Source organism: Lepisma saccharinum, chromosome 30 (genome assembly GCF_977018435.1).
Source record: "Lepisma saccharinum chromosome 30, izLepSacc3.1, whole genome shotgun sequence".
Lineage (NCBI taxonomy): Eukaryota > Metazoa > Arthropoda > Insecta > Zygentoma > Lepismatidae > Lepisma > Lepisma saccharinum.
In genome coordinates, this window is record NC_139258.1 from 28793746 (window position 1) to 28865834 (window position 72089).

General features: G+C 37.7%; 2 protein-coding genes across 5 annotated transcripts; one reads left to right on the forward strand and one right to left on the reverse strand.

Moving 5' to 3' along the window:
- Positions 1–3285: 3285 nt before the first annotated feature.
- LOC145981822 (motile sperm domain-containing protein 1-like) lies at positions 3286–37211 on the forward strand. Of its 4 annotated transcripts, none has more exons than XM_083115258.1 (7): positions 3286–3359; positions 6277–6443; positions 6804–6967; positions 12517–12685; positions 18540–18695; positions 27930–28003; positions 35172–37211. In XM_083115258.1, the coding sequence occupies exons 2-6, from the start codon at positions 6299–6301 to the stop codon at positions 27959–27961; spliced, it is 666 nt and encodes a 221-aa protein (XP_082971384.1). In that variant the 5' UTR covers positions 3286–3359; positions 6277–6298; the 3' UTR covers positions 27962–28003; positions 35172–37211. The 4 variants fall into 4 exon arrangements, with proteins under 4 accessions (XP_082971384.1, XP_082971382.1, XP_082971385.1 ...); XM_083115256.1 differs by lacking the exon at positions 3286–3359 and adding an exon at positions 3367–3637; XM_083115259.1 differs by lacking the exon at positions 3286–3359 and adding an exon at positions 3666–3786.
- A 5882-nt stretch (positions 37212–43093) lies between these two features.
- On the reverse strand, positions 43094–57039 carry LOC145981764 (uncharacterized). Its single transcript, XM_083115178.1, has 4 exons — positions 56728–57039; positions 53806–53960; positions 50707–50838; positions 43094–44040 (listed from the first exon to the last, which is right to left on the reverse strand). The coding sequence occupies exons 1-4, from the start codon at positions 56993–56995 to the stop codon at positions 43339–43341; spliced, it is 1257 nt and encodes a 418-aa protein (XP_082971304.1). The 5' UTR covers positions 56996–57039; the 3' UTR covers positions 43094–43338.
- Positions 57040–72089: the final 15050 nt, after the last annotated feature.

Consider the following 72089-nt stretch of genomic DNA (forward strand, 5'->3'; position numbering starts at 1 on the left):
TTTGACTTTAAAGTTTAACATAAAATGGCGTTGTGTTTGTGTTGCATTCGATATCACAATTAGATTTTAAGCAATTACTGTCCAAAGTATACCTAATACATAGGTAAAAAATTGTCCCCCTCTGATAAAATCGCAAATTGCACCCTGTTTCAATGTCTAGGAAAGATTTCATTTCACCTAGGAATGACATCGCGATGCGATGAGTCAAGAATTGTCACAGCCTCATCTCGTCTCCTGTGTGGTGAGGTCCTTCTCGTTCTGGTTTGTGCTTATTTTCCTTTCGGTTTCCACTCTGAAGTTATGAAAACTTATTCCAAATTCACGTCATTCATCTTAATATATAGGTTTAAGTATAGTTTTCCCAACACCCTCTTACAAATTTATGAAAAATATGGGTGAGGTACAAGAGTGCATTGTAACCCTTCCCCCCCAAGTTGGTCTGTCTCGTCTCGTTCGTGTAAGTGTTCCGTTTCGGAAAATTCCATTATAAATATTCAAAAGAAAATGGGGTCAGTCATATACTCTTCTGATGAACATTTGTATCTTATCTTCGAATCGACGCGACCACTGCTTTAGAAATGTGTACCCCCCCCCCCCTTTACGCAAAGCAGCAATAGTCTGCAGCGTAATTGTCTGAGAGTCAATCTGATTCCATCGTTCAACACACATTTTAAACAATTAAAGAATTTTCATCTCCTTAAAGAGGTTTCCAAGAACTTAGGTCAATGAACTAACTAGTAGCAACCACAATGTAGTATAATAAGTTTACAATTAAATGGTTTGAATTTCTGTGGTAAGGACTATAGTGCTTAAAATTTACAAACAATAATACATTTTTTTATTGGGCGAATTTATAATAGGTAATTTTAACAGTAGCACCTTCCGTCTGCTGTCAAATTACCAAAGGGGGCTACAGGGGGTACAACTCGATTTACGGATTTAGGGGGGTACAGTACCCCCCTTCAAAAATTTGCGGGGGTACGATGTACCCCTGTACCCCCCCCGTTCCTGCGCCACTGATTACCATGAAAGTAAAGTTTTAAAGTTTACTTTATAAATAAAGCTTGTTTTTTTTTTCGAAAAATCATGAAGCGTCTTACCCAATGCGTCCATGTATTAGCGGTATTACGTATGTGTGAAATTTGGAACAGGTGCTAGTCGATTAAGAGAGAAGATGAAAATAGTTTGAGAATGAATTAATGTCAAATGTAACCAGAAAAAAGGTGGACATGCTAATGTTACTGTTTCATTCAGTACGATGTCCTTTTTCAGTGAGTATAGCCTGGTCATGAAATCGTGAATATTATTATTAAACCAGCCTTTCTCTTTCGAAAAAGAACTGCAACGATATGTTTGCAATTTTCTCCTGTCCCAGCTTTTCAAGTACAGGTCAATTTCAATTCCTTTATTTTCAAATAATTTCCGAGAACCCCAGTTACAACATGACGTGCAGATGATACAGCACTGATTTGGACAACCAGTGCGTATACATAGTTTCGTCTGCATTTTCCGTGTTATTTTTGCCTATCATAATTAAATGCTTCGTTCTCAGTACAGCTTCACGTTTTTTTAGAGTACCTGGAATTCACATCGCATTCGCAATATTTAAAAATAATGCGTAATTTAAACGTTTTCTACCATACCAGTCATGACAACACGCTGCTATTTTGTACTACTGCTGAATGTAAACAAAGATTTGTCCTACTTAGAGCGGCCATATTGGAAGCGACACTAGCGCTCAGGTGGTAATTTTAATCGCGAATTGCCGATCAAAAGCTTGGGGACACAACAGGGCTGCTGCCACCTACAATAGTTTGCTTTGACCAGGCCCATTGAGAGCTTCTTCGCACGAGCGATTAACGCTCGAACAGGCAAAACAGCGGTACACACTCGAAGCCTAGTAGTACAGTGGGATCCATGAGTATTACCCTACAAATTGTCCATGACTAATTTCATTAATTTTTCTCTTACATCCTATGTGTTTTTAAGCGATGGATTCTTATCTACGCTGGTACAGAAGATGTCAACAGCTTGTTTTGAGTTTTCTTTTAATTCTTGAAGCTCTTATGGGGCCAAATAAAGTGCATGAACATGGTGATGGACAATTTGCGCGGTAATACTCAAGGATCCCACTGTACACCTTTAACCGTAACTTGTCTGGAAGGTCGCCCTGTAAGTGGCAACTTTCTCTTGTTTTGAAGCTTTCAGTTTTTCGCACTGTGTGTTCCATACCACCAGATTTTTTAATTTTTTTATTCATTAAATATGTAATTAAAACTGAAATTATTAATTAATTTGGATCACTTTATACGTCCTTTTTTAATATTTTTAGGACTTTTTTTGGCTATTTTAAGGTCTTCAACTTCCGAGCCCTACTTATCACATATGTGCATCATGTAAAAATCGTTTGTTCTTATACTGTAATTGATTGTATAACATACCTTGTATTTTCATGTAACTGACGAAATCCATACCCACGAAAAAATGGGTCAACGGATGAATAAAGATTATGATTATAAATCCTACAAATATCGAATTTAAATAGTGTATAGTGGTAATTAATTTGACTTCATTAGCAGAATTAAACATCTTGTATAGAAAGTTGCAATATAATGATATTTTGATTTTCTGGGCTTCTACCACCTTCCACTTTTTCGTCTTTAGATTGCAGTTGCTGATAAGGGATGAGCCTCCTCCGAAATAAAATTCGGCTACGGACCTGTAATTTCTTGTTTCTCCACCCCCCCGCCCCCTAAACAATGACTCTTTTTTTTCACGATCACAAGCCTTCAAAATATTATCGTGAGGTTAGTTTGGTTTACAATAACAGATTTTTTACTTGGTTAAATGCATGTCAAAAGAGAACAAACAAATAATAAAAAATAAGAAAGTTTGTCAGGGAGAGTGTCCTGGAGGGTTGGGTAATCAACTCCCTTCTCTCCTCCTTGGGCACGCCACTGCGTGGCATCCTTATGGTACTTATGCATCCCACTGTACACATGAGAAAAGACTGGTAAGAAACAGAAAGTCAGAGAAAAGAGAGCAGAAAAATATGAGAAAGATAAAGGCGCACCCGTTTATTTTTTTCTGGCGCCCTTCATGTTTAAAAAGCATGGCGTCAGAATTACGCGCCTGCCTTCTTTCTTTATTTCTTCTCTGATGACACAAGAAAGTTCATACCTTCGCGTTTATTTTATATATATTTTTTGATTGTTTCTTCGTTCCTCACTGCGGATCTTTGCAAGGATTCAACGCGACAGTTGTCTGCTCCTCTGTCGTATTCGTATCTAATTTCGTTGGAATCTGTGCCCTGAGCCTTGAATCAGTGACGTCATTTTGCGTATCAGCTGTTTACAAATGTGAGTGGGTATTGTTTGGAAATGATGTATCAGTTTAGAGAAAAATCGTGGGTTTTATTCCATTTTTCAGTGTGTATGGGGAGTTAGAAGTTCATTTATTTATGTGTGATCGATCGTATATGAAATTCTCAAGTTGAAAAGAAGTTTTGCAGTTATTTGATAGTGAAATCATGATGTTTATTCGTAAGGCTTCAAACTGAAGACAATGAGAGAGAGGCCACTGTATTTGTAAACAAAGTATCCGTACTTCAAAGTGCAAGTCATTTATTCAAGATCAAGTAGGTCAACAAGAAATTCTAATTAAAATTTCACAATCGAATTGCTAATGGATAGTACTGAATTTAGTTGCATTTTTGCTTCAAGGCACTAGTTGTAGACAATAGGAATTGCAATTGGTTGGGGTACATCTTTGGTTCATAATTCTAAGGTAGATATGCTTGGTTGTGAGATTTTGTATATTAAGATGTCTCTATGTAGGTGTTATTTGGATCTCTGCTCTATAGTAATTTTATTTTTAAATCTTGGTTTCATGGCAAATTCCAATATATAATTTATAAAATCCCATATTTAATTCATGTAAACTGCAGTAACTTTGATTATGCATATTTTTACTCAGAATGTAGCAAATACGTTTGTTTCTTGTGTATAAAATTACAAGTGGGGTATTCGAGTACATTCAGGTGCTCCATTTGTGAGGCATATTTGAGGAAAGCCCTTCCTGGTTTATTTACCATATTTTAATTTTGGCTATATTTACATATCTTTAGGCTATATATGATTATGAAGTTTAATATGGTTGGATGAATTAAATGATAGATCAAACATAATGAAACACGGTAACGGTTCCGATTGTTTTTTGATTTCTCCTAGCACAAAGACTAATTATCGTAGAATTTTGGAAATCATTGTCACATGAAATTTGAACCTTCCTTAAAGTAATGATCACTGTTTGGACTCGAAAAAAAGGGTAGTTGAAAAAAAAAAAAACTTGAAAATTACCTTACGCACTTCTCATAAATAAGATATTCTCCGTCAACAAGCGACAGTAAATGTCGTATAAACGTGGGAATAAATGTAGAAGTAAAACCTTAGTAGAATGCATTTAGGGACTTTCTTTTAATGCTAAGGGAACCAAACCTAACCTGCCAGGAAAGCATATATTGAACCAAACCTTAAGTAATTGCTAAAACTCCACAGTATGTGTTAACAGATGTACATCGAAATCGAACCATGTAAAAATTGCATTCGTAACATGATCAAATCGCAATAAAACAAAAGGAACTTGGGCCGTGCTCATTTTCTTAGCACAGCTCAGCTCTTTCTTTCTTCACCTAACAACTGAAGTTAATAAATAAAATTTGTGTAACGGTATGAGAAGATTGTACTTACAAATGGTTAATTCCAGATCTTCTTTCATGTATGTGTCCTTCATTATAAATAACCAGGAATTAAAGCATTAATGAGATTAAAATCAAGAAAGAGCAACCAGGATTGTGCTGGCAGACCTAAAAGTCACACAGATCAATATCTTTGTTCACTAGTATGGTTTTGAATATTCGGCTACCATTTTACACATTTAATTGTCTCGATTCCTAACAACACCTGAAAAAGTTTCTGGATGTTGCTTTGAAAGGAAGTCTTACAAATTCAACCAGATGTAAGTACAGTGTTTTCACCATGTTTGTAGAAGAGTTGTATTTTGGAGGCCATTCATCCACTGTACCCCCTCGAGTATTATTTGTTGATTTTTTTAATCGACAGCTTTCTATGTTTTATGTATGGTTCCAGCACAAGGAAAACGTAAATAACTGAGATATTGGATCCCAAAGTATGGCCCACGTAAGTAAAAACTACCATCTCAGGAGTACTTTCACTGCTTTTTAGGTATAGATTTACAATATCGGAAGTATCTCCGATTGCTTTCAAATTCAGCATACTCATTAATTTTGGCATCGTGGTCATGAATCTGCAGTTAAAAATTGGCGCTCACATCTAGAAAATTACGTGCAGATATTACCACTATGATTGTTGATACACTAATATGGTAGCCATGTTTGATGATGTGAACAAGTGAAGTTTGCAATTCGTTAAGCTGTCTGAGAAAATGGCATCTTGCAGAAGGTGGAAAAAATGTTTGCCTCACGAACCTTTCACGGTTAGGTTAGGCAAACATAGTTAAAGTTCAGGGTCACTATAAACTTAGTTTTGAAACACTAATCATTGCAAAAAAAAAAAAGTTGTTTTCTTCATAAAACAAGGGTGTTTACTCTGTTCACGGACCCATTTATTTCGGCTTATTTTGCAATTTCTAGACGTGACGCCAAATTTTAACTGCAGATTCATGATTACAAGGCCAAAATTAGTGAGTATGCCGAATTTGAAAGCAATTGAAGATACTTCCGGTATTGTAAATTTGCTCCTTTGTAAAATCTTTTGTATGCACACAAAAATAGTGAAAGAACACATCAGAAATTGCTGTCAGCTCCAAACCTAACACACCTAACCTAGTGACGTAAAATTGTAGCTGCTGTTGTGGAATGTGATGTTGGGTGCTTTATTCACTTACGTGAAGCCTTCGGCATGTTCTGCTTCACGGTAAGGTGACAGATGTACTTTACTTCACAATAACATATTTCCACAAGCTAAATACAACTAACAACGTTCATAAACCATGCAAAATATTTCACTGTCTTGAAGGAGTACAGAGGTTGAAGGTAACCATATTTATTTGTGTGTGTTTATATTTTGTTGTTATGGGAAAGTAGTCAAAACAATTAAATGATAAATATGCAAACAGGAATATATTTGTAAACTATATCATAGGCTGATACATGTCATTTTAGGCTGTCTTTTACTTTGTATGCAGTATTTTGTAAAATGTAGTGTACTTGTTTATTTGTTTTCTCTTTTCTTTCAGAATAAATTGACATTTTGATGGAATGCAGCGTAGTGTATCATCAATTGATGGAAAGGTACCAGTGTTTGTCTTTCCGACATCTCTTACCTTCTTTCTGGATTCACAGTCGTCACACAAACAAGTGCTTACCCTGTACAATCCATATGAGTTCCCATTGAAATTTAAGGGTGAGTTGTGTAGTAATAATATAAAATTCTATTTTGCACTTCCAGAAGAACTTCTTTTGTAAATTTAGTCTATTAGAAAAATGAAATTTTTGCAAGAAAACATCTTTTAAATATTCTTTAGCCAGTTACAATTAGACTCGCACAGTGGTTCAAGACAGTAATACATATTTGTTATCATATAATAATATAACTGGTCACTTGTAGAACAGAGTTCAACAAAAATATTTTTTTATTGGTGTAACATTTAATTTTTCATGCAAAATTTGGGCAAGTAAAGACAGTCCCATCATTTAGTATGAATGACTCTGAAATGGTCAATAATTCTACATGATACTTTGCGATTCTTCTCTTATATTTCAGTTCTTTGTACGGCTCCCAAGAAGTACACAGTAGTAGATCCAGAAGGGTCAATAAAAGCCAGATGTTGCATTGACATTGTGGTAAGGCATAATGCCGTTAGTCCAGCCAACTGTAATGTCGTAGATAAATTTCGTATTCAAATCCAGGAGCATGGCCATAAACAGGTATGTCTCACTATTTTAACACTTATAACACCATTAAGCCTTGTTTCCATGATATGAAAACTCAATATGCTGACCAAGGCAGAAATTTATTTTATTATAAAACATAAACTAAACGTAACGTTTCAACCTTCTAGCAAGGTCTTCTTCAGACTCTGTACCAAGTACAAATGTAACAAGGTATACAACAGGACGATATATATACACAAAAATACTCCAATCCAGACTATTAGAAAGTAGTTCTGGAACAATCTTGCAGGTGGCTTTCACTTGTCAACTGTACTTTCACCTGAAAGAGAATTTGGTTGGACTCTATATCTCACGCTCTATTTTCTTCATTCTTCTTCCTTCTTCTCTCCTCTTTCTCTCTTGTCCTTTCCACTCTTTCTAACACCTTCTTCCATTCTTTGTTTAACTTCAGTCCCCCATTCCAGTTCATTGTGTCTTGTTCACCTTTCTTCTCTATTTCCTTGGACTCCTTCTATTTTCTCACTTAACACTGTTAAGCCTTGTTTCCATGTTTAATAAAACACTAAAATACTGGCCAAGGCAATCAGACAAAAATTCACAATCTTTGTCTGAAGAAGTGTGTATGGGAAACACTTAACAGAGAAAAGTGTAGATCAAAAATTGTAAATTGTGAATCTTTGTCTGAAGAAGACCCTGTTAGAGGGTAAAATATGTTACGTTAATAGTGTTTTATTTTACAATAAATTTTCCCTTCGACAGTATTTTACCAGATCCAATCAATGGACATTGAAAGCAGCAGGCAAGCATTTGCTTAATCTTTTGAACTTGAACACCACTATTACAACATCTAGATGGTTAAACACATTTTCCTTGCACAAGCCTGAAAGTGCCCAACACATAGTGCCAAAAGGTGCAGCGAACTAAATGGGACTATTTTGTTTTGATGCTGTTCTGTATAACAGTCCTATTACATGTAGGTAGCGGTAAGTAAGAATATGTTTTTTTAAGTGAATTGAGTACAAAATTCACAAACGTATAATCAGCAACACTATTTCATATGTTTTTAAGCATACTTTACCAAGCTGCCAGTTTTTCTGTATTTCTCAATGAAAATTATGTGATAATGAAAATGTAGAATGGTTGCTATATTTTCCAAATTCCTCCTGCATGTCGGACACAAGGGACAAGCTGCACATGTCACTTGCTGCTTGCAAGGGGTGTTTTCTCAATAGTGTGCATTGTGTTGCCTTGGTTTGATGTTCACTCGTGTGCAGTGAATGTTTTTCTACAGACTAGAATGGCCAATGTCACTTGTCCCTTTGGTGTGAAACACTCATGTTGCTTCAGTTTGAAAGTTCCCTGAGACTAATATGAAGGAAATGTGTGAGAGGAAGAGGATATCTGGCAACCGGAAGAAAGGAAACTTGTATATGCGGTGCACTAACAGTGGTTAATGTATCTAAAACTTAAAAAAAGTTTATTCACAATTTTTCCAGATTTTAAAATTTTATTAGAATTTCTGTGTCATAAGTAGACGTCGGATTTTTAGGTTCTAAAATATGTGATTTTAGGTTCCTAAAATAGATCTAAAAATCCTAAAATAGGTTCTAAAATTTTTAAGTTAGGCTCGAAAAATCCTGAAGTAGGTTCAGAAAAAAATTCCTGAAAAATGCTGATTAGGTACAGTCAACAGCAATGAAAATAGGACACCTACAGGTAATGGACAAAATAATATGAACAAAAATGCAATTGCAGAAAACTTGTATTAGTAGGGGGTTGGTCCCCCCATGCCTGAATGACAGCTTGTATCCTACGTGGGATAGACAAATAAAGGTCCTGTACAGTGTGAACTGGAATACGTAGCCACTCCTCGCACAAAACAGTCTCAAGTTCCGAAAGTGTCATTGGTGTGGAAACCGATTACGCACTTTGGCCTCCAAAATACCCCACAAAGGCTCAATGATGTTAAGATCGGGGGACTGTGTACACCAGATGAGATGTTCTACCTCATCACTGTGCTCATCAAACCATGCATCAACGCACCTAGCAGTGTGAATAGGAATAGCTGACTGCTCGCATGCAACTCTCACACCAGCTTCTGATAGACTGATATGTTTGCTTTCATCACCACTAGATGGTTGAAAACTCTGCTGAGTGTTGTTCCTTTTCCACGACGGCGTATATAGGCCTTTGCAAACCAAGGTGTTCATATTATTTTGTCCATTACCTGTATATCCTGAAATATGCACTATCTTGCATAACGTTATGTGTGTTGCCTAACCCTATGGCGATGGCAGAACTTACCATTGGAAATTTGCTATTAAAATCCACTCTTCGCCGTATAGTTAGGCAAAAATCTTTTATCATGTTATCCACAGTCAAACTCAGCAATTTTGTCTGCGAGGATCATTTTGTATGCTGAAAATAATCTTTCAACAAAAACATAGTCAGTGGTGCAAACTTCAAGGCTGAAATGTTATTTTGCAAGGCTTGAATGCCACAAGGCACCGAAGTAATGCGAAAGTGAGCAAGACCACACAGATCAGACCACTTTGGAATGTACAGGTAACAGTGGCACCAGACCTTTTGCTTTGTTTAGAGCTTTGAAAAATCACCATCCACTTGGAGGAAGGGAAATCGACAGAGAGTACTTTTCAAACACGTTCATCATTGAATTTTTTCGTCACCAAGCAATTCAAATGCCTCTGTGTGACATAAAAATCCTGTAAAACCTTTAAAAATATATAAAAACTTTAAAAAAAGGCTTGATTTACGCACATAAACCTAAAATAGGTAACAAGCAAAATAGTTTTTTTTAGGCACTATAAGACTTCATCAGTCGTTGCATTTTTTAACAAAACGCTGACATAACTTATTATTTCTTACATACCTGTAAAGGAAAAAAATAGGTTAAAAACCTAAAATCCGACGTCTAGTCATAAGCTATGATTTTTTTTTCAAGTTTTCTGCCATTGTAGGCTAATTGTAATAATGAGAATTACATGAAATTATTGAAAGGATACCCAAAGGAGTATCCTGCCGGCTTCTGTGGTCCCAGGGGTTCTGGGTTCGAATTTCGGCCTGGGTATGGATGTTTGTGAGTGTCCCTTCATCAATTTCATCATATCATCACTCATCCCCCATCTTCGTGCTTAGCCAAAAGTGTCGGAAAAGTGAAGTAAATTAAACTAAATCAATCAATCAACCCATACCTAAGCTGGGACTCAAAATCAGAACAACAGGTTGTCTTAGCTATGCCAGTTAAAATAGTTGATGTGGCACTATTGGTCACATGTCTAATGTCTGAGAATAGATAATAACATCTTGATCAATTTATCCTCATCTTGACATTTGAGGTTTTTTTTCCTTCTCCTGTTGTTTTTTAGTGAGAAGTTTTTAATACGCCATAAATTTAAAGTCCTCTGTTTCCCCAATAGAAGATTTTTGCTGAAATAGTTTTAGAATTAAAAACAAAATTTATCTCGTGAAAATGATAATTTATAGAAATCTTTTTAAGTACGTGAAATTTTTGTTGTGGATTAGCTTATTAATTCTGACATTTCGACATTAATTCTGTCATTTCGAGTGACGAATATTCGTTTGAAACTCATTTTCTATACAAACCAAACAACAATTTTTCGCAAACAGGAAAGATTATGGAGGAAAACTTTGTTTGTCAAAGAGGGAGGACACCACTCCCCCAATTCGCAATCTATATTTTTCACGTAGGAAATCTTTATTTTTTATAGATTTTTGTGTACCAAATATTTTACAAGTTTTTATGTATGAAACTCATTTTCTACACAAAACCTGCTTGTTAATGCTGACATTTCCCTTTGAAAAATATTGACAATAGACAGATATAAAGAAGACTTAAAACAACAAATCAAATGCAACATTTTTCTGAAAATCATCGGTAAAAAATAAAATTTTTGTATTTTATTCGTTTGATTTTTTGAAAATCAATAACTTCTTTTAAAAAAATTGAATACAAAGTAGTTGACTTATATATATATATTTTTTATTTGTTTTTTGAGGGGTCTTCACTCGACTCCAGTTCTTCTCGTACACACACCACTTAAATAATTGCATAGATGTAAACTTTTTTTTTTACGAATTTTGTGTTTTGCCATATAAAAAGCAAAAAAACAAATAATCTTTTTCATTTTTATTTTTTTCAATAATTTTGGATTTATATCCACCTCCCTGAAAACTGGTCACATTAAATATTTTTTTTTTCATCTAGTGAAATGGGCATATCACACACAAGATCTGAGCAGTGGGAGTTCTGTTGAGCCCAGGGCCTAGCTTGAAATTTCATTGATCTGAATACAGGCAAGGAATGTCCTGTATAAGCAACAGTGTTCATGGATTTTTATTAAGTTGTTACAGTTCCTCCATGCACCATAAGATATTCTGATAGTCATATCAGTTTAATTTTTTTAATAAATATATTTTTTGTGTCATACTGGTGTGGGGGCAAATGGAAAGTAATCAGCTGTAGCCAGTTGTGCATTTCAGTCATCAATATATTCAACTGTGGTTTGCTACAGTCCATTCACCGGAATGCACAAAAATTTGGTAAGCCCCATATGTTGTCACTTCTTTCATCCAGTGAGCTTTCTTGGTACTTTAGTATTATACGGACTACCTCATTTGTCTATGTTAAATTATATTCCCCTCGCAAACATGAGTCATTTACCGTAGTTAGGTTAGGTTAGGTTGATTTATATATTGTCAACTTTCAAATGGTGTTCCTATTATGTCCATAACTGTTTCTTTTGCTTTCCCAGGCAGTCTGAAATGAGGTAGTCCGTATAATACTAAAGTACCGCTTTCTTTTATAGTAAAAGTAAGCTGAAAGCAGAGGGTTAATTCATTTCAGAAGATCATTGATGATATTTATGATATTGCACATTTTGGTAAGATGGTATGTTCCTGAAATAGAAATTAATGTGTTGAAAAACTTTTTGACATGGTATATGTTTGCATATTCGACCATTTTAACAAATTTTCTGTCGTATTTAGCATATTTTCACTTTTCAGGTAGGTATTTCGAAATTGGATTAAATATGCTCCTCTTGTGTAAGTCAAAGTAGAAAGAAGTTTTGTAAGCACTTTGTTGGCTGACAATAGACCATCATTTTTGTACAGTGGCATGCCTAAGGGAAGTTGGTGGTTCATAACTCCCCCCCCCCCCAATTTGGGCTATAACATCTAAGGCAGGAGAAGATGGCAAAATGAAGACTGACTACCAAAAGAGTATATGCATCCCCCTTTCCCTATAGAAAATTAGCACAAATGTAGTCATTTTACACTGTAACCCAGGACTCGTAAAGTGAACTAGCAAGAAGTAGGTGAAACTATTGCAGAACATGGTATTGATATTTGGAACAAAATAAATAGTCCTGTAGAGTTTCAACTTTCATACTTTTTACTTATTTCTCTTCTGTTTGTTTAATCTTACACCCCCATGGAGAAAATGCAATTTATTGGTTAGAGATTTTAGACAAGAAGCGCAAATTTTGGTGATCTTTAGGTCATACAATTCCTAGACCTATTTATGTTTGATCCTTTCCTAGGTGATCGGAAGAAAGGACGTGACAGCGACATTACTGCCATCATGTCCAGACTCTGGAGACAGAGGAACTCCAGAAGGAGAAGAATTCAAGCAGCTGCAGATGCCACACAGCAGTACTACAGGAGCGAGGGGCCAACAGTACACTATTGTCAGAGAAAAGCAACCTTTAGGTGAGGACGAGTACATTGACTGATAGCTTTTTTGGCTCTACCTCCCCCCCCCCCAATGATGCTTCACAAGCATATACATTCCTCACAAAAAGTTTGGAATATTGTTATACTAGACAATAGGTGATAGACAAGGCCTTGGAATGCAACAACACATGGTATCTGTCTGGTGGACGTTCTCGTCTTTTCACCAACATATGCCACCATGCCTATCACCTATTGCCTAATGTAATAATATTCCAAACTTGTGCCTAATATAACAATATTCCGAAGTTTTTGTGAGGAGTGTATCTTTTCTTCTGTAATAGCACATATTTTGCAGACATGGGGATTTAATTTATAAAGAAAGCTCCGTGTGCATAAAGATTTTAGAATGTAGAGGATGATGTGTGAGGCAAGTGTGCTTTGTCATGTAATGTGATCTGTACTATTTATTTATTTTATCTTTGCATAAGTTCATTATATTCACCAGATAATACCAGTGATATGGAGTAAGCCTACACTGAGAATGTAAATGTTCTATGTCCAATTTTTCATTTTTTCATGAAGTTTGTCATTATATATTTATAGAACCTTTCTCACCATTGCGCTGAAAGTTTGTATCATTGCAAAGGCTGATATATTGAAGCCTCTCTAAAAAGAAGTAGTTGTTTGGTTAGGTATTTGTGCTGTAATTAATTATTGAAATTTCAGATAGAACAATTGCACGCAACACTAGTTTTGATTTGAAGTGCCAATGTTCTATCTCCCAGATATAACACTGCATTCTGGAAACTAGATGGAAATAACAATTTCATTATAAATTTGTCATTCGGTAGCAAAGTAAAATAAATAATTAATATTTTGGGAAATCAATCAACTACTTTGATTCCCCTTTTATTCTAAATTTTTGTCTGTTTACCAGAAAAGTAAGAACCGAAGACCATTACTATTGCTAAGCAGCTTTCATAAGTGACTGAGGTTAGAATGCAAGTGGTTTATTTCACACTTGGGTGGTGCTTGTAGTTAGTTGAGGAAATTGCCGCAAGGTGTCATTAGCTGATGGAGTTTGCATTCTCGTGGCTGCTTCCAAATTCTGTATGTGGGCAAAAACACTCTCAATATATCAATATTGGTTGTATGTAGGCACCAGACGAAAGCAGAGATCAAACAATTGCATCCTAAATAGAGTACAACGAAAATATCTCCATTTGTTTACAATTTAGAGATAGAACATTGCATTCTCAATGGACGAAGTTTTTTGCATCTTAAGTAGACTGTAACTCAAACCACAGAATATGCATACCAACTATATTAACATCTGTCACTAATTATAAAAAGAGGGTGGAGGTGGAGATATGCACTTCTTATTCTCTAAACAATAATAATAATCCACAACTCCTTCACAGGTGGGAGGGGGCAACATTTTTATACTGGACTATTGGGGTGGGGGTGACATTGTAAATCTTGCCATGGAAAATGGAATGGGGCAGGGACATCTAAACATGGCAAGAATTGTATCTCACATAAAATTGACTTACGAACAAATTTTGATGATATACATGGTTATTCAAAAGTTGCCATATATAGCATACAAAGCAGTTTTGTGGTTACACAGTATGTTCAATATGACCTCCGTTGTTGTGAATCCATATGTCACTGCGTTTGACCCACTCAGCTTGCACGCTCGCAGTGTCTTGGCCAAGATGTTAGAACATGCATCAAGAATGCAGCATTGCAAGTGGCTATGTATGTATGGCAACTTTTGAATCACTTTGTACATTGTTATTTACTATATATTCAAAAACAGCACTTTGATTATTATTAAAACAGGTAACGTTGCATCAACTTCTCATTTGCATTATCATTCCCATCATTTGTTGTTGACAAGATACAAAAATGTAAAATAATTATGTGTATAAAACAATCTATGTGCTCTTTGTAAATAATTATGTATTTTCCAGCACAAAGTGTAAGATAGTTTTTTGCAAGGAAGATGAGAATGTTATTCTTCTATGCTAAGTGTAAACAGATACGAGGGTGTTTTGAAAAGTTTTGCCTCCTATGCAATAACTCTGGCAACACTGCTCAGAGACACGTGAAATTGGTGTGAGAATAATTGCTGATTCACTGACTGTTGCAACATGTAGCGACTTTCATCTTCAACATCACGCATGTGTACAAAAATGAGTAAAATGGCATATAGACGTGCGGTTATTGAATTCCTCACAGCAGAGGGTTGTGCGCCCGTTGACATTCATGATCAGGTCCGCAGTGGACGACTCGTAACAGCCTCTGATGCACAGCATCAAGCGCACGAGGACGAATTGGTTTATGCAAATTCCCAATCAACGGCAGAGTCCACACAGCATTTTTGGAGCATGGAACCACTGCAAACTCCAATCGGTACTTGAAGACTTAGAAACACCGTGCACGATTACTTCGAGTTAGGCCTGGCAAGGATGCAACTTTTCAACATGACAATGTTCAATTACACAAGAGTCGCCAAACACAGGATGCATTGCAGCGTCTCAGCAAATTCCACGAGATTTTACCCCACCTGCCATACAACCCAGATCTCGCACCTTGTGACTTTTTTACTTTTTCTGAGGCTGAAAGAGCACCTGAAGGGACACCGTTACACAAGTGATGTGGAGATGCAAGCAGATGTGCGTTGCTGGTGCCGGGAGAAGATGGCTGATTTCTTCGCCGATGGGGTGCAACAACTTGTGCAACGTTGTCATTTGTGTGTGGACAATTATGGTGACTATGTGGAAAAGTAGACACACCCTGGTAGAGGACATTGCAAGCTTTAAGAAGACATATAGTTCATGTAAGTATCTTGCATGTTATTGACGTTATTGCATAGGAGGCAAAAATTTTCAAAACGTCCTTGTTTAAGTCTGTTTTTTTTGGCATCCCTGATGGCGCAGTAGTTGTGTTGACACCTTGTAATGAAGGGGGCCCGGGTTTGATACCTGGTGGAGGCTCATAGTGGTACGGATCCCACTTTAAACTGTAGGTCCAGTCCCGATTAGCCTTACTGTGCATAAAGTGGACTTAAAACACCAACTTAATCAATCAATCTAATGTTTTACTTCAGTGGGCATAAAGATGTAATGCTGATCATTAGGGTGTATCGAAAAAGGCCCCAAATTTTTTTTTTCAGGAATTCGAAAACATATAGTGTGCAAAAGTTGCGTAATGGTAGCAGAACATCTCACAATTTTTTTTAGCCAAATTGAAGAATTTATAGCTGCGCCTCCCGAGGGGTCTACTTAGTCTAGTTGGGCACAATGCCCAATGGAAGAAAGTGCAGCTCTTCGCTTGATGCAAACTGCAACTTTTATAACAAAATGTAACTATTTAGATTAGTTACAACAGAAAACAAATATAGCAATGAAACCAAAATATATTCATGTGCATGCAAATGTGTGCGCACATGTCTGGTCTAGTGTAGTATAATGCTGCAGGTTGCACCAACCCAGAACTCACCGCGTGGAGGTAGCTGCCAGCGAATTCCATGCCACCCTCCCTCCACCCACTTTTCCCTCCCCTATACTGTTATTTTAATTTAAGTTTTACTTCCTTCTTTGCTCAAAATAGTCAGATTTCTTCTATGTTGGTAATAGCTTTCTTGCATCAAGTTTAGATCTGATATAAGCATCTCTTTCTCTTTCACCACAAACAGATGCTGAAGCCCCAGTCACTATTTTAACCAGTTTCTCAACTTCTTAGGTGTGACATAGGAAGGATGCAATTGTTGTTTCTGCAATATTCTGGTCATCCACCATCTTCTCAGTGTCCTCGGAGTTCAAATGGGCAACTAAGGGAGGCTCTGTTACAAGGCACACATCCCAGTCTATCATGTTGGAGTCCTCTACCATAAAATTTTTTTCTGGCACTTTGAACTTACGTATTGACCCTTCACCGGATGTTTTCTTTGTCCAAGCATCTAAAATCCTTCTCACAGATGTTTCTCTGACTTCACGCTTATCATCTGTCAGCATACTGAGCAACAAATTCTCTGGATGAGCAAAAAATTATTTCCTGGTGATCACCTTATTCACTACAGTTTTCAAAGGTTCCTCAAGGTACCTTGAGAGCTTAATTGCCAGATACAAGTGCCTAGCACCATCTTTGCATGTCGGGTTTGATTTCACAGAGAACCAGACAGGGGCATAAACATACACAACGAACTTAGCAAGAATTTTCTGTTGGGTTTACTGTGGAAATGTAAAGGCGAAGCTGGCGACAGGCAGTAGTAAGCCATCTAGCATGAGATCTAGCATCCGGGCTTCTTGTTTCATAAACGTGTGTCGCACTTGCCACCGATTACAGCTTGACATATTTGCAGAAGGTACTGCTGGTTTGAGCTGAAATCTTGTATATCTAAGGCTGGCATTTTGGCAGGTATAGCCTCGAAGTTCGTAACTAGCCTGTCCTCACAATTATGGAGCATTTTTCCTACAGGGCCCGAAAATGTATGTGTTGTGTGTCTCATCAATTGTCTTCAGCACGTGTCGAAGTGGTGATTCATTGAAATGCAGGAGGCAAATTAACCACTGCAAAGGTCTTTGAATGTGGTTCTCGAGAAATTTTATGAGTCACCCTGAACTCCGACATTAATATTAGTTCCATCACAACCAACTGCCCTCAGATCTATCAAGTCTACATTATTATCTTTCAGCTTCTCAATTATCAAACTTCCAATGTTAATAACAGTGGATGATCCTGACACTGATGCATGGCCAAGGTATCAACTGTATGGTTCTTCAACTAACACATAGTGTTCCTCATTTGCAATTTAACTGTCTCTAACTAATAAACTGTCTCTCCTTTTCAGGTATTTTCTTAGATTTTTTACATCTGCACAAACTGAAATCTGAACATTTGCAACTAGCAATATCAAAAAGTTTTTGGGAATCTTCTTTAAATTTTTCTAGTTTTTTCTGGTTGCTTATTTTTTTCACATGTTTCAAAATAGCCCTGACACTTTTGTGATATTCGTCTATCATACTAGTAATCCTATAAAATCAATCTGTGGGAACTGAGGATCGCAACCACACTTCTCCCAACTTTTTTGCCACTTCTTCACAAATAGAATGAATCGCTGGTTCTTTGCTCCCCCCCCCCCCTTTCAATTCTAGACGAGTAAGTATATAGCATCTCATCACTGAATGAAGGTAACATCCTGGAACTGAAAGCACACAAGGAGTTCCGAATAGAGATTCATAACTCATACTTATGTTGCTTCTTGTACGAACAGATGATTTAGCGGTAGCCATGGTCACCACAAACACAGACATCCAAATCTGTTCTCAGCACAAACACTACTGAATTCTGAAACTTCGATGTCGAAACTACAATGGAGGGCTGAAATTAAGTGTATGTGAAAACTTTTAGCACAACCGCGTGACCCACTTTGGCAGCAACCCTTCGCCCATGCAGTAGCATGTGGTGACGACGGTCTCTGGCCTCTGCTCCACCTCCCCATTCCCAAAATTTTCTTTTCTCTCTGGTTTATTGTACTGTGTAGATAAACACAAAGCTATTTTCTTCACCGTTTCCCATGAATTTAATTACACAATACATTGTAAATCCACCAAGTACATTCTTAATGATATCATTGAAGAAGTAAAAGTTCAAGCCCGAAGAGGCTAGAAATATTTCAATTTGGCTAATATTTTTTGTGTGATGTATTGGTACAATAATGCAACTTTTGTGCACTATATGTTTTTGAATTTCGAAAAAAAAATATTTTGATACACCCTACTGATCATGCTTTTTATGGATTTTATGTGAAACATTCAGTTTTATACGTATTACTAGTTTAAATTTGTCATATCTAAAAATACATCTTTTCTTTTTTCTTTAGGGAGGGGAACTCAGAACCCAAACTACATTGTGATGGCTGCAGCAATGGTGTGCATTGTTGCCTTGCTTTTACCCACTGACGGTGACAATAATTCAAGGTTTCCATCATACTTGCATCTTAGTTTGCACCAAAAATTAATATTTGCATATACGCTAGGTGAGATTATTTTAATTCATATTTTCACAACAGGGCTAAGTTTGATATATTTTGTTAAATTCTACATAGAAAAGAATTTAAAGACATACAGGGTGTTCATAAAGTACCAGTACAATTTCCCTGGCAGGTGGATAGGCGGTGATGGACCTATACCCTGGCCACCGTGGTCTCCTGATATCACACCCTTCGATTTCTTCTTCTGGGGGTAGTCAAGGATTGTGTTGCTACTCTTTGAAGAAGAATAACGGAGAGTATCCTAACTGTTACTGGTGATATGCTGGGGCAGATTACCGCCTTGATATTCTGGGAGCAACTAGAGATGAATGGCATATAAACATGGTGAGTTGTAGCAAATTTTGCAACAAGAACAGCATTGTTCTATTGCATGTAGTTTCGGAGCTATGTTTTTTGTAATGGTACCGGGACTTTATGAACACCCTGTATGTATTGAAGTTAAAATCCTGAATGTGTGACAAACTAAATCTAGTACAAAATAATGACTATATACAGACCTTCATGCCAGTTCGTTACATACTGGAAATAAGTTCCACTTCCTTCTTGGCACAAAGATGTTGCCACGTTTAAAGTATAAGAAATGAAAAACAGCAAGACGCACACCAAGAGATACTTTTTTTTTTTGTTTGTTTCTATGTTGAAGGGATGTGAGGTGCACGTAAAAGCACACACAATGATTAGGCTTTTTTTTTTTCAATGCGTAAATTGTTTCGTTTTACGTATTAAATGGGCTGAATGCAGAGGTAGCAATCATATCTTGGAAATTTAAACAAACATGAATAGACAATAGAACGAGACCCTTATCCAGTTTTGGGTCGGAAAATGACAACATTTGAAACAAACGAACAGTCGGTTACTGACAAATGCCGCCGCATGGCTTACAGCTTCGCACTCATTGTTTACTTTCAATTCTCAGGAGTATTCGAATATTCTTTCCGCAAATTAACAATGTTTTTCCTTTGATTCCGTCACATCACGATATTTCGATATTTAGAAAGGAATATATGTTTATGGTAAATGCACAATCTCATAGATTAATTAAATGATACATGGCCTATTAGCAATGCTATTTATAATGAAACTGCGTGGCTTAATGTGAGTTAACCAAAGAATCAAGGCATTTTCGGATCACGACTGCTATTCAGAAGAAAAAAAACCTCGGTGCAAGAATTAAAAAGAAAGGACAGTGTAGTTATTAAGCATGTCCATAGGCGCCGACTCCATGGGGCTTGGGGGGGGGGTTTGAGCCCCCCCAATGTTAACGATGTGGGGGCAGAGCCCCCCAAATAATTTTGCTTAAGAGGATCTAATGTATTATTTTGCTTCTCTTGTAAAGTTTACTCTGAATTGTGCCAAATGAACTTAACTTTAAATACACATATGAAATGTTCTAGACCATCAACTTAAGGGGCTGAGACCGCTAAACCATCAACTTTGGGGGGGCTATGACCATAGACAGCAAAACACATGACTTATTACTATATACAAAGTATATAATTATGAGTATTGTTAACATTTTTACTAAAAAGAGTTTCGAAAGAAGATGTGCATGAACTAGGAGAGTGGATGGGACGTTCGGGCTACAAATGGCTCTCACATGACATTCAGAACGAGATAATTGATATATTAGGGAGATCTGTTTTGCGCTCCGTGGTAGCAGATATTAAAAGTCAGGAATTTTTGCTCTTATGGTTGACGAATCTTGTGGCATATCCATCCGTGAACAATTGACATTCTGCATTCGAACTGTAAATAAAAATTTTAATATATTTGAGGAATTCATGGGCTTTTACTTGATTCCGAACACTTCCAAAACTTAAAAAAGGGAGGGAGTGAGTCATTCATTAGTTGTTTTCAGTGATCAGAGCCCCCCCCCCCAACAATTTTGACAAGTTGGCGCCCCTGAGCATGTCGTCCTGTAATCGAGTAGAGGCTTTGATTCTCCTTGGAGTCGTATTGACAATGGTTCAGATTGCATTTTAGTCTAGTCACGATTAGTTTATCTGAGAATAAAGTGAACTTTAAACAAACTTGTTCATTCAAATCGAGAACACGGAACAAATGTTTTTTTTTCCCCACACGTTCCTTCATCTAATGAATTAAAAGTAGCAATTACAATTTTACATATTTTAAAATCAACCAACACTGAATTTCCACCTTAGTGCTTGATTTTGTTGGGATATTCTGTTCTGACTGAATGCTAAGGGGTGTTGTCTTCACAGTGACCGAAGCAGGTGGTAATTTGGATGTAAATTCTCTTGAAAATACTTTTCATATGTTTCCGCATTTACTTCGCCATGCTTTATTTATGCTTGTTCTCGTAGCATTCTGGAGAAATACAAGCTGTTGTTCCCCTTGCTCACTTCATGCACTCCACCCTCACACACAACAATAAATAATAATTAATGAAAATAAAAAACAACAACATAACAAGAAAACAACAATGCAACACGGACAAATCAAGAAACTAACAAAAACACAAACTCAAAACAACACCGCGATAACAAACACAAGCCGAAAGATTTCAGAGCACACTTTTCACCCACAGAACGTCAATGCATTAAAATCGAAATCTACAGAACGGAAAAGGCATTGCAAGCGGTTGCAACACCGCATGCTGTGTTGAGACCTCTACCGTCCAGCAGGCGACAGAGAATCAGAGCTTTCACTCAGCAAGGGTGTAAGAGGGCCTGCGGGGAGAAAATCTGAGAGATCTGACATCGATGCCTTCTGCCCCCACCTCACCCCACACTACCCCTGCGCTCGCCAACGAACTGATGTGAAGCGCTTCCAGTATGTATTGAAGTGGGCTGAACAGGACCTTAGGTCTGTCACTTACTATGCCACTAATTTTCACAGTGCTAATAGCAATTGTCAGTATTAAATCTGTTGCAAAATTATATGGCGGTGTATGAACATCAAAGTGACAAGTGACACATGTACCACGTCAGTTGAGGATTTCACTAATGAAGGGTAGGCTGCTACTGGTGTGTGAAATGTTGCTGTTGATTGGTGTTCTCAAGTGACATGTTTCTTGTCACTTTGTGTAAAATTTCCCTCAGGTAGTTTTCCGAATATTAGCCTCAATTTTCAGCATGAAATTTAAAATTACATACTACTCTAAATAATTGTATATCTCGGAAACTAATGATATGAGTGTCAAGAATGATCGTTAATTTTGTTCAATGTACAGGGTACAACAATGAATTGGATGATTTTAAATACCCCACACCTAAGACAAAATAATGCAAAATACATAACAAAACATAATTAAGACAAAATTAACTACTTTATTCATTGAAGAAATCCCAAAAGAAAATACATTTTGATTTATTTTAAAATAACATTACTATGATAACCTCCATTTCGTTTCACACACACTATTAGTCTTTGGGTAGGAATCCAGTGATCTGGCAGGCCAAGGAATATCCCCATTGTTCTTTGTGTAATGTGCTTTTATAGCGAATGTGTGCTGTCTCATTCTACAATTCCATCATAACTGAACGGTAAAGTAGGAGCTGCAAGATGGTGGTAGTTATGTTGTACCTCTGACACAACTATTAGCTGGATCCAGTGTTCCAAAATTGCCCAATTCATGGCTGCACCCTGTATATTCAGGTTATGAAATGTCATATAAATGAAAGACGCATATGTGTTAGAAATTAGATAAAGTTTGAGATAATGGAAGATGAGAATAACTTTTGAGAAATGAGAGTTGTTTAATAACTTTTGTTTCACAAGAAAAATATAATAAAGATAAGCTGTTACTTTACAGTAAGAAAAGGTAAAGTTCCCTGTGCATATAGCACAGTGCTGGGGCACATTTAGGGGATGAGAGGGTACGGCCCCACAGATTCTCGATTTTGGCCATTTTGGAGGTGATGTAATCAGCACCATGCTCTGGATGCCTTAACCCCCACTCCCCAGGTACCCATTGGTTTGAGGCTGGGTGTGCCCCAGAGCTGCTTTGTCCAGGGACAAGGCCGGAGAATTCCAACCTTAGATCATCCACCTCTAGAATCGAACCCAGGTCAGACACCCTACTGACTGGACCCCTTCCAGAAGTGCATACAGTATTTTTACAGGGGTGGGACGGTACTTCGCAGGAACAGCTCGATACTCTTACCTGCAGTATGTCGCATCGTGGTATGGTATGAATTTCTGTCAGGGGACACAATATTCTCTATTAATATTTCTGTGGAGCTCGACATCTGCTTTTTCTTCTCAATTTTACAATTGCTTTCCACCACGATTGTTGCTTTCTTGTTTTTTCTTTTTGTTTTCAGTTGCATCTGACATATGTAAACCAAATTGTTGCATATTAGATAGCTGTATGTGTCTGCGACATGAGTGTAGATTAACAAGAAACACCTCATTCTTTAGGATAATTCACAGTGGGCAATTCAGATTACTGTTGCAATTTCCCAAGCACAAAAAAGTAACTCAAATATTAAATAATTTGAAAATCTTGATGTTACTATCAGGGTGGATTGATTTAAATCACCATAAATAAATAATTTATAGAATAATGTATACTATTGGTGAAAGTACATTACTCTCGTAATCATTTAATGGTGATTATTAGGTTCTAAGATAGGAAAATAAATGAAATAAAATATATGTACAGTTGGGAGCTCAGAAGACTGCAAGGCTGAGGAATGCGAAACTTTTGTCGCCGTGCGCAGCCAGCTCGTCTTCCTTTCAAGGTGGCAGCGGCATAAATGAAAAAGGCATGGTACGAAAACGCATTGCAAATGAATGGAACATATTACATAGTAGCAAGTGAAAGCAATACTAATAATGGAGGAATTTTACTTTGATGATTAAAGTATTTGTACAATAACATGCTTTCCACTCACCTTTCATCAGTCATCGTCACTATCTGATAAGGTTTGTGCCAATTCCGATCCCGAAGATGAATCGCTGTCACTGATGTTGTTGTCTTCATCACTGTCAATACCACCTAGTGAAATAATGATTCTATCCAGTGTCCTCCATCAGACCATCTTTCTGCCAGTAGTCCTGTTCGACAGTGATGACATGCCTGTCATATCCTTCCCAGTCAGCTGGCATCACAGATTCCACCGCATTCTTTGTCACTTCCTCCAACCTTGACAACGTCAAATCTCCTGTTATATTTTTCTCCCTCACAAGTCGTTTTATTTTAGCCCACGCTAGTTCAATGGCATTCAATTCGCACATGTAAGGAGGCAACCGAAGCACTGCATGGCCATTCGTCTTCAAAAGTTCGTCCACACGAAAAATCTTATCTGGCGGCCTGTACTTTTCGATCAATTGGAATAATTCAAATTTTTTCATGCTTTCTGAAAATGGCACTTCGTTTAGTCTTAACCAGTCTATCATCTCCTGCTTCACAGAATATTTAGTCGGAGGCTTATTCACCTGTATGTTGTGGTAGGGAGCGTTATCCAATACACAAACACTTGCCCTCGGGAGGGCTGGCAGAAGTTTTTCCCTCACCCATTTCTCGAAGTTAACGGAATTCATCTGTCCATGATAGTCTCCGGTTGCCTTTCCTGCCCTAAATATCAAGTTTGCTACATTTATGAAGCCGTGCCTTGAACCAGCATGAACTAAAATTATCCTATTGGAGGAACTGGTGTTGGTTGACACTCCTTGTACTGAGTCACTTTGCCAGCATTTCCCAAAGGTGAGATTATTGTCGACCCATGACTCGTCGATATATACTATCACACGATTCTCCGATCTCAATTTTTTAATTGCCCTTAGATATTTGGCACGCCAATGAACAATATTTGGACGTTCTATGATAATTTTTCTGTTGCTTCTGCATTTTTTCCAACTGAAACCCATATCATGAAGCAGACGACGTAAACTATGCACTTTCCACGGAAAATTATTTTTTTCACGAATGGCTTTCACGGTGCCGTTGGTATTGTATTTTTCACAAGGTAAAATTCTTGTATTACGTCTCTGATGACCCTTCGATCGAATTCGTCGCAATGGAATCTGTATTGCTCGGCTCGTCGTCGTTTCTTACCCGGTGTAGACAGTGACGTCTCGCCCGCTTCATGGGACTCTTTCCTTATTTTTGATACACTCCGCACAGATACGCCCGTGTAATTACACACACGCAAATTTGATTGCTGTAGCAAGTACTTTAATTTTCCTTCTTTGGCCTCTTCATCACACTGCTGTATCACGTTTCTTATTATCTCCCTAGCTTCACTGTGAATTGTCTGTCCCATTCTTCGCGAAGAAGACATACTCGCACTGCAACAATGGAACAAGAGCACTGGAGTTAGCAAGACGCACACACACACAGATCCAAAATAGTATATAATATAGTTGAGAAAGTAGCGCAGTCTTCCCTCCCGAAGCTGAAAAAAGAAGGTCGTGGGAGGTTCCAACCCTGACGTCAATCACGGGACAGGGGTGACGCTGTCACTGACCTTTCCGCTTGTTATAGGATCTGCATTTGTGCGAGGGAACTTGAAAGTGCCTTGTGTTTCCTTTTCTTTGGCTTGTGTGATAGTGGGGATTTTCTTGTTTTTGCAACAACAGTAACACTTCAGTAAGATGCCGCGCAATTGTGCTGTTGCTTTGTGCCAGAACAACGCAAGAAATACAGTAGGTGTAAGCTATTTGCTCCCAAAGCATGGCCGTATTTAGGGGGGGTTAGGGTTCAAGCCCCTCCCCCTACCGAAACTTCTGGCATGTTGGATTAATACGAGTTCAGAAACTAAAATTTGTAACATATTTTTTTAAAAAAATATTCGCAGTTGCACAAAATACAACAGACACACAATTCTGAAATGATGGAGTTGAAATTTTCAAACATTTTGAATTCTGAAATTTGAGCGAAACGGGTTTCATTCTCAGAATCACAGCCCACCCATGACCCCTTCATTTTCACTTCTGCTGTCCTCTTTCCAGTGCTGTTCCTGGATCAGACTGAAAATTCCCTTGCGATTATCCCAAAATTCCAGTTACAACTTTTAATTCCCTGTTCGATAAGGGTTTAAATGCCCCTTCATAAGTGTTCAAACCTAGAATATCCTGCTTCATAGCATGTTACATTCACTATCCTTCACCCAGAAGTCGATATATGGTAGTACATACTGTACATTTAACCTATATGCGGTCCTATAAAGCACATACTTGTATAGGGCATAGTGGTTGTAGTATATCATGCTGTTTGGAACGCATAGGAACAATATGAGCGTCGGAAAGTGGGATCGAACTAGTCTATAGAATAGACATCGTTTATTGCAAGTTACAAAATAGCACAACGTTTGTTAGTTTTATTAATAAAGTCCAGTTAGTTAGTATTCGAACAGAATAACCGAAGAAAAACAGCGATAGGTATAAAAATTGAGGTTCAATGCAGGTACCAGGTTATGTTTTACCATTTAAACCAAAGAATTACTGCTTTCCACAGTTTTAAAAATCCCAAAAATTAAGTTTCATGTGAATGGTCAAACAACATAATTTTTATGACTATAGATTATGCGACGCCCATGGGAAAAATTAAGAGTGAACCCCCTCCCCAACATTTTTCCTGCCTATGGCCCCTGTCCCAAAGGATCCGATTATGTGCAAGATGTGGGTTTCAAAGTGTAAGAGATTAGATCCTGTTAATATCAAAACAGCCACAGTGTGCTCATTGCATTTTCTGGATGCCGATTACGAACTAAACTTAAGAGCAGAACTGCTGAGCAATGCCTGTAGAACGCAGCTTAATAAAAATGCTGAACCAAGTTTAAATTTACCTGGTTGTGTGGTGAATTGTAGTGTGCAACAGCCAAATTACATAATTGATCGAAGTGGACGTGCCAATAAACGTCAAGATTCGAAAGCGAGCAGTGGAAAACTTGAAGAGTTATCTTCTTGCAAAAGAATTTGCACGGCACACAATAATTCAGAGACTTTGAGTACTGGAAATATATTCAATATACCCAATCTCCAAGAATAATAGTGAGTTGAAACTGTGAAAAAGAAATTAAAATGTGCTGAAGAACAAGTAAAGAAACTATGTAATCGTTTATTACATAAAGTGAAGAATGTTAGCAATAAACGTTTGAGGCAACAATTAGTAGAACTTCACAAATTAAAGCAATCTGCTTCCAACGTGACTAACAAAGTAAGGGTGTGTGCTTTTTGTGTATTTCCTAGCATCTTGTTAATGCTTCTTCGCGAGAGCACCTGACACGGTCGTCCCTCGGGAAAGATGTGAGCAACCGGAGAGTCCCGATTCCATTATCAGATTCTCACCCTTTCCTACAGGAATTTCTGTATGTCTGGCAACACTGAAAAATTGAACACCAAGTCGAAGCTTCCCTCCACACACTTCTTCCCCGTTCACCCCCGAACCTCACCCCGCACTCGCAGTCTTCTCAGCTCTCAACTGTACTGATGGTGTGAAGCTCATACGAAAGGAAATTGAATAATTTTATGGACAAGAATTTTGTGTAGAAAAATATACAAAATACTAATCATGTTAAATCATAAATAGTGTCAATATCATTAAACTGTAAACAAACATGGCAGCTGATATTTTTCAAACTATCATTAAAAAATCTCCAAAATTCAGCCACAAAGACTATAAAAATATTTAAGTTAATATTTTAAGTTACAATTATAGAGTACATCCAGAATGTTTTAGTTTCACTCGAAGAAAAGTTACTGAAATTATTATTAGTTTATTTAACAAACTCAACAAACATTTCCATAGTAGGTACAGTATTAGAAAAATACATGTTTACGTACATTTTTTTATTTGCTTTAAGCAAACTGTTTAAATATTTTACAGGGCCATTTCCTAGAAAAAGCCTTTCTATAAAATCATATATCTATGTGTATGGTGCCAAAAACCATGCAAGCATTTTTAAGCATGATTTTAAAAAAATCTATTTAAATAAAAAAAATCAACAAAAATGATTTTTTAAAATAAAAATCATGATTTTTATCCTCTCAGGTTACTACTAATAGTTAAAAAGAATCCCATAAGTAGTACCAGTAAAAAAACTGAACAAGGTAACAATGATTTTGCAGTGGTCACATCATATGTCTACTTTCAACAACCAATCATCGCGGATGTGGCTGTTTGTAAATAGTAGTTTATCTACATGTCACTTGTTATAACTCTATCAGATATTTCTTTTATGAAAGGTCGGTCCCCTATCTCTTCATTATAACTATGTGTATATTCTAAGCATAATTCTTGTTTGCTTGCAGGTCTTGTAACAATGGTTGTATTTCGGCCGTGAAACAAAAAAATACAAAAACAAAATAAATGGAGAAAGAATAAGGTAAGTTCTAAAATTTAGTTGTTTTTGTTTGTTTGTTAAATTTGTTGAACTATTTCTCTCGAAATATCGACCACGTGAGTTCTGTAGCTTTCAAGAGCTAACATCATTCTCATCTTCAGGATACTTCACTTCATCCCTGATGGCATAGTGGTAACGTTAGTCACCTTGTAATCAAGGGGTTCCGGGTTTGATACCCGGTGGAGGCACATGTGGTTCGGATTCCACTTTAAACTGTATGTCCAGTCCAGATTAGCCTTTCTGTGCATAAAGTGGACTAAAAACAACAAATCAAATATGAGAGTGACGCTAACTCTCAAAACCTTGAAAACCTTTCCACAACTCACCTGGTTCATATGCCAAGTGAATCTGTTCATTTGGATCTCAAATATGACATGGAAAGAATTTGTGAAGGGAGAAATATCTTATCTACATGAAGATGACCTAGTATTTACTATTTTTGCCCCTTTGACTAGTTTCTGCAGGCCTCTCCGATGACATATGGGTAACATCATTGCCTTGTAATCAAGGGGTCCCAGGTTCGATACTTGTTGGAGGCACATTGCCCAGTGGTTCGGATTCCACTTTAAACCGTACATCCAGTCCGATTAACCTTTCTGTGCATAAAGTGGACTAAAAACTACAATTGAAACAAGCACCCCCTGTATGTTGCACACAGATGAGAAATTTTATATCTGTTCCTTGCAGTGTGCACAGACTTGCAGGGCCTCCTGATAGTGTAGTGCTAACATTGTCGCCTAGTAATCAAAGGGTTCCAGTTTTGATAGCTAGTGGAGGCTCATTGTGATTCAGAGGGGCATGGGTGCAGTTTTGTAACAAGCATTTCAAACATTTTGTTGTTTCAAGAACAGAGAATGGCTTGATGATGATTTAAAATTTAAATGGAAAATATTTCACATGATGTAGGGAAGCTGGTCCAATTGGGTGATTGAAGAACTTTGACTTAGCTCTGAAGCAACCTTTAACTACTGCTCTGCATGATAGACTTACCTATGTCATTCTCAAAAAGGAGGTAGAAACTAGATGATGATTTCACACAAAAAAAAGTTTTAAATTTGTAAAAATAATGAAGTAATCTGTCCTTAAGAAACCTAATCAAATACTAACCTTGGCCAAGATCATTTGCCCCTAGTTAATGAGAAAATTAAAATTTGTAAAATTGGCTTGTCCACGGAGTGGTGGAGGAGGATCAGAATTAAATTAAATCAAACATGCTTTTCATAAATTGTTTACATGTGATCCATAAAATTGCAGTGTAGTTATTAGGGGCCTACTAGGATGGCAACTTTACATTTTTTTTTAACGGAAATAAGAATAACAAGTTTACTTATCAATAAGTTAAATTATTCATTTGGTAAACAAGATATATCAGAAAACAAAAACAACAAAAGAAATCAAATCGACAAACACTCACTTTAAAAAGATAGCTGAGCCTAAAATTACAAATAGTTTTATTAATTTGGACTCGACAAATGATAAAAACATGAAATTTTCCCCTCAGTGGACAAGGGACAAAATGTTTTATTTTGTTGCAATACTTCAAGGAAATTCAGGTTAGGTAAACGGAAATTTTGAGATGAGCACTGTACATAATGTTTATAACTCAAATCGTATTAATGAATGGTTTGCAAAATTCCTCACCTCTAGAAGTGTTCACGGAGTGGAAATATAATCTCAAAAAAGGTGGAATCTTTGAACTTAATCCCACAAATCTCATACAAAAGGCAATACAAGCCACTCAAACTGTCTCTTGAAATCACAATGGCATCCATTCCCTCCAATTTCCTAATGTGGAGTGAAGAGTGATGCAATCTATGGATTTTATAGGAACTTTTTACCAGTGTTCACGGAGTGGAAAATTATTCCTGGCACATTATATTTTTACATTCTACTCTAATAAGACCTGTTTAAAGTTATTTTTTATGTTCTTAGGGGGTTCTAAGGTGATTATGAAATTATTCACAATATACACTGTTCACAAAAAATTTAGAATATTGTTACATTAGGACAAGTTTGGAATATTATTATATACTGCTGGACAAAAAACACCGGACACTTGCATTTTTTGTGATAACGCATACATTCTGATTCGAAGGCTAACTAAATTATTGGAACTATATTCAACAGAAAACAAACTTTGAGGATGTTCTACATACAGGGAGGTTATTTCAGTCGTTCACCGCCAGCGTGACGGCCGTTCCGCGGACTCTTCATGCAACAGGTCCCGGCAAATTGCGTTCAGGAAGTCCGTAACAGAAACCGCTTGTTTTGTAATGTTTCCACTTTTCACAATTACAGTTACAATTACAATTGAAATAAGCACGTACCTTGTCGCACGGATGCAGGAAAAGGTGTCCTCCCAAATACAAATATTTCCGGCACCTTATTTCTGACATCTAATCTTAGATTAGACATCGCTACTTTATCCTCAGTTGACAGAAAGGGAAGACAGCATCCCGGCGCATAAAGCAAACCGAAAGCGTAAAATGATATTTAAAAGTAATAATAATGATGATCACTAACCTCCTGTGTTATAAGAGATGTTGAAAATGACTTCCTTCAACAGCAATACAACACGTTTCTTAGGTTCAAGAGATCCTGTCTATCGTAATCCCTGACCACTTTTCTGCAAAATTCGTTTTCACGTAATTATGGTACATAAAAACTCTATGTTCAAGACTATATTTGTTTAACGACATAAGTAATGAATGAATAACAATTAACACACAATAAAGCACTGGCCACGAGTAAGCACATTACAATAACACAGTATAAGCAACACGCGTACTGATAAATGAACAGAAGTGAACATGAATGTACACTGACGTCTGGTAGCCGACAGTGTTGCTAACCATTTTTCGGCAATGTCCCTACAGACGTAGTCAAAATGTCCCTACAACTGACCAAATGTCCCTACGCCAAGTAAAGTGACTAAAAAAAAAACACCTCATGAGCATGCAAACAGAAGATAAAATATACACATTTACTTACCAAATCTTTCTGCTCGGTGCTTCCACAATTAATGAAGGAGCGAATTTACAATACAGGACCTCTCCCCGATTTTTTGTAATATTTCGCATACTCACTAATTGAGGCCTCCTAATCACGAATTTGAAGTTAAAATTTGGGGGGTCACGTGTAGAAATTGCAAAATAAGTGACATTGAGTGGTCCGCGATCGGCACGATTGCTTATTATTTACCGGAAGATTTTGTGTTTCCAATACTTAAAAAACGAAATATACATTCCTGATATTACTACGACCCCAAATTTTAACTATGTTTGCCTATCCTAACCTAACCTAACCGTACCTGAATGGTTCGTGGGGCTATCCGTCAATGGTTTGTTGGGCTACCCGTGCATGTTTTTTTCGAGCCCAAATTTTAACTATGTTTGCCTAACCTAACTTAACCTAAACTTACCGAGAATGGTCAGTGGGGCTATTCCTGAATGGTTTTGCGGTAATTGTGATTACGAACCGATAAAAAATATTATTTTCGTAGCACGTTCATCATCGAAGACGCCATTTTCGTATCCTGCAATTTTATGATTGATGTACTGTTGCCAAATTTACCTGTAATCAAATCAGTTCTTCTACATCGTGATTGTCGCTGTCACATGTAAGCACATGGGCAATATACTGAAATCCATAAGTTTATTAATTAGCCCACAGCCATCCTCCTGCACACTCCACCTAACAATCTGTACAACATTAACAACTTTTTTACTGTTCTCTTCCGCCATTCTTACACGATCCATGCTCTCCAAGTATGAAATCAACAGTGTGGCAACGCTGTAGACAGCGTAACTAATTTTAATTTGTTCATATCAACAAATATGGCTACCATACTTGTATACGGAGAATCATTGCGAGAATTGAAAAGCTTATTTTACAACTTCTACACGTTAATGAACATTTTTTCCCCCTCACCCCAACATGTTAACTTGAGATAAATAATCACGAATAATTATTTCGTGAGTATAAGACGTAGCATAGAAATTACAGAAGGGTCCGGTATTGTAAATTCTTGCCTTAATGAATAATAGGGGTGTGCTGGACAGAATTTTTTGGGTCGGGACGGGATCGGGACGGTAATTTTTTTAAATCCCGACATTCGGGACTGAAAAATTTGCAATTTCCCGACCAAGTCGGAAAATTTTCTGGACGGGAAATGTTCGAAATTTCCCGAAGCACTGGAAATCTCGAATTTTACAAGTCATTTTCACTTTAAGTGATTGTTTTTGCATTTCTAGAATAAAAACTTACAACTTTCGATAAGTTCCAGAAACTTTCAAGGCAGAAAACGTCGAGAATTAACGACTTTTTAAAGTAAAGAATCCAGCACACCCCTAATGAATAACGTTGAGTCGTTTACTGTTGATTATGTTATTTGAAGTCATACATGCTGCTGCTGTGAAGAGATAGATGTTGGTTGGTGATGCTGTATTTCCTGCATTCTTTAACAATTTTGGTCCCATTTTTGGCACTATTTTCGCGAGAGTGGAAATGTTTTCAAAAAGGAACTTGCCTTGAAAGTTTTTGGTAACCGATAACATGTTCCAAAATTCTGATGGAGATCTGTTAGTTAGTTCTTTTTCCTCCTCCTCGCTAAAGTATCCAGATAAACTAATTCATAAAATGTAATTTACCAAGATTGAAAAAAGTACCTACGTTTTCCCTCATTTGGCAAAATCTGTCCCTACGTTCCTACGCGGGCGAAATTTAGTGAAAAGTCCCTATGCGTAGGGACATGTCCCTACGGTTGGCATCACTGCCGACACGTGCAGTATGAAGCGCCCTCTCGCGGCTGACAACTCACCCAACCCCCGATAAGCTGCAGGCGCTGTCGCGACAACTGAGAATAAAGTAGCGATGACTAATCTAAGATTAGATGTCAGAAATAAGGTGCCAGAAATATTTGTATTTGGGAGGGCACCTTTTCCAGCATCCTTGCGACAAGGTACGTGCTTATTTCAATTGTAATTGTAACTGTAATTGTGAAAAGTGGAAACATTACAAAACAAGCGGTTTCTGTTACGGACTTCCTGAACGCAATTTGCCGGGACCTGTTGCATGAAGAGTCCGCGGAACGGCCGTCACTCTGGCGGTGAACGACTGAAATAACCTCCCTGTACATTAATAAGTTAAATTAGAACAAAAACGAAAGTTACAGAAAACTACCAAACTGAGAGCGTAATTCATAAGTAATTGCAATTCAGATGTCAAATATTAAAGTGTCCGGTTTTCTTTGTCCAGCAGTATATTAGGCAATAGGTGATAGGCACTGTGGCATATGTCGCGAAAACAGGAGAATGTCCACCAGACAGATGTTCGTATTTACTATGTACGAATTACTCACAAGATTAACAATATAAATTACAATTTTACTTACGTTTTTTGCGAGTATAATACGTTTTCTTCAATTACGACGTTTCGAGAGATAACTTCTCTCTTCTTCAGGTTTCGGTGTTTTATAAGCAATTCATAAAGGCATAGCTTCGTCAAGATATTTCTTCCATAGTCATCAGCATTAAGGGTTAGGTGAAATGCGAGCGGGAAAAAGTATAGGAAGATTGATTACGCACTGAAAATTTACGTGCTTTAAAGCCATGGTTTATGACTATGGAAGAAATATCTTGACGAAGCTATGACTTTATGAATTGCTTATAAAACACCGAAACCTGAAGAAGAGAGAAGTTATCTCTCGAAACGTCGTAATTGAAGAAAACGTATTATACTCGCAAAAAACGTAAGTAAAATTGTAATTTATATTGTCACCAGACAGATACCATGAGTCGTTGCATTCCAAGGATGTGTCTATCACCTATTGTCTAACATAACAATATTCCAAACTTTTATGAGGAGTGTATTAAATCTTAACTTCTATGAAGGAAAGGATGTTAAAATAGTCTATATACTTAAATTTCGAATGTGGACAGTCCACGGAGGGGAAAATTTTCATACTGTGTATAAAATTCTGAATAGAGGAAAAATTATATCTCTGGAAGAAATAAACCTGATGAATATTGTAACTAGTAACTAAATAGTTATAGATAGCTTCATGGAATTATATAAGAGTGTCTGCAGTACCTACTGTAAATATGCCACTATATATTTCAAGTCATATGCAGCTGGCTGTATATGAAAACAAGTAGTTGTCATGACTTATGACCCAACCCATATATATACACACACACATATGCATGTGTATGAACTTCATGAAGATATTTCAATGATTTCAACAAAAAGCAACATGAGCAGTGAAGTGGGGAAAACTTTAATCCCTACAAGTACAATAGCTAAAAGGAAAAAGCCACTTGTGATCTACATGCAAACTTTCTAAGGAAATATATATATTTTTAGGGATGGGCTGATAAGAAATTTTGGCCGATACCGATAAAGTACCAATATAAAATTTACTGATACTGAGAGAGTACCAATATAAAATTTACTGAGACTGATAAATTACCGATATAAAATTCCAAATGGTCCTTGAAGAACCTGAACGGATCATTCACCTCCTTAATAAATGTCCGTTTCAAGTTGACTGCAGTACAAAAGAAGTTGCATTTACTTTCTTAAAAAGTAGGGCATGGAGATTTCCCACAAAAATTATAACAAAATGGCAGAATATTGCACTAAACTATAAGATATTTATAGATATATCAGATCAGTAAAATAATCGGTAATTTTACCAATAAACTGATATGCATATATCGGTCAGTACCAATAGAGTACCGATTAATCTGTCCTATCCCTAATTTTTTAAAAAGAAATTCATGTAAATTCTCTCCAAGTCAGAAAATTTTGGGAGTAAATGAATGCGGGTATCAGTGCTCCCCGTCTGTCATGGAAAATTCATTATGTATTCTGGTCCTAGAAATTCAAATGTTTTAAAGCCAGCCCTTGTGGCAGAGTGGTTAGCACATTGCGCAACGACGCCAGGGGTCCCGGGTTTGAATCCCAGCCTGGGAATGGATGTTTGGGAGTGTCCATTCATCAATTTCATCATATCATCACTCATCTCCACCTTCACAAATTAACCAAAAGTGGCACAAGAAGCGAAGCAAAATCAACCAAATGTTTTAAATTTTTAACCGAATTCTTGGCGGCACATTGTCTAAGATGTTTTCACATGCTATACTTTCAGGTTCTTTCAACACAATGGGAAAGATCCAGAAAATGTTGGAAATTAGAAATTTGTAAGTGCTGTGTAAATGTTTTCAAGTGCTGTCTTATTATAATAATACAACTCGGTAAAGTATTATTAAATGGACATTGATAGTTTCTTTCGTGTCTCGTACTACTCTGCATGATTTTTATTAATCATTGATCTGTATTTAACAATGAAGATGATGGTCTGTTTGGAAATATACATAAGCTTCCTGTGTACCGTGTGACTTTTATGGAAAAATGATAATCAGTTGCTATGCAATAGCAAAAACATTGCACTACTGTATGGTGGGTTGCATATTGTTTTCATAAAACTTGCTTATTTGATAAATTATTCACCTATGTTAGTAATGTGCACTTTTAATGTAAGACATTTCTAATAGTGAAAGTTATTTTATTTAAATTTTTATGATCTGGATAAATTTTATAGAAAACAGAATCCTATAATATTGCTGATTTGTGGTTGTTGCCCTATTTTTAGTACTTTTGTCCATTTGACAGTATATGTATATATCAGAAGTAGTATTGCAAATTAATTATTGTGCTTATTTTGCAATTTTTAAGTTTATTTCTATGTTGACTGTTGTGATGTAAATCATGTGTAGGTATTGTGATTAGAGACTGTAAATATTGTGGATATTATTGACAGTTACCCCTATTCTTGTATATGCTTGTAAATGTAAGCCCTTTTTATATACATATATATATGTTTGTGTATGTATACAAGCACATGTAGGCATCTCGAAATATAGGTGAACATTCATAATATATGCCTTATTGGTTTTGTGCACAATATCCCAGAACAAATTACATTTTTCAAAATGTATAGTGGATAAAATGTGATATCCAATGAAATTGTTTTTGGGAAGGTTGTAAATTGTATGGATGTTTATATTTTTTTACCTTTTTTTTAAAGGGTAGATGATTTTATAACTTGACAACTTACTTCAAGATTTTATTCTGTTCTTGTGAAAGCGGCCCCGGCGCCCACCCAGCGTCGAATAACATGGGTACCTGGGGGAAACCCTGGGGGGTAAAGGCGGGTAGTAATATTCTTCTGTATAAATAGTTCTTACACAGTATGTGTTTCGTATGACGACGCACAAAAATACTGAGACAAGATATGATGATCAAACTTATTGAAACTTTTATGGCAATACACAATTCTCTAGAACTTACAATGTAATATATATCAAAATAAATCTTGTGCGGAAAAAAAAATGACTTATGTAAACTTACCCAGTAGTTTGTCAGAAGTGAATTTTAATGAAATTGATAAATTAAAATATTGGCACACTAAGAACTCCTTACCTGAAATTTACCTTAGTAAATTTTTAATATACACAAAAATATTTTTCCATCCCCATAATCAATATTTAGTGTCGTAGCTCAGTTGTTAGGGCATCTGACTACCATGCAAGAGACCTGGGTTCGATCCCCGGTGGGAAAGAACTGTGATCTTTTCTACCTGTTCAAGCGTTCCACCCAGCGTCGTATAAAGTGGGTACCTGGAGGAAACTCTGGGGGGGTAAAGGTAGCCAGGGGCAAGGTGCTGATCACGTCACCGTCACCTTAGGCCATGATCAAGAAAGAAAGTATGGGGCCCCAACTCCACACCTCCTATACGCCCTCATGGCATGGTGCAAAACACAGGGGAACACTTTACATAATCAATATTTAATAAGGTACAATTCCATGTGACATAACATTGTAACTCCATTAATAAAATTATTTTGTTTACTGTGTCACTGTAATTTTTAAATTCAGATAAATGAGTTTTTAATGTACATTATAGTGTTAAGATTTGAGGATTTTATTGTGTGAAGAAAAATGAAAGTTAATTTCAGTTATTTCTGGTCTTGATAAACTTTCTGTGGCCTCTCCCACTTCTGGCTGAAGTATTGTTGATTGGAAAATAGATGCATTCAGCTAAGCTTTCTATAGATGAAAGGAAGTAGCACGTGTCATAGTACTTCGTGATAATTATGACGGTGTTGTAATGTGTTGCAAAAAGATGCTATGTCTAAAATTATTGTCTGCTCAGGCCAGGCAATATTTCAAATGTGTACTGTGTTTGCATAAAGTTTTATCCTTCAATTTTTTTTTTTTTTTTTGCATTCAATATTGCACATTCCTTTATAGAAATTTGATGGTTTGAGCATGCTAACATATGATCATATGGGGAGTGGAATATGCTAAAACATTGAGCACTTAAGACATGTAGACAGTGGATAGTGTGTAGTGATATGAATTTTATGAGTGTGTATTGTCTTCCTGACTTTTATCACACCCAGGTAGTGTATTTCTGGCTTTTTCAACAACTTCTACATGGCAGTTTTCAGTTATTCACAATGGTAAATGATTTCCTAACATTAAATTAAGTGTCCCAGGCAGCTTTCATAAATTTGAATTTCTTCAAATTGTTGTTGACAATTCATATCCTTTCCTGAAAATGTGTCAGACTTTGTGTGGTGTTCTGTTTAATTTGTACTATCTAAAAACATTTGGTTCTTTCCAGTTGCATGTCTTGATTTTATGGCAAAATTTCTAATAAGTTTCCTTGATTTTGCACCCAAAACAAATTTGAAAAATATTTATGTAAAAAGAACTAACAAAAACAAAACCCTTTGCTTTCTGCCAAAGAAGAGAGACGAGCATCAAGAAAAATGAAGATGCAAATATCTTAATGTCTTCTCTGTATTTAAGTTGAACTTAATCAGAAACAGGTTGTGTCCATTGGTGTCAAATTATCAACAGTTTCAAACCAGAATTACTGCATTTTCAAAAAGGAAAACCAGTTCTAACATGAAAAAGTAATATGTATGGATTCAATTCAATTATATGGGTAACTCAGAATTGCTATAATTTTATGTAGGTTGGACAAATTGTTCTTTCCATGTCCATTTGCATGCGTGAAGTCAATTTGTCAGTTTCAAATTCCCACGGTTTTCCTAACATTCTTGTGGAGTGAAAAGACACCAGTCTTCGAACATATCAACTGCTATGTTAATTGTAGTGGCGCATTTGGCAGAGAATTATCCAGTGAGTTAAGAAGACTTCAAACAAAATAGCAGACAGTTTGTGAAATAGGAATAACCTAGAATAATTACATTCATTGGAAAGAAAAGGGGTGTTCACAGTGGCCAACATTTGGTCAATCAAAATGTAGGCAAAATCAATTTAACAGATTCAATGTAAGTAACTGTGAGCAAAAGAGGGGCCACAGTGGTCCAGTAAGTAAGGTGTCTTATTATTAGCGCTAGGATTTTGATGCAAATGCATCTTTTGTTTGGTAACATGGAAACATTGCATAAGTATATAGGAACGTGTTATACACGTAAGTGAATTAATTGGGATGCCTTTGTTAGGGCATTTTTTTGCATTTTTTGATCCTTTTTGAAGTAGAGGTAATTTTTTAAACTTTTTAAACAGTTTGTCATTTATCGGCCTTTTAAAAGTCACCTTATGCATTTTTCTACATTTTGGTGAAAGAAGGGGCATTTTACATGCAAATGTAACCCTTTGAAGGAGAGAGGTTCCTGACTCTCGTCGCATTGCCTTCAGGGCAGTTCTGAACGACTGTCTTTGAAGAAACAAAGAAATTCTGTGCAGTATTCTAGATACAAGCTGTTGTGTAACAATTCAGCTCAAACAATGCGAATTTCCCCCTCTATCAGTAAATACATTGTCGCCAGATGGATTGTTAAAAAAACAAGGGGTACAAAGTTTTGTGCTCGGACATTTTGTCAGGGAAGCAATTTGCACTCTATGGAATTGAAAGTGACTTAACAGCAAGTGATAAATTCATTTCAAGTACGTTCCTCTTGTGTCGGTGGTACTAGAGAGAAGTTTTTCCATGTACAAGGCTCTCTTGTCCGAAAACCGACAATCATTCACTTTTGGAAATTTGCATGATTTTCGTTGTGTACTGCAACTCAGTACTTAAAGTGTAAAAGATAACAAAAAGTGAACTTTCTTACTTGTACCACCATACGCAATGAACATGTGATAGATACTGTAACATTAATTTGTAATTTGAATTTCTGTTGGTAGTTTATAAATTTGTTCTACAAATCCTTCCAAATTTTCTGGTCATTTTTCTAAGTTTATAGGGCATTTTCTTGCATGTATTAGGCCATAAATGCCTTTTTTAAAGGTCATTTTTTGGCAATTTTAAGGTCATCAAAATCCTAACCCTACTTATTATCATAAGGGAGACCTAGGGTGTGTATTCAAGAAATCACTGAGGTATTTTGAATTTGTAATAAACCTTATTTTTATAAATTTTCATGAAATACGAGGGTGTTTTGAAAAGTTTTGCCTCCTATGCAATAACGTCAATAATATGCAAGATACTTACGTGAACTATATGTCCTTAAAGCTTGCAATGTCCTCTACCAGGGTTTCACTACTTTTCAACGTATTCACCATCATTGTCCACACACAAATGCCAACGTCGGACAAATTGTTGCATGCTGTCGGCGAAAAAATCTGGCATCTTCTCCCGGCACCAGCGACACAAATATGCTTGCACCTCCACATCACTGGTGCTCTTTCAGCCTTGGAAAAAAATCACAAGGTGCGAGATCTGGACTGTACAGCAAGTGGGGTAAAATATTGTGGAATTTGAGATGCTGCAATGCATCCTGTGTTTGGCGACTCTTGTGTGGGCAAGAATTGTCATGTTGAAGAATTGCATCCTTGCCAGGCCTAACTCGCAGTCTTCACTTACCGATCAGAATTTACAGTGGTTCCATGCTCCAAAAATTATGTGTGGACTATGCTGTCACAGTCCAAAAAGATGATCATCAACACTTTCCCTGTGCATCTTTGGCTGTTATGGGTCATCCACTGCAGACCTGATCATGCAGGCTCATCGTGTTCAAATTGTCGCCTTTCAGATGCCTTCGCCACCTCCTGACAGTACTCACATCCACACAGGCACCACCGTAGACAGCACTCATTCATTGATGAATGTCAACTGGCGCACAACTCTCTGCTGTGAGGAATTCAATAACAGCACGTTGTTTCAACCGCATGTCCATCGCCATTTTACTGACTATTGTGCGCATGCGTGATGTTGCAGGCAAATGCCACAACAGTCAGAAAATCAGCGATTATTCTCACACTAATTTCACGTGTGTGTTAGCAGTGTTGCCAGGGTAATTGCATAGGAGACAAAACTTTTCAAAATGCCCTCGTATAACTTTACTATCATCTCATTATCAGTGAAAGCTGCATCATAACTTGGATTGCCAATACAATTAACAGAAACAGGTGGGGGTGACAACACTTCTTCTGGACGTGAGGCTGAGCTGCACACCCATAGACCCAGACCACCAGCTGGCACTGGGGACAACTCTGGGGAGTAAAGGCAGCCGGCACATGGCACTTCCTCTACAAATGGTTGAGAATGTGAATGTGTGGAGCTCTACGTCCACCCCACCATAGCATGTTGCACATTGTGCAGGGAATACTTTTAAACTGTGAGCAAATTAATGACTTTTCCACATGGTCCCCATGCATGACAAATCACTTGTTGAATTGTACCACTAGCTTTTGCATTCCTGCAGAGAAGTTTTCCAGTTGGCTGCCAACCTCAATGGCAAAGTGGTTAATGCAAGGGCTCGGGTTTGAATCCTGGCCTAGGTATGAGTGTTCGCGTGTCCCTTCATCTATTTCATCACATGATCACTCATCCTCATCTTCGTGATTAGTCAAAAGTGGCAGAAAAGCAAAGTAAAATAAACCATATCAATCAGCTCCTGAATGTAGGTCTGTACAATTTCTTCTACTCTGTTCTCTGGTTTGCAATGATGGATTCGTCTCATCAATTGTTGCACATTGTTAAAGTGTTTTCGCATCTTCCCTGCTGTTATCGGTGCTCGGAGCAGTGTTGCCAGGTCAGACTTGAAAAAATTGGAAGATTGTTCCTTGGGAAACCAGAAGATCTGCTACAAAATCCGATGATCTAATAGCAGCGAATGAAGGACGTTCTCAGTGGAGGGGGTGGCATAGGCATCCGCACTGGGGGGGCTAGGGGACGTCCGTAGATTTTTCCAGCGAGGGGGGAAACAATGTGTTTTTATCAGGCAGGTAAACGAGGCATATTAGGCATATTACCCCGTAATAATGTTGCCCTCTCAGAAAATGCCACTTGAGTTTGAAATTATCACGTTCCTACATCCCTATTATAATAATGGATGTAAATTACTGTGACTGAAATCAACTCATACATCTGAAATAATAGGTACTTTTATGTCAACATTCATTTTCCAGATAGGGAGGGGGTGGCGACCATCCTTGCACTTCCTTCTGGACAACCATGCAGCTAAATAATTTTGTAGAAAATTAAGTATTTAAGGATAGAAAATTAAGTATTTTTAAGCCGATGAAAGTTTCTCTAGCAAATTTCTTGTTATTAATACTCCCATGCTTTATTCATCAGTTATGCTGCCTCTATGTTGCTGCATTCAATATATATACACATACACACACACACACACACACACACATACATGTATAAAATAATTTGCCATGCTACGAAGTCAGTGTTTCTACCTAGTAAGGCAACGACGTTGCACTGTGTTTGTGTCACTTCATCATTTTTCATTCACCCATACTGTCTTACTTACCTGTAGACACACAGGGCCTCCCCATGGCGCAGTGGTAGCCTTGTAATCAAGGGGTCCCGGGTTCGATACCCGGTGGAGGCACAAGTGGTTCGGATCCCACTTTAAACTGTAGGTCCAGTCCCGATTAGCCTTACTGTGCATAAAGTGGACTTAAAACATCAAACCAAACTTGAATCAAACCAAACCGTAGACACACAAAAGCGACGTGAAATAACTAAAATAGAAATATTTTTCAGGTGGGATAAAATACAACCATAATGTCCTAGCAGAATTGAGTATCGTTTGGCATAATTTCACAGTTCAAACAGCACTTTTCATGGCTGAATGGAGTTCCACTGTCTCTCTCCCCTCCATGTTCATGTAAGATGAGCAGGAAACATGTTTTTGAGCAGGCCGTTGGAGGTTCCATAGCAATAGTTTATTATGGAATTCTCCCGAGAAATCAATAGGTCTGGCAACACTGACATTGGCCATGCTGAAGGCTCCTTATCCCTGTCCTTTTCCCACCCGCCAGTGCGATGAGGTTCTGCGCAGGTTTGTTTTCTTGTGGTTCTGCTATAGTCACGGACACTTCTGGGTTGTAACAATCCCATTGACTTTCAATGAATTTGTTACAACCCAGAAGTGTTCGTGACTGTACATGTGAAATATATCAGAAAAAAGTTATGGTTGAGGAGTTATAGCCCTTTTTATAAAATCTATTCCATGATACTCGGAGAGAAACAAAGGACTTTTTCAAACTTCACTTATTAATAATAGTAACAATGGATATATTCTTTTTTAATTTGAGTATGTCATACCTTCATATGTATACTAATGAGCAAAAAAGTCAGAACTGAAATATCATGTGTAGTTTAACACTAACCAGCCATTCTCACTTCTCACCAGTCCTCATTAAATGCAATCTTTCACACCACAGTGACATGACGTTGCAGATGCCATTTAGACTAAGCTGTTTCTCCTATAGCGTATATCGTACTGCCTCAATCTGAGGTAAAATGTTGTTTATTACTTTCGTGTGATAGCCAGATCTATCATATCAGCACACCATGTCATCCTGCTGCTATGCTAAGCATATGCTTTGTTAACAAATTTAGTTATAAACACAGTGAATAATTTGTACCTTGCCACCATGCAGTTGTACTAAAATACACTGAACTTGATATACTGACCATCAACAACATGGAAAATTGTGAATCATATTTAGAACAGAGAAAGAGTAAAATATTACACTACTTCAGATTTAATTATTTTATATTTATTAATGAAAGTGTCATTACCAATTCTCTGGAACTAGCATCCATTTACTATATACATTTTAAGAGAATTAGTTATAAATATTACAACAAGATAGCAATGTTATGCGAATGCCACCTTGCCACACAACCATCCAAATATACTTTGGTGAGTAATATTTTAGAATCTTTCATGGTAATTAATATATATTACAAATTTTCAAACAAAATATGATGCATAAGACACTCAAAAGTTAAAGATGATCATCAACAGTCATAATATTTTCTTATTGTTTTCCAGCTTGTCCGTGATAGGCTGAGATAAGCCAGCACACAAAAATGTGTCCATTTTCACACGCATTCCTTGAAGAGACCACAAGGTTGATTCTAACGTTCTTTCATCTGTGCACTCTAAAGTGTAGGTTTTAAGAGTTTCAAGTTCTTGCAGACAAGACTTTTTCAGTTCAGCCATTTTTGGAACAGTTTGTTTAGGCTTTTTGCTTGATGGGTTTCCCTCCTCCCCAATGATGACAGGGAACTCCACATCAACCACGTCAATTTCTTTACTGAACAGAAGTTCAGAAGAATCATCATCTGCTTGCCACTCGCTAACACATTCACTCATGGCCTCCTGGATTGCCCTCCTTTTCCGCCTACGAGCCCTTATCACATGACTATAAATAACCTTATCAGTCGGATAGAATCCAGTGTTCTGATATCCTGGTTTCACATTAGAATTCCGAAATTTCTCGTCCACAAGAGCCTCCAGGTGAACTTTGATTTCTTTAACTGATGTCACGTTGTTCTTCGCAAGTTCATAAATTTTGTCTTTAAGTTCTGTATGTATAGTTTGATCCATGCTGGATGAAATTTCAGAATGATTATGGGAAGCAGCATCAGAAATTGATATCAAAAACCTCTCAATGCATGATGGTGGATTACTTGATAACAGTGCTTCTTTTAGTTGTCGTACAAACTGTAAAATAAAACAACAGCATTAGCAATGAACAAAATCTAGTGATGATATCTTATGGACAATATAAGTGCTGCTCCTGATATGTTTTATTCCAAATGCACGGCAAAATCTGAAAAGGAGCATTATTTACAGAAATATTGATTGGTTGTTTTATTTAACGTTGGCTATTCGTGACATTTTGTTCAAGTTTCCATCCTAATGCTTGCCTGAAAGTGACTGGGGAAAACCTATGAACTAAACTCACATAACTCTTAATCCATGGTTAAATTATCTCTAATTTGTTAACCTTAGGTGTATTTTTCTTCACAAGAACACACCATAGGAGACTATCTAGGATAGCTGTGAAGTCCAGGCTCAGAAGAGAAGAAAACCGATTGGAAAATGTGTATAAAATCGTTCATTTCAATAAGATGATGGTGTTTCAGGAGTTGGCACACTTATTTGTTACGAGTTGGAAATCTTGCCCACTTTTTTTTGCGAAATCTAGCAAATCACACGAGGGGACCGCGTGAGTTGAGCATGGCATGCTTCTAGCAACTATGCCGTCAATGTTGCGAACCGCTTGTTTCCCAGCGTGGAATCTTACCAGGAACAGGGAATTTTGGATGGCCTCCTGGATTGCCTTCCTTTTCCACCTCCAAGCCCTTATCACAAACCAAATGAAATATAAATTTTCTTAGGTGATTTTCATTATGAATCATTCTATAATAAATGTCCAGGACACAAGTTTCATTTTTTAAAAAGTTCAGATTTTGAAATGGAATTGTGAAAAGGGGAAGGTTTATTACTTATGACTGAAATTCTTCCTCTGGGCCAAGAACATCACTTGCATAGGAGTAGGATAAAGAGAGTGTGGCCACTGCCCTCTTCAAACAACCAGAGTGGAGGCAGGGGGGGGGGGGGGAGGGTGACGAGAAGTTGAAGTGTGCGAGACCTGGGGATGTTTTTTTTTTTCTCTCTCTCCTCTCTCTCAAGTAGTTCACAAGTGCAGTGTGGGGAGTGAGTGCATGACAAATATTTTTGTGAATAAAATGTGCTATGTTGTGTAGTGAACCAAAATGAATGACATAATTAGCTATTTACTAGGCTCTCATATAAGGATAAGGTTCATATCGTTGCTGATTTCTAAGTGCACTTTATGCACAGATAGGCTAATTGGGACTGGATGCATAGTTTAGTGGAATCCAAACCACTGTGTGTCTCCATCGGGACCCCTTAGTCTCAGGACAATGACGTTACCACCATGCTAACGAGGATGCCCCAAATTGTGAAAATAGGAAAGCCTCAATCCTAAAGGTAAGTAGTTTATTTTAATTCTTGCATATAGGCCTACATAAATATTTCACAATATAATCCTCTTTTTTTTTTTAACATAAATGAGCATGAAATTTTTTTCCTTACTGTTTTTCTTTTAATGATATGGTGAACATTTTCATATTTTATTTATGAGGAATGTATTTTTAATCACATTGTCACATCACTTCAAAATCCCGAAAAAAGAAAATCCCTCTGCCCACCAGCAATTTTTTGCCCATTTTTGAACAATATGATATGTTGAGATAACCCAGATTTTGAACCCAGTATATGCCACTGGAACATGCCTTTTCCTATGGCATACTCCTTAACAGCTCTTAATGCGCGTGGATCCATTGCTTGATTTGCTTCCAAAATCCTGTTAAAACTTATGGATTGCCTGAAGATTTATTACAGCAATCTGATTATCCAGGCAACCCCCAAAAATTAAGCCCAAGTGGTATTTCAGAAACCCATGTATCCTTTGAAAGTCTGCTTTAGGAATTGTATTCAGGTTCTACCCAACCATATACTATTCTTTCCATTCTACCAGGTGCAGAACGTCCGTGTAAGCCAGTAGTTCTAGTAAAATGTATGCAATTATATGACAAAATTAGTAAACAACTTCGGGTAGACACCCGTGTTCGACATCCTGTTTGTTAGATTGCAACACTTCAGCACCAGGCGACCATGGGATCTCCCACCTTGTGCTTGTGAAAAGTTGTAAGCCTTCTGAATTTTGTCTTACAAATTGTTGACCGCGAACGAGCAAGGGGCTAGGCCTACCGGATAGACTGGGTCATGGTTCTTAGTATCATGGACTGGATGGAGAAGAGCAGGCCAAAACCCTACGGCCCGAGGCTTACAGCAGCGTTGTAAACCTCATGTTTAGAAAAAGTGTTGTTCATGGACGTCCGCAGTATTTCTTTCCACCATGGAGGATTAAGCAAAGTATTTTTTTCAGGGACTGGGGTAAACTAGGTATATTTCCTTCCTAATAGAGTTGCCTCTCAAAAGATACTAATTCAGTTTGAAGTTAACACTTTTCTGCATGTGTTTGATGTGACTGAAATTAATTTATATGTGTGAAATACATTATTTGATGGTTGACATTCATTTTCCGGGAAGGGTCTCTTCCTCTTGCCCCTTCTGGACATCCATGGTGTCGTTTAAACTCCGAAATTATGCTACATACTACTAAATTGTTCCAGAATCTATATATTATTAATACTTAATACTAATTTATAACAAAAACATAAATTCGAATGGTTCAACCAATGGGATGGGTTCGACATTAGATGTAAAAAGTTTGAGAAAATTCAACCAACCACGAACAGCAGCCCTCTAGTTTTATTTGTATCCTTAACTTCCAAACGACTTTTTAAACTTGTGCGGGATTTAGCTTTTTATGCTTGGGTTGGCTTCACTGGTGAGAGACAGGTCCTGTAAGAGGAGGGGCTCCAGTGTTGTCGAGTATGAATGAATGGTTGGCTGCAGAGGCGTGGCGTGCATGTAACCGGTGTTACCGCATTGTTAAATAAGTTAACCGACAGCATTAAGCTAACAAGTGCAAAAAGTTTTTAAAAGTTAAATGTTTAATGAAAGCTGAAGATTGAACTAGTTTTACAAATCTCATGTCAAATGTGAACCAAATATTTTTAATTAAATTTAATTACATAGTTCGTGATTTAAACACTCTTCGAACAACGTATGAAAAACCTGTTTATGCTAGATATGCTTTCACACTACCGTAAGAAAGCATTTACATCCCCTTTGATAGAAATTTCTGGAGCATTTCTCTTATATTTTATTTTCTAGTTCTTTTTTCTATGAAATATAGGGAATTTATTTATATCCGAAAGGTATATATTGCCCTCCGAGTCCAAAACATCACTGCATTGAGCAGTGCCCGCTTTTTGATCGTTTTGTTTTTCCTATCTATTGAAAAGCAGGCTGTCGTCCCTGTGTTGTGGTGTGATAGTGAAGTGCATTATGGAAGAAAACGAGTGTGATCGTGCGGTGGGGTGAAGAACTTGTTGAATACGCCGTTTTCCAGCAAGGATTTTGCTGCCAAGAAGAAACTTGTGGATGTAGATAGGCCCACCCCTTCTCTAGCAGGCATGGTAAAAGAAACGAAAAATGAAGTATGTCGATTTTGTGATCCATGGTACGAAGTTGATACTTTATGCGTTTGTAAAAAGCATTCAGCACTTTTGATTCTTTATCATCTAATCTTCATTTTATCTAACTTTGCATATTTTTTATTGTTACGTTATTCATTGCGATAGGAATAAGGCTGAGTAATTATAAGCCTAGCAAAGAAAACACCAGGCTCATGGATTTATCCAGAATCTTTAATCTGGTGTAGTGTAACTTTGTTTTTAAGGAGTGTAAGGTTAAATTTAGTGCCAAAATTAAGGTTTTGTGAAAAGTTCCAGGAATTGTTCTGAAAAAATGGGGGGAGGAGGTTGATGTGTGTGGATAAATCACTGACCATGCCAGCCCAAAAATAAGCACAACGGGAAATAGTATTCATCCTGATAGGCTTACACCATTGGAAAGGTCATGCTCCGCCACTGCATTCTACTATTACCATATCTTGATTGAGAACCCTACATTTTCCAGGATAACCTCCATCTGGAGCAAACATCAAACCAAACGAAATATCATTTATTTATTTTTGGTGGTTTCCATTAGAATTCTTTCCATAATAAATGACCAGGACAAGTTTTTATTTTTTTAAAAAAAAGTTCAGATTTTGAAATAGAATGGTGATTTACTGGCCACTATATATGCACACACAATAAAGGTAATACATGTACTTCTTACCTTGAAGAACTCAATATGCTGACCAAGGCAGAAATGTATTTTATTATAAAACATAAACTAAACGTAACGTTTCAACCTTCTAGCAAGGTCTTCTTCAGACTATGTACCAAGGTACAAGAACAGGATGATATATATACACACAAATACTCCCCTCCAGACTATTAGAAAGTTGTTCTGGAATATTCTAGCAGGTGGCTTTCCCTAGAATGTTCCAGAACAACTTTCTAATAGTCTGGAGGGGAGTATTTTTGTGTATACAGGGTGATTGGTAATTCGACCTATTCCTGGAAAGGGGTAATACTAGAGCACATTTGCAACAAATTTGACCCTATGCACCGGGGGGGGGGGGGTCGGAAATCAATGGGTTTCGAGTTATTGCAGTTTGTAGATTTTCGTGACATATTCCGACTTGCGACCAAAAAACTACTACACCCTGGGCACTTAATCGACATGTTGCTAACAGTTGACGAATGAGTGACTACTGGGAAAAAAATTCATGCCCAAAATTCCCATACCCACAGAAAGAAACAGTCATTGGAGCACACGTCATGAAGAAATTTGGAAATTATCATTTAAATCGAAGAGGATTACTCAAAAAAATGGTAACACACTTAGCGTAAAAATTACGGGAAAAACTTCCTCGTTTTATAAGCTCTCCAAAACGATACAAATGTTGTCAACTGGCACACGGGTTGGGGGGAAAATCTGAATAAAAAGCGGAGAAGGCACGTTGTAGACCTCTTTGTAAAGTGAAAAGAAGTTGTCTGTTGTGAGAAATAAAGAAACAAAAATTAGTGAAATAATAATGTTATTTACCATTCTCGTGATTCCAGGTTGTCAGAATTAACTGTTACAAAAACTACAAATCCTGTTAAAATTGCCTCCCCCGGTTACGTATGCAAGCACGCAGCCTGCGGCGTACTTCAGACACAGTCACTCGTGTTAACACTCTGTCTCTTATGTATTGGGCGGCTGTCACAATTCTCTCTCTCAACTCTTCTTGGGAATCCACTGGTGTACTGTAGACTAACTCTTTCATGTGACCCCAAATGCAAAAGTCGCATGGCGTCAAATCCGGACTCCTCGCCGGCCAGGGTTTCGGGCCGCCTCGACCAATCCATTGCATGGGATAATTGTCGTCCAGCCACTGTAGCACACCCCGGAAATAGTGGGCTGGGCAGCCATCATGTTGGTAAATCATACCCCATCTTGTGGCGAGCGGCACATCCTCCAGCAGCGTCGTCAATTCTTCCCTTAGGAAGTTTTCGTAGATAAATCCGTTTAGGTTTTGTGGCAGAAAGAATGGCCCGATCACATGATTGTGGATGATTCCCATCCACACATTTAGTGAGAATTTTCTCTGGTGAGCCTTTTCTTTAGATTTTCTTAGATTATGACCCTTAGGGGCCCAAAAATGCACATTATGAAAATTTGTAATACCATCGTGGTCGAATTTGGATTTGTCCGTCCACAGAATTCTTGTCAGGCGATGGGGGTCTTCAGTGTCGGTATGTAGTAAAAATCGACAAAAATCCATCCTTCTGACAGGATCTTCCTCCTCAATAGCATGCGACTTTTACATTTGGGGTCACATGAAAGTGTTAGTCTAAGTACACCAGTGGATTCCCAAGAAGAGTTGAGAGAGAGAATTGAGACATGAGAGACAGAGTGTCAACGCGAGTGACTGTGTCTGAAGTACGCCGCAGGCTGTGTGCTTGCATACGTAACCGGGGGGAGGCAATTTTAACAGGATTTGTAGTTTTTGTAACAGTTAATTCTGACAACCTGGAATCATGAGAATGGCAAATAACATTATTATTTCACTCATTTTCGTTTCTTTATTTCTCACAACAGATAACTTCTTTTCACTTTACAAAGAGGTCTACAACGTGCCTTCTCCGCTTTTTATTCAGATTTTCCCCCCAACCCATGTGCCAGTTGACAACATTTGTATATCGTTTTGGAGAGCTTTTTCCGTAATTTTTACGCTAAGTGTGTTACCATTTTTTTTTTTGAGTACACCTCTTCGATTTAAACGATATTTTCCAAATTTCTTCGTGATGTGTGCTCCATTGACTGTTTCTTTCTGTGGGTATGGGAATTTTGGGCATGATTTTTTTCCCCAGTAGTCACTCATTCGTCAGCTGTTAGCAACGTGTCGAATAAATGTCCAGTGTGTAGTATTTTTTTCACAATTAGTAGTTTTTTGGTCGCAAGTCGGAATACGTCACGAAAATCTACAAACTGCAATAACTAGAAATCCATTGATTTCCGACCCCCCGGTGCATAGGGTCAAATTTGTTGCAAATATGCTCTAGTATTACCCCTTTCCAGGAATAGGTCGAATTACCAATCACCCTGTTCGTGTACCTTGTTACATTTGTACTTGGTACATAGTCTGAAGAAGACCTTGCTAGAAGGTTGAAACATTACGTTTAGTTTGTTTTATAATTAGTTTGTTTTATAATAAAATAAATTTCTGCCTTGGTCAGCATATTGAGTTTTTCATATCATGGAAACAAGGCTTAATGGTGTTATTATTACCTTGCAATTTTCTCTCCAATTCTTGCCTTTTCTATATTCAGGATACACTGTGATTTGTTTCACAATAAGTTCTGCTGGACATCCTATTTTTTTTGTTGGACGTAGAGAAGATCGTCTCTTTCTACCATCAGCCTATGATAAAGAAAAAATACTTCATATTTTCATCCAGCATTTTCATATCCAGAATAAACATTTGAAATCATGTGTGGGAAAGAAAATGCTCCATAGCACAAAAGCCTGCCAAGTGGCTTTTTTTTTAGAATTATGTGATGTGTAGTCAACACATCAACTTGTGAGTTGATTTTTTTAAATTTATTTATTGTAATCCTGCGCACATCAGGGAGCTACCCTTTTACAGTTTATGGTACATTTACTACATTTGAAAATTTAAAAACATATATATGCAAGTTCTCAATTCCTTGAGAAAGGTTGTGTTCATTTTATTGCCTGTTCGATCTCCGGTCAACATCTCTCACTCGTTTATTTCTTCATTTTAAACATTCGTACTTACCTAGTCTGCATTGCAAAAGATTGTTTAAGGTGGGATTTTGCTTTTTTCACGAAAATAATTTCAATTTTTAACATTAACAGTAATTATTATTCTTGCTTTTTTCGCTTCCGTAACACACAATATGGCGGGCACAGCTGTGGATTATGAGTGGGGTATGCAGTGTTTCCAACCTTTTTGACCGAAAAATGCTCCACGAACCATTCCCGCATAACCCCAAATACCATTCACTCATAGCACCACAAACCATTCATGGTAAGGTTAGGTTAGGTTAGGTTAGCTTAGGTTAGGCAAACATAGTTAAAATTTGGGGTCGTAGTAATATCAGGAATGTATATTTAGTATTTTCATATTCTTGCAAAACAACGGCGTGCTTGGAAACACTGACAGGGTGTTACGTCATCGAACGTACGCAACACGTAGTGGAAGCAAGTGAAAGCAATGGCAATCGTGCATCGGAGGTATATTTCTCTTCAAAAATACATGAATTCCCAGTCCAATAGATTCAACGATGAAAGAAAATACGTCCTCGAACTTTGACAATGCTACAGAAACTCATTTTCATAAGTAGTTTCTTCTGTAAAAATGAAGAAATCCGTTGACCGGAGATCGAACAGTTACCTTCATTTTTATGAAGGACCAGAACTGTCTCATATTACCTGCAATAACATTAGATTTGATGCTGTTTTGTTAATTTTTCTTCCAGTGGAATGAACATGACATTATACCAAATAATGCTTATGAATGAGAAAACTCTTAAGCTTTGTTATGCTGTCCAAGTAAATGCAGGCAGAGTGGATGATTTTCCCAGGAGATATACATGTTTTTTTTTTCTTTTTTAATGTGGCTAAAAGGCCAGCAACCAGAAAGTAAGTTGTAACCACAATTTCCATTGCACTCTATATGCATTATGGATTGAGAGAGGGTGGGGGAAGGAATGAATCTCATGGCTTTTATATGTAAATACTATTGATATATATTACAGAGCATTCTATGACATTTGCTACCAAACTTGGCGGCAAGCGGCCCGGTGTCAGCGCTTGTCTTTCCCAATGGACGGGTCCGCGACAGTCACTAGAGTCGGCTATTAAAATTACAGTTTTCAAATTGTGTACTAACCTTGACTACAGAAGGTGTTGAAAATGATGTCCCTCTGCTGGAACACATTCCTGGCATCTCTGAAGGAAATTGGAATTTACACGTGCAAGTTCGTCTGCTGTAATTTTCCCGATTTCTCGTACAATACTCTCTTTTAACTCATGGATGGTGTACAGATTGTCTTTATTTGGTAAATGTCTGTTATATCAGAGACACATTTCTTCATTTTTACAGAAGAAACTACTTATGGAAATGAGTTTCTGTAGCATTTTGAAAGTTCGTGGAGGTATTTTCTCACTAGAATTCTGCACAACAAGAAATAAGCACTTTTGATATAATAAACTTGCATTTTGTGCAAAGTAACAACATTATGCCGTTGTTTCCATTATGTACCTGCAGATGGTGCATGCGTTGAAAGTTATGCGATCTTGCCAGTGTTTCCAAACGTGCATTTTTTAAGAGATTTTTTTTTAACTATGCCTAACCTAACCCAACCTTTCCGGAAATGGTCCGTGGGGCTATCATGAATGGTTTTTGGGGCTATCCGTCAATAGTTTGTGATGATATAATTAACACGAAATTAGGTATTTTCCGGTTAAGAAGGTTGAAACACTGCATACCCACTCCAAATCGACAAAACACAAGCACGATGCGCGATGATCCACAGCTAGGCGTGCCATATTGAATGTTCCGCAACGGAAGAAAGGACCCATAAGAATTACTTGTAATGTGTAAAACCGAAGAAATTTTCGTGTAAAATGCATAATGGCACCTTCAACTATTTTCCGCAATACACAATTGGTAAGTACGAACTATTTGAAACTGAACATATCCTATATAAATGTGTCTCCGATATAACAGACATTTACCCTTTATTTTTTAGATTTCCCCATTTTTATTTCCACTTTTATTCAGAACTGACCTTGTTACTTTTAAACTTTTTTACGAGGTTTAATATAGTGGTCCTATGTGGAACGGGAACACCAGGAAATCTCGTTGCAAAACGTCGTCACAGTTCTCCACAATTCCTCTTTCCCAAGTAACACTTGACAAGATAAATCCCTTGTTGTAATGTAAACTTTTGTGGTGCCATAATAAGCCACAATCTTCAACACCGGGAAACGATACAACACAACTTCCGAGGGAGGATTATAATGGCATCAGTCTGCAACATCAACAGAAAGGGAAAGAGAGCGAAAAAAAACAGACTGTAGCGCTGACACCGGGCAGCTTGCTGCCGAGTCTCGTAGTGAATGTCAGGGAATGATCTGAAGTATATTTGCTGGAAACTAGAAATACAAGAAAATTTACATCTTTTTTCATAAATTTGATTGAAACATTGCATATTTCTTGTTATTGTTATTTCAATCAAACGAATCTTAATGACTTGTCAGATGTTATACCACGTAAATGTAACTTAATTACATGATTTGCAGCAGGTTATTATTATGAATACTTTGAATGGAACTTGTTATTAAGTAAAGTTAACTCACATGTGTAAGTTCTGTTGACAGGTCATTTGATTTTGTTTTGTAGTACTTGACTCCTTTTACACATTGGTAGTATGTTGTTCTTCCTAATGTATATGGATTCCCACAAGAATAAGGTTTTCCATCAAGTTTGCCATTGAGGTGAAAATTCAAAGAACCTAAAATGAAATAATATTTAGTACACTATAATAATTCTAATTTGTTCATTACTTCATTATAAACAATGATTGGCGAATACTGGAAGTATCTTCAATTGCTTTCAAATTTGGCATACTCACTAATTTTGGCCTCATAATCACGAATCTCCAGTTAAAATGGTACTAGTTTACTATCCTTCGGACAGATTTCTTCATTTCTACAGAAGAAACTACTTACCGTAATAAGTTCCTGTAGTATTGTCTAACATTGGGAAGGTGTTTTATGTGAAATTCAGGTAAGTTTTCCGTATCCTGGAAACTGATTTCCTCGAATTTAAAAGTTTTGGGGCTCATTTGGGGTCAGGTGGCTCTGGCCAATAGCTAACATGCCTTTAACAGGGAGTCTATAGAGAAAGCCGGGGAGCCAGAGTGAAGTGTAGCGGAGGCGGGGCCACGTTAGCGGTTGGGGGTGGTAGGTTAATTAACCCAGGGACGGAGCCCGGAATTGGTGGGAAATTTGGACTCAAAAATTTCAAACGAAAATAATTTTTTTGTTTAAATTTCCCACCGATTCCGGGATGGATAGTCCCAAAAACCATTCACGGCATGTTCCGCGAAGCAGATAGGTAAGTACGAATGTCAAAAATTGACGAAACTAAGAAGTTATACGTGTCCGAAGGATAGGAAACTGTTACCATTAAAATTTGGCGGTCACGTCTAGAAATTGCAAAGCAAGTCTAAAAAAGTGGGTTCATGAACAGAGTAAACACCCTTGATTTATGAAAACAACTATTTTTTGGAATGATTAGCGTTTCAAAACTATGTTTATGATGACCCTTCATTTTAACTATGCTTGCCTAACCTAACCTTACCGTGACTGGTTCGTGGGGCAAACATGTTGGTACTATTATCGTATGAGGGAAACACCTATGAATCATATATTTCGGACTTCTTTACATTGCTAACGTGTTATTTTCGAATGCAGAACATTTCTTAAGGTGAAATAATGCATTTCTAACTAAGATAATGTCTATTTCTTCTATTTATGAGTACTTACTGTTACTTGTTGTTTCGAATCTGTAACACATTATGGCCGTGATAGCGTACTGGTTTAGGGGGCGTTCTGAGAGTGTTTTGTCGATTTATGCAGTGTTGCAACCTCGTTCACCGGAAAATATCTACTTTCGTGTCCGGATTTGAAATTATGCTAATACGTCGCATTTACGTGTAGAACTTGTAAAATAACCTTGTGATTTACCACGTTCATTGTCCATACACAGCAATTCGGAACGATCTTTCTTTCGCAATTCGATAATGCTCTTCTTTTACGCACACCAATCTTGCAACCTTGAATATTGACGTCAGACGAGGAATGCCTACGTGGTTAGGTTAGGTTCCATTAGCATAAATACAAAGAAAAATTAATATTTTCGTTAAGAGACGCGTTACCTTGTATTGCCTAACATGAAAAAGCTCTTTCCTGTGAAGTCAGAACACAATGTTGCTACAGTGTTGTGTGATAAGTGACACCCATTCGGGTTGGAACCATCTTTCTTTCGTAATTCGTTAATTCTCTTCCTTTGCGCACAACAATCTTGCAACCTTGCATATTGACATCATACGAGGAATGCCTACGTGGTTAGGTTAGGTTCCATTAGCATAAATACAAAGAAAAATTAATATTTTCGCTAAGAGACACGTTACCTTGTATTGCCTAACATGAAAAAGCTCTCTCCTGTGACGTCGGAACACAATTTTGCTACAGTGTTGTGCGATAAGTGACACCCTCTCGGGAAAAATGGCTTGTTCCGTGGAGCTGCTGTTCTTATGGTATTGTTACGTTACGTTAAGGAAACAGTTTATTTAGTTTTTTATCGATTTCCATACTTGACCGCCAATTATTACATGCAGATTCGTGATTAGGAGGTCTCAATTAGTGAGTAGGCGAAATTTCATAGCAATTGGAGAGAGGTCCGGTATTGTAAACGCGTTCCAAAAAAAATTAAAAATACTCGACACGTAGTTCTAGTGAAAACACAGCGAGGCTGAAACACTGGCTACGGGGTTGCATCATCTAAACACACGGAACATTGCACTCTCATGCAGAAAGCAAATGGCGGGATCAGAAACAGCGTGTCGGACAGAGATTTTCGCAGAAAACAACACGCATTCAGATTAAAATGGATCAAATCTATATTCAGGAACTTCCACAACGCTAAAGAAAATGATTTCCGTAAGTACTTTCTCCTGTAAAATTGAAGGAATCCGTTTCCCTCATACGATAATGTTACCAACATGTTTTCCACCTTTACACAAGATGCTATTTTCTCACATGCAAATCAACGCTTTCGCTTATTGCACAACACTTGAACAACGTTGGTAGCAAGACCATTGTGCGGAAAGGAAGAAGTCTTCATATCGTTTCCATGATAGTGTATGGAGAATCGTAGCGGTAATTGACAAGGTTATTTTGCAATTTCTAGCCGTGACCACCAATTTTTAACTGCAGATTCGTGATTGCGAGGCAAAAAATTAGTGAGTATGCCGAATTTGAAAGCAATTGGAGATACTTCAGGGATTGTAAATTCATACCCAATGATTTAATATGTGAACAGTGCAAGTGATACAAACCTACACAATATTTAGTCATGGGTATGGGTATAAATGTAAATAAATAAAATATAGAATCAATGTGGATAATCCAGTAATTTCCAAAATTACTAGCGGACTGCATAACTTAGAGCAGGCATTTGTAAAGAATAGAGTAAATATTTGTGTCAACACTTACTAGTTGCCCTACTTTTGGTCACAGAATAACCATAGCCAAGACCTTTAAGCTCTGTGACAAATGTTTCAAATTTTTTTGAACCATCTATGTATCCGTATATTTTTCCTTCATATTCGGACATGTCCTTCAAATGTGAACTTAGCACTTGTCCATATTTTGTTTTATCCATTAGTACAGTTGTGTGCGAATTTTCTACACTGTATGCTTCTGCATCGGCAAGTTCTTTGTCGCCACTACATATTAAGTAAATAGCTGTACTTCCCTCCATATTTACACAAACACAGCAGAAAATTTACACTTTACAGCTGTGGTTCACAGATTACTGGGTTAATTGAAAAATACACAGTATACTACTCAATCCCTTTGCTTATCGGCCGAAGAGTTTTGCACAAGTTTCGTCCGGAAGGGGGGCGGCATGCCCCCCTGGAAAATGAAAGTCAACCAAATATTATATACTGCACACATATAATTTCATTTCAGCCACAATAATATGTGTTAATTATAGCAAGAACATGGTAAATTCAAATTTATGCAATGTTTTTACAACACTATTATTGGGGAAAATGTTCCTTGTTTGCCCCCCTGGAAAAAACCTTCCTTGCCCCTCCCCGGAGAAAATCCTGCGGACGTCCATGCAGAATAAGAGTAAAATGTCTTCGTTGTTTAGTTTAGGTATAGCATACATACACTGTAATTTTTGGAACTATACCAAAAAGGTATTATCGTCGTCGCCTTGCAATCGATATCCTGTGTAGACACATATCACGGTGGCTCGGATCCTACTTTAAACTGTATGTCAGTCCTGATTAGTCTTTCTGTGCATAAAGTGGGCTCAAAATCAAACAAATCAATCAAACGTATGTAGAAATGGAACACACATTTACTTGTCAAATAGAGGAAAATATCTAAATAAAATTCACATCTCTTCTTAAACTAACACTTGCACAATACATAGAGGAGAGGAGGGTATTATGGAATAGTCGGGAAATATGGAATACCAAGGTTTTGGCTCTATTCGGTGCTGCTATCACGTGAGAATACCATGAACTACTCAAGAAAGACTCCCATGATGCAGTGCAGTGAGAGCTGACCGCTTGTTGTTGTGTTACCACTCGCTACAGAAGTGTGTTTCGTGATTTTCAAGAGTTTTTGCAGGTAAGTTTTCAAACATTTTAACCTACTAGTACACATGTGACTGGAACATTGATGTTAAGCATAATATACACTAAAAGAATTGTAGTTTGTTATACTGTGGACGTTTTTTAGCTGACAATGTTTTGTCCATCCGTTTAAAGGTTCATTTTCCAAGATGGCGTGTCGGGTATTATAGAACACTAGGTATTTCATAATACCCGACGTAAAAGTATAGTATTCCATATAACCCGACAAAATATACTGAATAAAAATTTAGTTAAAAATGAGTTTTGCGTATAATATTGATAGCTAAACAATAATTATTACTACTTACATAAATAGTAATATAGCCTAATTTAAAACCAAAGTACATTTTTTTAAAAGCTAAATCCATTTGAATGAGTTGAGTTTGAGTTGGTGTTTTAAGTCCACTTTATGCACAGTAAGGCTAATCGGGACTGGACCTACAGTTTAAAGTGGGATCCAAACCGCTTGTGCCTCCACCGGGTATCGAACCCGGGACCCCTTGATTACAAGACAATGACGCCACCACTACGCCATGGGGAAGGCCCTCATTTGAATGAAAACAAAACACAATTTTTCTGTTATTTGAAAATTAGTCTACAGTCTAGACCTACAAATAATTTGTTTTAAGATGTGTTTTATCTATTTAAACCTACCCCCCCCCCTTAGTTGCAAGAGTTCTAAATAGTCTGGTTTTTTTTTTTCAGATATGCCTAGAAAGAAGGAAGATGAGGGAAAGAAGCGAAAGCTTTGGTGTGAGACGCAGATGGCTAAGGCTATAGAAGCTGTTCGTGAGAAGAAGATGGGGTACCTTAAGGCGTCCAAGGAATTCCAGGTTCCCAGAGCGTCTCTCTTCCGCCTTGTCAACAGTAAGGAGAAAAATGCAAAGGTAGCAGCCTCAACTACTCTTGGCCGTAAGCCAGTTTTTCCTAAACAACTAGAAGACAAGTTACAAACATATTTAGTTGAGATGGAGGCCATGTTCTATGGGCTCACAAAAAGGGATGTCTGCAGTCTTGCCTATCAACTTGCGGTTCGCAATAACATACCCCATCCATTTAAGGACGAAACTGCTGGCAAAGACTGGTTCTACGCTTTTATGAAAAGGAACCCGAAACTTTCAGTTCGTAAACCCATGGGTACATCTTTTGCCAGGGCCAGGGGATTTAATAAAGAAGAAGTAGACAAGTTTTTTGACCTGATCGATGTTGTTTTAAAAAAACACAACTATCCTCCTAACAGGATATTTAATGTAGACGAAACTGGTTTGTCTGTGGTGCAAAGTAAAGTTCCTCATGTAGTAGGCCTAAAAGGAAAGAGACAAATTGGGTCCCTTACTTCAGCCGAAAGAGGTTCTCTCGTAACCATCGTTCCCTGTATGAGTGCAGGAGGTGACTTTGTCCCGCCTCTTGTGATATTCCCGAGGAAGAACATGAATGAACAACTTCTTAGAGGTGCTCCACCAGGGACCATCGCATCGTGCCACCCGTCTGGTTGGATACAGACAAACATTTTTACTAAATGGTTTAAACATTTCATTGATGTAACAAAACCCTCAGCTGAGTCACCTGGCCTGCTTCTCCTTGACGGCCACACAACCCACAAGCGTAACATTGACGTAATTAGTTTAGCAAGGGAAAGTCATGTTACGATTGTATGTCTACCTCCCCACTGTTCGCATAAAATCCAACCATTGGATAAAACCTTTATGAGTCCATTAAAGTCTCACTATAGTGAGGAAGTGAGATCTTTTTTAAGGCATAGCTCAAGGCCCTTGAGTATTTTTGATATGATGGAACTGTTTGGCAGGGCCTACCTTAAAGTACAACGTGGGGACATAGCAGTAAACGGCTTCAAAGTGACTGGTATTTATCCTGTCAATAGAAATGTTTTCAGCCGTGAAGATTTTATTGCTTCTACACTCACTGTTCCTAGGCCTCAGACTATGACACCCACAACTGACCCTCTTCCATGTTCGTCTACCAGCTCTGATTCACCTCAACCCTGTTCTCCCAAGAGTCCTGATGTGGTTGTCCCTGGTACGTCTAAGTCAACAAATTTTGTCCTACCCATAGAGATATCACCACCACCTCCAAAAAAGCAAAAGTCAAATAGAGGCAGGAAAGCTGGATCTTCTTCTATAATAACCTACTCCCCATATAAAACACAGTTAGAGGATGAACTGAAAGAAAAGGACAAAAAGAAGGAACCAGAAGCTTCAAAACAACAAAACAAACCGAGCATTCAAAGACCCCCCGTTCAGAAATTAAACTTAGACCGACCTTCTAGACCTAAACCTAAAAGAGATGACTCCAGTGTTAGCAGCGATGCATCGATCCATTCTGATGTATCATCTGTAATGGACTTCATGCCCTCAACTAAAGAACCGGAAAACAAAGACGCTGAATGTATCTTCTGTAACGGAACATTCTCCGAAGATCAACGCGGGGAAATTTGGATTCAATGCTTCAGCTGTTCTCTGTGGGCTCACCTTGACTGTACCGGAGCAGAGAAAGAAGATTATATCTGTGACTTTTGTAAATAGACTCGAAGCAGAAATGAGTTGCACATAATCTTAGAAATATGGTTTTTATAGTTCAAAATAACTATGTTTTATGAAGTCTCATTAGTTTTTCAATGGTTTAAACCACCTATTCCATATTACCCGACTATTTCATATTAGCCTCCATTTGTAACTTTTTTTTAAAATATGTTTTTTTTATAACAGCAAAATAAATAGTATTTTTCTTACAAGTGACACTTCATTACAATTAGTTATAGTATGTACTCATGATGATTTTGGGTATTTTATTCAAAAACTAGTGCAGTTATTTTTAGAAATGTAAATGGTATTCCATAATACCCTCCTCTCATCTACATACCCACTCCTGAAGAAAAAAAGCGACAGGGCTTTATAGAGAATTTTCCATCGGGGGGTGTAAGGGTATATTTACAGCCAAGATGACTGTAAATTGGGTCTTCTATAAATAAAAGATAAACTGAAGACAACATTTGGTAAACGCTGTAAGTGCCTCAATAGTTTAAACACCGTTTTCCACGTTAAACTGTGAAATGTGCCATGCTTTATAATGTGGTAAACGTGAAATGCGTCTGGTAGCTCTCCAAGTAGTTCAAAGGGCGTGTGAAGAGGTCACTAGTGTGCACATTCTTACGGGCGGATGTGCGGAACGATGCGATTTCCCAACACTTTCGCTTTTTGCCACTTTTAATCCTCATTTACTGGCTCCCCCCTGGAAAATTACTATTAACTTATGTATGTTAATTATTAAGATGGCATCAGCTACTTGTTCGGGCTTGAGGTTACTGCATCTGCGTTCACAAACTGTTCCCAATTGTTGTGATACAACTGTGCTGGAAAAGAGCAACTAAATTGTCAATATATAACAGTACTTTGTAGTCGCCGCTGGAAAAAAACTTTTTCAACCAGAGGAAGGTTGCTTGCTTGATTGATTTGCTTTATTTTACTTCGCTTCTTGTGCCACTTTTGGTGAATTTTTTGAAGATTGAGATGAGTGATGAAATTGATGAATGGACACTCACAAACATCCATACTCAGGCCAGGATTCGAACCCGGGACTCATGGCGTCGTAACGCGATGTGTTAACCTCTCCGGGCCGGTTCAACCAGAGGGAGGGATGTTGGAATTCGACGGCATTCTCCCCCATATCCCTGGCCAGTATCACGAAATACAAAGCCAAATGTTACATATTCGACCCCTGGCCATGGCACGGGTTTAGGGCGGGACAGATATTTTTGGTCGTGGACGGGAAAAATTTGCAACTTCCCGAAAGTCGGAAAATTTTCGGTACGGGAAGGGAAATCTCTGGAAGTCTCGAATTCTACACACATTTTACCTTACGTGATTGATTAATTATAGTTTCTGAGAAGTTCAAGACACTGAGAATGCAGAAAAATGACCATTTTGAATTTCCCGACTGTTCTGGATCTCGAAAAGTCGGGAAATGATTTCCCGAAATCGGGATCGGGAGGAGATTTTTTTACCGACTTTTCTGGATCCCGCACACCTCTACATATCCACACCACCAATTTGCCGGACCCTGTGGCCGAGTGGTGTCGACCTCCGTGGAGGAGTGGTTAGCAGAGCGCGCTGCAACGCCAGGGGTTCCGGGTTCGAGTCCCGGGTAAGGCATGGGTATTTGTGTTTGTCCAAAACGTGAAAAACTGAGAATACTGTAAAAATTCAAAAGTGTAAAAGTTGCAAAAGTGTGAATGACGGGGGATACCACCGCGTAGGGGTATTCCTTTAAAAAAAAGAAAGTGGTTAGCACATCGCGCTGCAACGCCAAGGGTCCCGGGTTCGAATCCCGCTCGGGCTTGGTTGTTTGTGAATGTCCATTCATCAATTTCATCATTTCATCACTCATCCCCATCTTCGCAAATTAGCCAAGAGGCACAAAACGCGAAGTAAAATAAACTAAATCAATCAATCAAACCACACCACCAATTTCCTCAAAAACCGCCTAAACTTTTTCACGAAGGCCTAAATTTTGGGAATTTTGGCTCTAAATTTACACTTACGTACACTTCATAACCAACTCAAATCCCCAGATTTAGTCAGCTCGCCAATTACCATTCTTTCTCAATATCTCGAAAACGACGTAAGACGGTAGAAATATAAATCAACAACCGCTTAGCATACAAAACCTACAGTCCCGTAGCCAATATTTTATTTCGGGGGCTCATCCCTTATCAGCAGCCACCATGTAAATGCAAAAAATGTAGGGTAGAAACCCTGAAGATGAATTTATCAGTATATAACAATTTAGCAAGATGTTTAATCCTGCTAAGCATACTTCCTTAATTATTTACATCTATACACTATATAAATTAGATATTTGTAGGATTCCGATCAATGGCACCAGCAAGATTTTTCTCAAGGGGTCAGTCATATAAACTGTTATTATTATTATTTATTATAAATATTATTATATCTATTATTGTTGTTTTTATTTTTGTTTCTGTTATTACATTTTTACTACTACTTATGTTTTTTTAAAATTACATACATTTGATAATTTCCATATTCTGTATATCTATATGCAATTTGAATAACTGTGTACTTAACATTAATTCACGCAGAACAAAAGCTGTTTTTTATAGTTAGATAATCAGTGTAAAATAGACTAAGCTTATAGGTAACCCTACTTCAAATAATAATAAAAATAATAAAATTAAAAATGATAATAATAAAAATAGTTGCTGTTACTTACAGCCTGTAAGTCACAGATAATAATACTTTTGTTACAAAATATCTCTACAATTTCACCATTCGAATTACATTAACTTTTGCCAGAAATCTCAGAGGAACAAGTGCCCCTCTTCTCCCCTGCGGGCGCCCATGATTTCGAACCCTTCCCCTGGCTACGTGCCTGCAAGAGCATGAAATTTTAACGAGATAGAATAAGAGAAATGAACAGAAAATAGCAGTTTAGATTCTCCTAATGGGTTCAAGATAACAAAACTTGATACAACATCATTTCATTTCACGCATGAAAGTCCTATCATCGATGCATTTTTCAAACAAACTCTACGCAAGACCGACTTTATGTTCTTTGCTGCCATCTGTCGCCCGACACTGCAACTACCCATCGTTCTTGTGACGACGGCCTGTAATACAGTTATGTGGAAACTTCCGTGGTCTTCGTACTACGCACCTACGCGATCCGAACGAAGTTAGCGAGCGCGGAAGCAGTGCAGTGAAATTGTCATTTGTGTTTACACTTAGACCATGGATTTCGACGATGAGGATCTTCAAAACTCGACAAATTGCTTACTTTTCGGCAAGGATGAGGAATATAAATGCGTAAGTACATTTATCTTTGCAACTTCGCTGTTTTGAGTAGTGGCATGCAATTGTTTTGAACTTGTGACTCACGAAAACTTAGGTGGGCGTTGCATACGATAAGAAAATAGCATTGAATGTTACAAAGAAAGAAACAAACGAACTATAATTTCTTTCTGGCATGTATCGTTCTGAATGTCATGAAGTTTTTAGCGTTCTTCTAAGTGTTTTTGCAGCTTGTAAAACTGACTAGGAACTCGCTTATTTATCGAAAGCAGACGAAACTTACTCTAAGCTCCATTTCCCATGTGATAATAACGTCAAACTCAGCTTTAAGAAAAGAAACAAATTGTGCAAGGTGTTACAAGACGCGATAAAATAGAACAACTTGTAGATAAATCTACAATAACTCGTTGTTTTGATAACGCATTGACATTTCATAATGATATGAAGAGCACATTATACCATCATTCCTTGATCAATCATTGTTTGTTTCTTAGCACATTTGTGATGATAATTTATGATATTTTTGGTCTTGATATAACTTCTTGGTAGATGCATTCAAACAAAAAATCTGATATTGCGTCACTGAACGACCTTCGCGGTCTAGTGGTTAGTGCTAAATAGTGGAGGAATAGGCGCACTTGGGTTACAAGGGCCAGTTGCTGCCCCCACCGAAGTTTCAGGTTTATTAAAATTTACAAGTTATGGGTATTTTTGCTAACCTCGTGGCACCCGAGGTTCATGTTCTCCCCCCCCCCCTTTCCTGACAGGAAGAAGTCAGGTTACGTACAGTCACGGACGCGTAACGATCCAATTGAAAGTTAAGGAAGTTGTCACAAGCCAAAATGTCCGTGACAGTACGCCGGTAATCTAAAATGGACCTGAGCTGGATTCAAGGTGGGGAACAGATAGGGGATTGGTTTCCATTCGATTCCTTTGTAAATCCTCTAAAGAACTGAGGAAAATTGTCTGCAGTATACTTATGTTCTCTGTATCTACACAACTTTTTACACGTTGTACAATATAGGATGTAGTTTTATTATTTATGAAATGGGAACGTATTATGTGCAGACAATAACGTTATGCTTTCTTTTTCAAATATGGAATATATAATGATTAAATAACAAATATTTGCTCACGCTCTATCACACTCTTGGTTTAGTAGTGTTTTATTTAAATATACTAATTTCTTGGCCTCCAATAAAAAAATGGGTAAGTTAAAGTCATAAATATGGATGTATTTATTTGGGCAAGAGAACGCGCGTTCTTATTGTTGTTGATTTGGTTTATTTTACTTCGCTATTCTGCCACATTTGGTTATCTTGAAAATCAGGATGAGTGATGAGGCCGGGATTCGAACTCGTGACGATCGCGCATTCTTGTTTGTACGAGGTGTTGTACTCTGCAGTGAATAATGAAATAACTTTGAATGAAAAATGTATTCCAGAACTCAAAAAGCCAAAGGAATATTATTTAAACTACAAAAATGTGTGTTTTGTTACCTGTTTATCTCCTCTAATATATTGGATTTTTGCCACCCCCATAACTTTTCCTACATATATAGATTTAATCGCAATAAGTAGCTAATAAGCTTATGGAAGTCACGAGGAGCAATTATAAACAGAGAACTCTGGACTCCTGATTTTACAGTGAAGATGAACGTTTATTAAATTAAACGGGTGAAGGGTGGATACAAAGAAATACTGATGCACAGGTCAAGGCTCGAGCTCGGATCCTTCAGTAACGAGATCGTGGGATGAAGAAATCAGGGAAATCAAGCAATGCAAGATATTTGAAAAAACTTTAATCATATACAAATATGATGTTTCAAAAATTCAATTGAAAATTACCACTGAGGTAATACCGATACGTATTTCCACTAATCTTTGTTGTCGGTCGACCTCCGTGGAGGCACATAGTGGCTCGAACCCCACTTTTCACTGTAGGTCCAGCCCCGATTAGCCTTTCTGTGCTTAAAGTGGACTTAAAACACCAAATCGATCAACAAATCAACCAACCATGAGGGAGTGGTTATCACAGCACGTTCACCAGGAGTTCCGGGTTCGAACCCCTACCTGGGCATGGGTGTTCTTTGTGTTTGTCCCTTCATTACTTTTATCGTATCATCTTCGCGATTAACCAAATGTGACAAAAAAGCGACGCTAAGTAACAAAAATCAAATCAAATCATTGATTGATTTCTTGATTGGTTTATTTTACTAAGCTTTTCCGCCACTTTTGGCTATTCGCGAAGTTGATACGATAAAATTGATGAAAGGACAAACACAAAGACACCCATGGCCAAGCAGCCGAGATTCGAACCAGGGATCTCTGGCTTAGTAGTGAAATCAAATGTTTTTTTTATTTTCGAAAGGGGGTGGGACTTACGTCTACTTTCTTTTATAGTACTCCTTCATCATTTTGCAATCTTTTCCTGTTTTTGACGTTGTTTTTTTTAGGAATACTGGGCCCTAAAGGGGGGGGGGAATGACCCACACCAACCCTTCTTGGGCACGCCACTGATTGCTACCACAAGTGTCGACGTCACCGCACGTCACTGCGTACTAACATAGGCGTGCGCAGACCCTCTGATTCGGGGGGGGGGGGGGGCAAAAGCCTTGATGAAAGTTCATTCGGGAAAGAAAAACCTAATTTTATCTCACTGTTTAAGTTTTATTGCATCGATGAGTGTGTTTGTATACACATCCCCCGCACACACATATATATATAAATACATACGTAATGAATTCATCCGCCCCATAACAAACCAACAGCAAATATCATATAAATTGTCTCTCAAATGTGCGCGGTCCTTTTCCTTCAAGTAATTGTTCATGCCTTTAAGAGAAAGCCATTTAGCAGCAGGACTTTTCTCTCTGGTAATTTACAATGCATTACAGAGAACAAATTGCGAGCGAAGCGAGCAAGAAAATTTTCAGATCCAAATTTTTGAAAAATGAAAACAATATTGATTTAATATGGCGCAAACATTTTCATGGAGCGTCATAGCATTCTGCTTTACAATTTTTTTCATATGGATCTTCGGCGTCCAGGGCCAACTCCCGCTGACTCCTAGCTACAGCTCTGAACTTGAAAAGAATGGAAGATAGATGGAAATTGCGAGCGAAGCGAGCAAGAAAATTTTACGAAATGTATTTTTATTTGTATAAAATTTGAAATCGAGGCGGCAATTGCAGCTGTGTCCCCCCTGCAGGTGCTCTTGGCCGTCTGGAAAAAATAATGCAAGAAAGACATGAAAATTAAATTCCATCTTGAGTATCCTTTTGTCCTACTACTCTTAGATTCTGCTAGTCTTGCAATCCTTTACTTCCATGTTTGCCCCCTAAAATTGATTTCCGTTCAAGGTTGGGGGGGCAATACCCCCTGCCCCCTTGTTGTTCCGCCACTGCTTCCCCTTCGTCCGTAGTTGCTTTGAACTTTCATCGGCTTGAAAAAAAATCATTTTCTTTGAAGAGTATTAATAACGGTGATAAGATTCATCTATCCTAAATTTCTAGGTGAAAATATAAAAATATAGGGGCATGGACGCCTGGAAGGGGGTCACGGATAGCCACATCTCTTCCTTAGAAAACGAATGTCAACCTAAAAGTACATTTTCACACGTATAATTTGATTTCAGTCATAATAATTTACATTAATTATTATAATTGGGATGCAGGAATGCGATAACTTCAATTTCAAGTGGTGTTTTTTGAGGGGGCAATACTATTATCGGGGTAATATGCCCCATGGTAAAATATCTTGCTTGTCCCTCCGTGGGAAAAAAATCTGCGGATGTCCATGATTAGGGGAGGCATTTGCTCCCCCCCTTGCCCCCCGTGCGCACGCCTATGCGAACTAGGTGTAGAGGAAGTAGTGGAGATACATTTCGTTTAAAACATGTTGATTCACTATACAATCTTCTGTTGACCTTCTGCAAGTTTGTGGACAATATTCATACTCTGCAATGTTTTTCTCATATCAGTGTCTCGTAGAACTTCATTTTCTATTCCATATGTATGCACCCACTTGCTCAAATTCATGGTTGACCCCCACCCTCATAGGGTTGGTTTCGTACCGCAGTCATTAAGGAACCTTTGTTTCATAATGCAAACAGTATACAAAATTCCGCCTTTATGAAAAACAATGTCAATAATTAATCGAAGAAACCATTCGTTAGTCAAGAGGTTCCCATTTTGAAGTCTAGTGTCGAACAACTGTTTTTGACTCTCAAAAATATTCAAAACAACTTGACATTGTAGCAAGTAGTGTCAGAGATAGACTTGAAGACTCATGCTTAACGAAGTACAAAAACAGATCTACCTTAAGATTTCTATAGATATTCATCAGTGTATACTCTAAAAATAACGGATTACTTACAAAATATTTTTTGGAAACTTCTTTGTCAAGAAAAAATCTTGAAAACATGTATTTCTTGTTGCGCAGCTTGTGTAACAAGAAAGTGTTTTGTACTTACACAAAGAATATTCCTGGCAACAAAGTTAAAAAAAATAAGTCTTGCAAAGTAGCTACTTCGTTATATTTGATAGTGTGTGGGCGAGAAGTCCCTTTACATGTTAATAGCATAGTACAGTCAGACATGTAGATAAACATTTGATTTGGGCAGGGACAACGGCAGACCATCTATGTTGACCATATTTCTTTGATGGTTCTGTGAACCAGCACAGCTATCTTCACATGATTAACACGTGGTTGCTTCCAGAATTAACGGCAAGAGGATTAGCTGACATCGTTACACTTCAACAAGACGGCGCTCTACCACATTTTGCTGTGAGTGTCCACAAACTGCTAAATGAACGGTTTCCAAACCGCTGGATTGGACGTGGATCACGAGACCTTCCAGCACCGTTGCCATGGCCTCCACGAAGCCCAGACCTCACCACACCGGACAATGCACTATGGGGCATAATAAAAGAAAACGTTCGTAAACGACGATACGTGATCGACGATCAACTGAAAGACTGAGTTCGCATGGCATTTGAAAGGATCACCCCTGATATGCTGCAGCGGGTGCACACAAGAACATGGCGACGCATCAACCTTTGCATCGAACATAGAGGAGTGCACACTGACGTTGTTAATCAATGAACCTTGAACCTTTGCAACAATGTTAATATGTTATTCAAAATAAATGTTAATGTTAACCAGACATTGTTTATTCAAAATAAATGTTGAAATTTTTAAAAATATATACTGTTTTGTATTCATAACAATGTTTATCTACATGTCTAACTGTACTATGCTATTAACATGTAAAGGGACTTTTCGCCCACCCTGTAGGTAGAAAGTAGCTATAAAATTATTTTATTTATTTGATTTTTTTATGTCCCTCGAACTTTATTTCTTCGTTGGAATACATCGATCGCCCCCCGCTAAATCCGGCAATGACGCTAGGAACCAGTGGCGTAGCGGCTGGAGTCGTCAAAGTTCCCTATTTACTCTCGAAATTTTGTATAATTTTGGCAAATCTAGTTCTAACGCAGCAACCCTTTGAGGCCGAATCCAATTGGCTTTTCGTTGAGTGACGGTTTATCAAATATCAGTTTCCATCGTCGCTTTATACAGGAACATGTCTCTCAAGACTGGGCCCACAACTACAGTGTGTTTCAAAAGTCGCGCAACCCAGACTTTGAAATGTTATATCATGTAAACCGTAAGAGAGATCTACACCGGGCTTTCTGCATTATAAAGCTTCATCCATTGAGATATTTTTCAATACTTAACATTATAAGTTTACTTGAAACAGAAAATTAGCTTAATTAATAACTGGCGGAAGGCAGCCTTTTTTCTTTCTTTCAGAAATGCACTTTGCATGAGAAAAAAATATTAGAAATTATCGAAGGGCCATAATTATACGACTGATGACATGTCAATCTGTCATTTGCGACCAATATTGATCATGTGCAGCATTTGATGGATTTATGACTGGCGATTTTATTGGTTTAGTGAAAAAGTGCCATTTTTGGGACACATCTGAATATATTCTTTCCTGTTAAGCTTATTTGGAATTTCACTGGCCACACTAGCAGGTCGAAATGTTGTCAACAGACACGCGCAACATGAGCTTAAATATTGGCCGCACATTTGCATGAAAAATAAAATCATGCATCTTTCTTGTAGATAACAATTGACCCCAGCACTGAAAACTTGAAACTAAACCTGGGATAGAACCGGGGATCGCACGAACGAAGAAAAAATGTGTTTAGGAAAATTTTTAAAGTTCATCACCCAGCACTGAAATAGTAAGTTTACTTATATATAAGTTAGGCTGGGCCGCTACCACTTTCAACCGACACTAATGTCGATACCCTCACCGATTCCCACCGATACCGATACTTGAAAATTGTAATACAGTAAAACCTCGATAATCCGTACTGATGGAGGGATAAGTTGACCGGTTTAACGAAAGTCAGGATTAACTGAAATAACCTGAAGGAACAGGAGAAAGTGCATTAAAACTCAGTTTATAGCAACAAAGCACGTTTATTATGGTGTATTTAAAGGGCATAGACTTAAATACACTATACAGTACAGTACAAAGTCTGCGGGAAATCGAATTTCATCAGTGGTTGACTGCCTTTTCTTTGGGAAGTTCTCTTGTTGACTTCTAGCCACATTTAAAACCTTGCATTCTGCTTTTTTTTTTTTTGCCTGTCCGGATTTATCGAAGTCCGGCTTATCGGTGTACGGATTAACGAGGTTTTACTGTAATTGAAAGTTATTAAAAATATTCATTATAAATAGTGTGTAAGTATTTCGCTCTAATTATATACATCAATTGACCAATATTTTTGCTTTAAAATATACAAAAACTACATTAGAATATTGAATTACATATTACTTCATCACAAAATTAATTTTTTTCACACAGAACTGGAGCAAAATAAATAGAAAATTCCAATTTTGCATAATTCCAGGAGAATTAGACTCCGTGAAAGTGGTGAGCCATTTTTGCGGAGCCCTTGCAAGATCAAAATGCCGGAGAAGTAACGGCTGGTATCGGGGAAAAAAAATCCAACCGATATTTTCCGATACTGGTACATCGGCCGGGATTCGAACCCGGAACCCCTGTCGTTGCGCGATGTACTAACCACTCCGCCACGGAGGTCGATTCTTTATCTCTCTTCATTTCGCGCCATTCTTTCTCTTCCTTCATTTTCCCTTATTTATTTCTCTTCTTTTTCTCATTTTATCTGACTCACTTTTCTTCGTTTCCGTCATTCCAAATTATGTCCTGCATATATCTTCTCTCCTTCCTCTAAAATTGTTATTTTGTCTGATGGTATCTATAGTGAAATCGTGCTAACTCCCGGCACTATGCCCGCCTTTCTGTCACTGACCCTCTGTTGCCGCGTTTACCTACGAAGGAATTCGTTACTACGCCGTCCCAACTGTAATTGTTACCTCACTACATTCCACTTGAGAACAGAAGTGTCCGATTTTGCTTCCCTTGTTTGCATCACTTCCTGCGAGGTGACAATGGTAGCCAGGGTGGAGTATATTTGGGACACAGTTAATTTCCTGTTTGTGTGGCCGCGGTGGCTCAGTCGGTAACGCGTTTGACTACCATGCTCAAGGTCCCGGGTTCGATCCCCGGCCGGTTCAAATCCGGGAACTTTTCTAACGGTGGAAGCGGCCCCGGCGCCTACCCAGCGTCGAATAACATGGGTACCTGGGGGAAACCCTGGGGGGTAAAGGCGGTCAGGGGCGTGATGCTGATCACATCACCCCCACTCACGACCGGATCAAGAAAGTGTGGGGCGTTACCCCCACACCCCCTATACGCCTTCATGGCGTGGTGCTATGCACAGGGGAACACTTTACCTTTACCTTTTTTTTTTTGACTGGGAAGGGTGTGTTACTGTCCATTGAACATAGAGATTTCGCAATCTTGCCTCTTCTCGTGTGTGAGGTCTGTCTCATTCGTGATCTCGTCTCTATTATAAACATCCGTCCTCTTTTCGACTGTTTCTCGAAAGGCTCATCTTGGACTCTCCTCGAAGTTGATTTGATTTAGGTTATTTTACGTCGCTTTTCTGCCACTTTTGCCTAATCGCGAAGATGAGGATGAGTGATGATAAGAATAAATTGATGAAGAGACACTCACAAAGAACACCCAGGCCAGGATTCGAAGCCGAGACCTCTGGAGTCGTAGCGCGCTGTGAAACCGTGCTGTCAATCAGCTGCCACTGCTGGATTAACTTTGCAATCACGATAAAATAAATTATATGACCTATCTCTTATCTTCTTGATATGTCAGAATAAGCTGCGTAGTGTAATTTTTATTTTAAAATAACATACATGATAGTTTACCAAAGTCTCGAACACCAAATTTCGGCTCGTTTCTTTTTTACAGA

Coding starts and splice junctions, on each gene's coding strand:
- LOC145981822 (XM_083115258.1), top strand. CDS start 6,299: ATGCAGCGTAGTGTATCATCAATTGATGGAAAGGTACCAGTGTTTGTC. Junction 6,444..6,803: donor GTTCCCATTGAAATTTAAGG/GTGAGTTGTGTA, acceptor CTTATATTTCAG/TTCTTTGTACGGCTCCCAAG. Junction 18,696..27,929: donor AATATTTGCATATACGCTAG/GTGAGATTATTT, acceptor GTTTGCTTGCAG/GTCTTGTAACAATGGTTGTA.
- LOC145981764 (XM_083115178.1), bottom strand. CDS start 56,995: ATGGAGGGAAGTACAGCTATTTACTTAATATGTAGTGGCGACAAAGAA. Junction 53,961..56,727: donor GACCAAAAGTAGGGCAACTA/GTAAGTGTTGAC, acceptor ATTTCATTTTAG/GTTCTTTGAATTTTCACCTC. Junction 44,041..50,706: donor ATTGGAGAGAAAATTGCAAG/GTAATAATAACA, acceptor TTTATTTTACAG/TTTGTACGACAACTAAAAGA.